The following is a 72089-nucleotide window of genomic DNA, read 5'->3' as shown; positions in this document are numbered from 1 at the left end:
AGTTAAGTATTTAAAATGTTTGTTATAGTGATGAAAAACGAACACAAAAATAATAACACCAAAATTTTATAATAGGTGGAGAAAAGAAAAATACCCTTGAATCTCATTTAGAAAGAAAAAAAAGTCAAACTTCCAAATAACATATTAGGAAATTCAATTCAATACAGTGTTATGAAAGAGTACATACTGAATGGCATGGACTCAGTGTAGATGCCTTAAATTCGTAGGTTGAGACCAAATCCCCCATGTGAAGATATTTACAAGTAGGACCTTGGGAAGATAATTAGGTGGCACCATCATGAATGGTATAGTGTGCCCTTATGAGCAGAGACAAATGGGCAAAAGTGATATACTTTCTCTTTCTCTCTCTACTATATGAGGATACAGAAAGATGTCTATCTGAAAACCAGGAAGAGGACCTTCATTATAACTTGGTCATGCTGGTGCCCTGATCTTGGACTTTCCCCTCTCTAGAAGTGAGAGAAATAAATTTCTACTTAAGCGATTCAGTCCATGATATCTGTTATAGCAGCCCAGTTGACAAAATTGCAAAGTTAATTCTCAGGAATATAATGTTGCATTACACATTGGAAATTCAGTACCAAAAAATAAATAAATAAAACATAAAACAAAAAAATCAATTTGGGAATTATAAATTATAAATAGTGAAGAGCTCACACAGAACTAGACATAGGGAATATTTCAGTGGCTACCTCTTGGGTGCTAGTAACTCCTATTAAAAATAAAAAAAGAAAAATTCATTATTGTTTCTGTTAGTTAAAAGTCATTTAAATGAATTCTAATAATCATTTATTATAAATAATTTCACAAGCTGGAAAAAAATAGAAGCTTAAAGCCATAATTTCTTACTTTGTTCTATTTGGGCAAAGATCAAAGGGTATCCTGCATGATATTCATAGTTTATAAATTGGGTTGGGTTCACTCAGTGACTGGCTGTCACTGGGAGAAGAGTTGGTGCTGTGACTCTTTCCTGTGGACAGTTCCTCCTAATGTGATGGCTGCCTGTGTCTGCCTGTCACAATGAGGATCCAAGAACAACCAAGGGGAAGCCATCACCTCCATAACAGTATTAGAATGCACCTAGATTCTATAAGAGGTATTACATATCCTATCTTTCAAAATAGATTATCTAAAAGTTACATGGTAAGAAGAGTATATAGGATAGGGACAATTACTGTTACCATTTTTGGAGAAAAAACTTACCACAAGTCATATATTTATATGGTTTAATAAATAAATATCACATTTATATGCTTAATTTTAGTGCAAATAATATAAATGAAACTTTAAAACTTTGTTTTATGATACACTGTCAACAATAGGATAATTTTTATTTTTTATGTGTTTTATTGTCAACATAGCAAAGATTTAATACAATATAGGAGGAAGCCATGAAAATAATCCAATTCCCAAGACTTCCTAAAAGGGTCCTGGAATCTAACTGAACACTCCTTCTATACATGTGTAGGATAAATCTACATCATTTTCATAAAAGAAAATGAAACAAGAACAAAACAAGCCAAGTATGCTGGCACATGTCTGAAATCCCCGTGGCTCAGGAGATTGAGGCAGAAGGAATCAGAAGTTCAAAGCCAGCTTTAGCAATGTAGTAAGGCCAATCAACTTAATAAGACCCTGTCTCAAAATAAAAAATAAAAAGTGCTGGGATGTGGCTCAGTGATTAAGCACCCCTGGGTTCAATCTTCAGTACCAAAAAATAAATAAATAAAACATAAAACAAAAAAAAATCAATTTGGGAATTATAAATTATAAATAGTGAAGAGCTCACACAGAACTAGACATAGGGAATATTTCAGTGGCTACCTCTTGGGTGCTAGTAACTCCTATAATAATGATGATGTTCAGCAGGGACTGTAGAGGTGACATAACAAAGTAAAGGATAATCTAGACTTATTCAAACAGCCTGAAAATAGGCCTCCAAAGAACAAGCTGAGGAGTAATTAAAGTGAGTTCTTGTCCAAATCCTAACATGTTTGAAGAGAAAAAAAGGTAATTGATAATATACTAATATTACAATTGGGCATACAATGATAATAAAAAAATGTGAAACAACAGGGAAGTTCAAACCATACTAAGGAGAAAAATCAGTTAATAGAAACAAACCAAGAAATTTCAGTAAAGTTTAGATTAGAACTATTAAAAGAGCTATTATATATTAGTATTAAATATTTTTAAAACATAGAAGAATAAGATGAAAGAGAATTTTATATAAAAAAGAACCAATGAAATATCTGAAATGTCAACTTGACTATATGCTTCACAACAGGTCAGACTCCAAAGGAAGTGATAAGTAAACTTTACTTAGAAATAAAAACTACACAAATTACAGAAGGATAAAGAGAGGCTGGAGAAAAAAAAAAAAAAAAAAAAAAATATATATATATATATATATATATATATATATACACATTTTATATATATACATTTTATATATATACATTTATATATATATATATATATCATACATATATATACACACATACATACAAAAAGTATATATATATATATATATATATATATATATATATATATATATATATATATATATAAAGAGAGAGAGTTCACTGATCTGCAGGCCATGTCAAATGTTTCTTCAAAAGTGAATCTGGAGTCCTAGGGGAACAAAATGGTACAACAGAAAAATACCTGAATGAATAGTGGGAAAAACTTTTCCAATTTTGAGGAAAATTCAAACACACATAAACTACTAAGAATCTCAATAATCTCTAAGTAAGATACACACACACACTAAACACAATTTTAAGATAGAAGGGATCAAATAAATATTTCCAAAGTTTTCACACATACACACAAAAAAAAAAACCCACACATTTACTGGGGATCAAAGATAATTCTTACAGTATTCTCAACAAACAGTGCAAAGCAGAAGAAAACTGACCATAGTTTTAAAGTCCTAGAAGAAACGTCACTATCTATGTATGTCACTTCTATATCTACTGAAATATATTTCATGAATGAAAATGAAAAAAAAATCCATTTTTTACAAATATAAATTAGTTTACAAGAAACTCTTCACTATAAAATGGGTGAGAAAAAAATATTAGGCCTGTAAGAATAAGATAACAGATGGAAACTTTGATCTACACAAAGAAATGTAAAGTTCCAGAATTGCTAAGGAAATTAATATATGTAGACTATATTTCACCTCAGTTTTAAGCACTTTGAAGAGCAATTAAATTAATTTTAAAATAACAATGCCTGGTGAGATTTGTATGTAGAAATATAATCATTTTCTTTTTTAAAAAAAGCACTAAGAATAAGATTTCTCACATTTCCAAAACATTTAAAGACAAGAGGCTTTTGAAATAGACTGGAAAACATAGCAAAGATGGGGCTACATTTCCAAAAATAGCAAGAGATAAGAATGTGTTCATGCTTCTCATAATTAAACTGTGGACCACTAATGTAGGAGGCACAAATGGGTACATTATAAGTCCTGCACAGGAAATTCACAGATAGTCCATCAGATTCAAATCGAGTTATTATGAAGTAGAACATTAGAAACCCATAGATAGAGAGCAGGAGTCAGCCAAAAGAAACTCTGAGTAATCATGATAATTGCAATGTTCAAAAACTCATTTAAAATGTTGATGATAAGATTCAAAATCAAAATACCTTTTATGATTTCTCTTCTCACTTTTTCCACTTAAGAATGGAAAACCTACTGAATGTATATGGGTATATATTAAATTATTAGTGCTTAGAAAAATAACAAGATATATTAGGACCTCAAAGAAAACTTGTAGCCTAGATAAATGAAGTAGAAATATATTTTCTTTTCTACTTCATCAATTTCCACATCACCAATACCAAATCATTATTCATAAGGCAGTACAATAATTCAGTCTACTTTTTTCTTTCATTTCCAGTATTATGTGCATGATGTATATTGAAGACCTATTATTAAAGTCATACATATTTAGGATTATCGTGTCCTCATAATGAACTGACAGCCATGATAAAAATATTTTTTCTGAAATCTACTATATACTATATTCTGTTATTAATATAACCATTTTGTCTTTTTTTGAGTGTTTTCATGATACATATTTTTGCATCCATGTTTTATAAAGTGGTTTTTCTATGGATAATACATGAGTGACAATTGCTTTGCTATTCAGTCTGACCATCTCTGCCTTTTATTGGAGAATTTAGGTCTCGTGGCTTTTTGAACTTTTTCCCAGTATTGGTTTTTAGTTACACATCTTTAGTTTTTTTTTTGCTTTTTTTTTTTTTTTTGGGGGGGGGGTGTTGTTATAATGTTTAGAATATGTGTCTTAATTTTAAAACTACATATTCCCATTTATGCTTCCTATCTTTTATTCTATTGATATCACAAAATTTAATTCTGCATATCTCAAACTATAAAACACATTCTAACATTTTGATTTTGAACAACCAGTTCTTTTAGAGATTAGAAATATGCATTTACTGATGCATTTAATATTTCATATGTTATTTATTTCTTTGTGTAGATATTTAAATTTCATTTGCTCTTATTTTCCTGCTGTCTGAACAAAGTCCATTAAAATTTATTGCAGTGCACATCTAAAGGTGATGCTTTCTTCAGCTTTTGTTTGTTTGAAAAGTGTCATTTGGCCTTTATTTTTCAAGAATTGTTTTTGTGAGTAAAAAATTTAAATTGAAGGCCCTTTTATTCAATTTTGTTATTGGTACTGGAGATTGAACCCAGGAACTCTCTCTATTATTGAGCTACATTCCCTAGTCCTTTTTATTTTTTATTTCAAGACAGTATCTCCCTACACTGCCAAGGCTAAACTCAAACTTGAAATCTTCCTGCCTCCGAGTCCTGGGTAGTTGGAATTCTAGGTTTAAGTCACTGCACCTGACTTTATTCAATAATTAATAACATACTATTTATGGATCATTTTTAACAAGATGTGTGCTGTCAGTTCATCTTTCTTCACAATAAGTGAATTTATTCTGGCTTGTTTTAAGATTTTTCCAGTTAACGCTGGTTCAGGAATTTGATTATAATTTACCTCTTTTTTTTTTTTTTTGCTTTGAACATAAAAAATGAAATTTATTTAAAAATAGTTATTACAGTGAATGTTTTAGTCAATTTTTTTTGTGTGTGTGTCATTGGGACCAAACCAACCTGAGAAGAACAATTTTAGAGGAGGAAAAGTCTATTTGGTGATCACAGTTTTCGAGGTCTCAGTTGGTAGATGACTGACTCCATTCCTCAGTGCCTGCGGTAAGGCAGGACATCATGGAGGAAGAATGATTTTTATTTACATTTATTCTGTTTGGAATTTATTGAGCTTATTGTTTGTTTGGGAGGTTTCTTATTTTCAATAATTTTGGGAAATTTTTATTTATTTATTTTTTGTTATTATTCTCTTCTCTCAGATTTACCAAATCTACTTGTATTAAACCTCTTGACATATTTCATGGGACACTGCTGCACTCTAATCATTTAAATATTTTTTTTCTGTGCTTTATCAGAGTACTTTCTATAGCTATTTTGTAGAATTCATTGAAATTCTTTTCTACAATGGTGTATTTTTATCTCTACCATATACCTTCCCCTTTTCTCCTCATGACAATTATGTTTGTTCTGCTTTGAATACATTGAGCATATTGCATAACAGCTATCCTAAAATCTTTGCATGCTAATTCTATCATTTATCTTACTTCTGTTTCTCTTTTAACTGATTGCTTTTTATGTTAACTATGTATTTTATTCCCGATTCTTCACTTATTTCTGGTATTTTTGATTGGATGTCACACATTATGAACTTTAAGTGATGATTGTTCATGCACAGTTATGCACAGACCACTACCCAGTCAATGTTCTAAGGGATCTCTTTGCAGATCTTCAAGAGTGTCTTTCACCCTCTCTCTCTTCCAGCTCTCCAGGATGCTTTGAAACTATGGTAGTCAAAATTTCACCCTCTGTTTTCTGAGCTCAGCAATGCATCAGGCTTTGTTTGGGTGTTCTTTCTTTCACTATAGTAAGAATACTGTTTCCAGGCAATAATTTGGGAGAGCTCAGAGAACTCACCTTGTTTTGTTTAAGGCCTGAAAACACTTTTTAAAATATATTTTTGTCTGCCTCTTAGCTTTGTTTTTCTCAAGGAAATAGGGGAAATCCATTCCATTATTCTGTCATGGATGGAAAGGGAAGATATATACATTCCTTACTTTGCATGTGAATTTCCACCCAATAGAAATTCAGCAGACCTGAGTAAACAACTAAGAGGGTATGTCCAAGTAAACAAAATAAAGCAAATGTATCTGAATTTAGTTTATTATTGACCTAAAAGCAATAATTAAGTTATTTTTTGGTATTCCATATCATATCATTAGGAAAAATTACAGTTTCAAATTTCAAGTTTCCTACTACTGATGTGAGCAGGATTTAATATAATTAAATCTCTTTAAGTCAATTTTATATATGACAACCTTTTGTAATGTCTATACAAAACATTCCATAATTCTCAACCTTCACCTTCCTTAGGACTTTTAAATATGACATTTTGTGTATCTTTAACCAAGAAACAAAAGTTTCAAATTTTTACTGCAACACAATTAGGAAAATTGATCATTATCAATATATCTTAGTTTAAATTATGTATTCATTTTCTGAAAATTATATATTTCTCACTTGGTGACAGCCAAATTTAAATACTGAACAAACTTTTATTTTCTAATATATTTCTCCAACAATTTATCTTTGATTGTAATGTAAGGAAAAAGGAAGCAGCTGCATTCTCCAGCTGTGACAAAGTGTTTCAATAAATGAGGCAAGCAACACTAGCAATAAATAAAGCAATTTACTTCTCTACAAAAATGACTATTTCTATCTAAAATAAAAATGTAACTAGTGGTAAAGCCTTGCAGCTGGTAAACTGGATCTTCACTGGAAAATTAGGTTGCCACTATATTAGCTGTATTATACTGTGGAAAGAGCGTTCCTTCTGAACTTACTACCAAGAAACTATCTTTCTTAACTTTGGTCACTGATACCAGTTGAGTGACAGAATACAGTCCCTGAGTAATCATGGAAGTTCCATGAGGAACTTCCACTTCCTATTGTAAGCAGAGATACCACAGTACTCTTTAATGATAGAAAGAAATTCATAAAATAGATCAAATTCACATCAGAAGCTTGCAGGAATTCAGCATTTTAAACACACACACACACACACACACACAAACAAACTTCTGCTTGTCAATCATCAGAGGGTAGACTACTCTAGCAAAATTAAAATTTCCTCCTGTCTCCAGAACTAACTGAAATTTTAGCAATTACTAAATTTATTAAGAGCTACAGTTAAACTGAGACTCCTAATGTCATTATGCACTGGAGAAACAACACAACTATGCAATAGTGACATCTCAAATCCCAATCTGGAACTATATTTTCACACATATATTTGGATAATAGAGATGAAGTCATCATCTATTCAGAGCTCTAGGCATGTGCCTTGAATTTACATATAGCAATACATGAAGACTAGTGTTATGTTCATGTTTTATTGAAATATTTATAGCTTATATTTATATGCCATATTATGATTTACATTTCACTTCATATGTATGTTATTTTATATATAAATGTATTTAATACTATGCTGCCACAGTCTGGCTGGGCACAAATGCCTCAGTCTGGCTGGGCACACAATCACGAGCCACCACACAGCTTGTAGATTCAAACAGCAACTCTTTATTCCCGAACTCACACCAGCCGTCTACAATCACATTCTGGGGAAATCCACGTTCTCTGCCCAAATCCACCTCCACTGGGCTTCTATCTCCCAGTGTAAATCCTGTGAGAACTCAAGGGGAACTCAGGCAGCAGGATATGCCCTATTCCCAGCAGGAATAATTTTAAACCTTAAACCTGGAACCTAAACCGGGAACGCCCTAAACCCGATTATCTTAAACCGGGAACACCCTAATCCGCCTTGGTCCTTGAGCAAGGTCACCTACATTCAATGTCACTGCAACATGGGGTACGCTGGCAAGGAAATTGTCATACCTACTTGGCTAATGGCTCCCAGCATCCATCCTGCTGCCTGAGTTCCCCTTGAGTTCTCACGGGATTTACACTGGGAGATAGAAGCCCAGTGGAGGTGGATTTGGGCAGAGAATGTGGATTTCCCCAGAACGTGATTGTAGACGGCTGGTGTGAGTTCGGGAATAAAGAGTTGCTGTTTGAATCTACAAGCTGTGTGGTGGCTCGTGATTGTGTGCCCAGCCAGACTGCGGCATTTGTGCCCAGCCAGACTGTGGCATTTGGCGGCCCGTACGGGGAACTTCTGAAGCTTAGAGGTAAGTGAGATTTCTCACCCTTGAGGAAGAGAGAAAGAATGGGTGAACATTTCAAAAAACAATGTGTTATTGTTTTGATTTATTTTGTTTTTATTTCAAGTTGCCTGTTCCTAGAACTTTCTCAGGCAAACTGGGGAAAATGGTTGACTCAAGATTTGAAGTTGTTCGCCTCCGAGGAAGAGAAATTGTTAGAGGAAGGAGGCACCCCAGTAAGACCAACAACAGTTAGGGCATATGTTGATACAATACAAAAATGTAGCACATGGCCTTTTAAAGAAGAGTTATTAAGTATATCAATGGGACCATCATGGTATCCTGTAGAAGGATTTTTCTTCAACAAGAAAGAGATGGCTAGTTCTGTTTACTACATTTGTCTAAGATCTTGGTTTTTACAGACATCTGATTAATTTACAAAGCTAAAGTGTTAAAATATCAACCACTAAATATGAAATCAAGTACTCTTTACTTATTAAGTTCCATAAGGTAATATATTTAAACATTATGTGTGTTTTCATAAATTGGTAAATGGAAAAAGGTTTAATATTGCTTTGTGTTTCTGTCTTTGCTAAAACAAGGTTACTAAGAGTTAAGATTCTATCATGTGTAATTTATATGCAAAGAGTAGAAAAATTTTCAGTTGGGTTTCAATTATAGTATTATAGTATCATAAAAAACATGAAAGTCTTTCATTTTATTAAAGTGGAGTAATTTGTCTAAATCAGAAATTTTATAAGAGTTGTTTCAAAATGTGAATTTATAAAAAGGGTTAACGGTTAAAAAAGAGATAGAAAAAGATTCAAGATGTGGAAATATATTTTAATATAAAAGGTTAAAGGAAAAAGAAATGTTTCTAGATGAGATAATCTCTGTGTGGTAAAGTAAAAAGTTGTAAAATGCCATTTAAAAAGATTTTGAGGAAACTAGACTTACTTTAAAAGCTTGAGAAAGGGAGAAAGAAATAAAAAAAGGTATTTGTACATGGCAGATTGAGACAAAGTTTCTCAATGGAGTTAAAAGAAAAAAAAGAGACCTTGGTTGAAGGGCAGCCATGTACACTAACATTGAAGCGATTTAAACAGAATCTAAGCCTCGTTTAAAAGAGTGAAGTTGTAGGTGGTGAAAAAGTACATTTAAAAGTACAGTATAGATGATAATTAAAAGGCTTTAAAAGGTTAAATTGAAGGTGGTTAAAATGCCTTCATGACGGAGGAAAGATTTCGTCATTCGAAGCCTAGTTAATCGTAAAGGCATTGCTTTAAAAAAAAAATGAGAAGATAATAGGATAAAAGATTTAGATAAAGAAGATTAAAAATTTGAAGTGGAAAACTTTAAAAACAGAAGTACAGAAAGGTAAAAAAAAAGAGAGAAGATGTAGAAAGATAAAAAAGATATAGGAAGATAAAAAAGATGTAGAAAGACAAGAATTTTAAACCCACAAAATAGGAAACAAAAGAAAACTAGGAGAGAAAAAAGCAACTAAGGGTAAATATAAAAACCTTAGAAAAAAATTAGAAGATAGAAATAAGAAAAAATGGTTGAAAATGTCAAGTAAGGTATTACAGATAGAAAATGCAAAAAGCTAAGACAACTATTAGATACAGACATATACTTATTAAAACAAAAAGAGGAAATTGGAAAAGGGTATATATCCCCCAAAGATAAACTTAAAATAACCCTTTTTACTCTAAACTTTTAAAATTTGGATTCATAAGGACTTAGTGCTGCGGAAAGACATATGTATCCAAAAAATGTACATAAGCCTAAAGTACTTTGGAAAGATATTCTAACAGGACAATGGAAAGGTCCTGACCCAGTGATTTTCTGGAGTCGGGGGTCTGTTTGTGTTTTTCCACAGGGAGAACAGCAGCCGATTTGGATTCCAGAGAGATTAACTAAAACAATTTCTACAGATCGAAAAGAAGATGATTTGACTCAAATCCATAACAGCTGATATCCAGAACTCCAGCTTGGCCATTCTTACATCTGCGACAGTGATTAACCAGGATGCTTTTTTCAATAGCTATTTTATTATTGCATTTTTCCACATCATAAGGTTCTATTTTTATTTTTTGACTGTGGAGTTTTTAAACATTGCAATGAAGATTTCACCCAGGTAAAGCTACAAGGCCTTTACTATTTTCTTATGTGTTGTACGTTTGTGTACACTCTCGTGTTTTGTGTTGTATGTCTGTATGTGCATATGTCCATATTTCTTATATGAGGAGCGCTCATGAAAAAATGGATCCGAATTATTATTATTTTTTTTATTCACGTGATTTAAATGGTTTAATTTAAATTAGGTAAACAGCTGTTAAGGATTGTTTTTAAAGTAGGTTAACAGATCTGTTTGTTTACTTTCACCTTTCCTTTTCATTATATTTAATAATTCTTTTCAGGATAATGTCTCTTTAGCATCATTGCCAGAATTCCTATCTTCATCCCGGTGCCGGTGAAGACAAAGATACAACCAGACTACAGCTTCTATGATAGCTATCACAGTAAACTGTATAAACTGATGCATCAATGAATATAACTCAACAAGTAATGCTCAATCAAGGAGTTAACTTACTTTGGGAGGAAACGGATTTTGGGAGGAAATGGACATATTGATAGATTCCTCCGCTTTGAACTGCTTGCAGAACTTGCCTGGACTATGTAACTATCGTTTGGTGCAGCGAATTGTGGTAGTGCTGACATATCTTTGCTGATGGTGTCACCAGTGATGCAATTTTTCCCAAGGAGCCGTCAATTGGCTTGGTGTTGTGGCATTTCTGTATCCTCCTCCCTTCTGCTAGTGATGGTCTAAAATTTGGGGGCCAATGGCTTATGCTGGACCTGTAGTCAGTGACGGGTATGATCCAATTGCAGTGGTATCAACCTAAGACAGGAGGCTGACGCCTAAAAGTCAGTTTTCCGATGAAGGGTAAGAACCATATGTTGAATTGGACAACCTACCAGGCACGGTCCTTAAGCCACATTAACCTCACTCCCCCACTGGCACCAAGGCCAAATTTGGGGGCCAACAGAGGTGAGGCAAAGAACCTCACCCCCCCACTGGTGCATAGACCTATCCACAAGTATGGCTGTATGCTGGACCGGTAGTCAGTGACGGGTATGATTCAATTGCAGTGGTATCAACCTAAGACAGGAGGCTGACGCCTAAAGGTCAGTTTTCCGATGACGGGTAAGAACCATATGTTGAATTGGACAACCTACCAGGCACGGTCCTTAAGCCACATTGCTTGTTGTTTAATTAATCAGAAGGGGGGAGATGCTGGGAGCCATTAGTCAAGTAGGTATGACAATTTCCTTGCCAGCGTACCCCATGTTGCAGTGACATTGAATGTAGGTGACCTTGCTCAAGGACCAAGGCGGATTAGGGTGTTCCCGGTTTAAGATAATCGGGTTTAGGGCGTTCCCGGTTTAGGTTCCAGGTTTAAGGTTTAAGATTATTCCTGCTGGGAATAGGGCGTATCCTGCTGCCTGAGTTCCCCTTGAGTTCTCACAGGATTTACACTGGGAGATAGAAGCCCAGTGGAGGTGGATTTGGGCAGAGAACGTGGATTTCCCCAGAACGTGATTGTAGACGGCTGGTGTGAGTTCGGGAATAAAGAGTTGCTGTTTGAATCTACAAGCTGTGTGGTGGCTCGTGATTGTGTGCCCAGCCAGACTGTGGCACTATGCAATATATAACAGAGAAGTTGTGGTCCTACTTGAGATGATATCACTAATTTCAGAAGGGTAAATAGCCTAATGCTATCTGTCTAATCAATTGCAATCTTTATGTTTACTAAACTTTGAAAAAGGAAAAACTCCACAGAATAACTGACAGAACAAAGTGTAAAGGCTCTGTAATGATAGTCCTTATTTTCCTGGTTTTAGTAACCAGTGTTTTCTCCTTTGATCTTATCAATTTTTCTTCATTATTTTTTTTCAATGCAAATTACTTAGGGCATAACACAGCAAAAACAAATTAGGGTTCCAAATGGTAAATTACATATTTTTAATTCATCATATTTTTCTAGATTAAAACTGAAATAGCATGTTAAAGAAGACATGTATTGCAAGGCATTGATAAAATTAATGACTAGAGAACAAACACAACTTTGAGCTGCCTCTCAGCCAGAGTAAAAATAAACATTAATTGCAATGCTTTCTTTGAAAGAATGATGAATACAAAGCTTTTGAGAAAACAATGTTTTCTTTTAAAAGCCAAATTTCTCTTAGTCTGTAGTTGATATGGTGATTAATAGTGCAGTCTCTGAAATCAGACTGCCCAAAATCAAAACTTGTCTCTGTCACCTATAAGCTGGCAGTTTCTACCCATAACATGGAATCCTTGTCTGTAACATATATTTAAAATTCTTAACATACACCTAGGAGCTGAAACTTTTAATATTTCTTCAAGATTTATATGTATAAAATTTACATGCATATAAAACTTGAATATATAAAATGTATCCATATATATTATATTCATATATATGATAGATAAGAGAAGAAAGAGAATTATATTTGTCCTCTCTATTCAAGATTGTATAACAAAGACTTTCTGGAAAGAATTTTTTAAAACAAAAATAAATGATTGTTGATTGTTTTAGTCTTGAAATAATTTTAATAAAAGTTCAGTTCATTACAAAGTGATTCTCAATGTATGGAACATTAATGTGGTAATAAAAGAATATTTCAAATTCTAAAGTTTGTAAGTATAATTGAGTCTGTGTAGTGATTTTGCAAATACACAGCAATACAGTGTTCAGTCTCTGGTGAGAAAGCTGTGAAAGGAAGTAGCAGTTTGAGGTCACCATAAATCCAAGGTTTATATTGTCCATCACTAGCACATACTGAGTGCAATTTGACAGAGGACACAAAGAAGTTTGGCTCTAAATGACTAAAAATTTAAGTTATATTGAAAATAATTGAATATAGAAAATTATGAGTTTGATGTTGGATTCTTAAGATAATTATTTAGACTGCTACGAAAATACAAATGCCATAAGGTCAATATACAGAGAACATATTTGACTCATTCATATAACAGACTTTCATGTTCATCATGTAATGTGAACAGAGATCGTTCAGAGGCAACTTAGTAATCATGTACCCTGGTTAAAAAAAGATCCCTAAAAGGTAGTTCCACAAAGAAAATACCATATACACCCCAAAGCACACACATTTATACATATACAGAATTTAATTCGTGTGCACACATATTCATGTAATAAAATTAACCCTAAAATAACATTTCCTTATTAATATATTCTGATGATTTAAGTACATATGAGATATGATAAAAAATTTAAAAATGCAACAATTGAATTGCCTCATCCAGTTCTAAAATATAAAGTGTTCACATTACAATATTGGCAATCATGAACACTATCTCTTCTCTCTCTTTTTTAAAAATATGTCATTTCTGGGGTGAAGATTTGTTTCAATTCTTTCAGCCATTAAAACAAAAAAATAACCCTCCAATTGTATGTTGTGAAAAATGAAACACGTTTCAGATATTTTTATGATAGTTTTAAGTTTTACTCTTTCCATGTGGCTTTCAGAGCTTACACAGTGATTTTTGAACAAACTTATTGTCATGGGCTTGAGCACTCTACCTGAGAATGAACCACTGTAAAATTATCACCTAAACTGTATATTTAGCAATATTGGAATTTGTAAAATAAAGCAAAAAATCTTACCAAATCTAATCTAACCTCTGTTAAGAGAATTAGATTTTAAAATAGAAAATTTTTATTTAGTAAATAGTTCCCTCATTTACCAAAATGAAAACTTTTTGCTAATTACCTTCTGAATAAATAGTGTTTGTGGTTTTGATTATATATAAACGTAAAGTTTTAAAGCTTTAAAATATATGTAAATTTCAGAAATTAGTCTGAATAGAATGTATTTAAATACACTTTAATATTAACATTGAAATAGGTTGAGTCATCAGTGAATTTATATTTAGTTTCCAGTATGAATCTCTAATTAGACCAACTATATTTTGAGCATAGTTTATGTTTGCAACCAAGAATGTGAATATTTTGAGTAACTGAATCATAAATTTCATCCATTATACCTGGACTTTACATCTTTATCTTTCAAAAAAGCTCTAACATTCTTAATTGCATCCTGCACTGTTTTTATAAAATAGCGTTGTTTTATAGATTTATTGCATAAGCATTTCAGACAACATGAGGACACAGATATTGCATTCATTTTGTAAGCATATTTTTTCTTGCCATTTTGTTTTATGGTTGAATAGGGACTCGTGATTCTGTATTTCATGTTTTATTTGAATACTGGATAGCACATTAATTTAGTTTCAATTTTTAAAAACTTGCAGCAGTCTAGAGTGAAGAAACTTGTTTTCAAACTATTTGGTGTATTTGGAGGTATTCCTGCAGATTCCTGTATTAAGGAACAGCTTACTGTCCATGCATGGATATGAAACCTGGGGCTGTCTGAACCAGTAAATTCTGTGGTATTACAGAATTCTCTTTGAGCAGAACATTGCCAAGGCAATGGAGCAGTCTCAGATGGGTGAGATGACACCAAGAGTTCGCCAAGGGGCACAACTTTGCTTAGAGATGGCTCAGACAAGCAACAAGCCCACAAATCATTCATGGCTCCCAACAGACAGGGTCTTCTGAAAACTCCCTAAAGTTTAACAAAGGCTTTTCTTGAACTTTCATTGCAGTTTGAATCTTCCTCTATATGAGTCCCATAGGAGCAGTATCAACATCAACTAGAACCTTTCTAAGTATGCAGATTCTTGAGCTTATCATTGAACTATTCAATAAGATATTGTGGAAGTGGATATCAGAAATTTCTGTTTTACCAAATGCTTTGTGTAATTTTAATAGATGCTAAAGTTTGAGAAACACTAGTCTCCTTAATAATTTCTTTCCCTTCCCATGTAGATGTTAACCCCTAATAAATATCTTATAACCTAACACTTTGGCAGCACCTGCTTATGGGGAAACCAATCTATGACAACTTTGTTGTACCAGTACCTGAATTAACACTATTAATATCACCCTGAAAATACATACATATGAGTTCCTAAAATGTGATGGATGGTCAAGACTTTAGTTACCTAAAAACATTACAATATTCTTTTGTAAGGGATACTTACTTTTTGTCTCTTAACCAACTCCACTGAAAGTGGATATTAATCTCTCCTAATGGTAGTCACTAGTGGAAGATAGAAAACTGAAAGTGATAAGAACTTTCAGATCCCTGTTCTGGTAACCTTTCTGTAGTTAGGACAGATATGTCCAGACTATAGCTTCTTTTGACACACTCAGCCACTGTATGTAACTACTTCTGAGTATAAATAAAATCTCAAAAATACTCACTTTGGATTTTGAGTGTTAAAAGCATCAAGTTGCCTGAGTGTTTCCTCTGCCTTCTGGGCATAGTCAAACCAGGGCTCCTCATTAAAGGTTGGCTGCAAGAGATATTTGCTGCAGCCCTCTCATCTCTCAGTTGCTGCCACTAATTCAGGAAACAAACCAGACCCTGCTCTCTGATGAAGAAGCAGTGACCCAGAGCTAGCTCAGCATGTTTATTATGTAGATTTCATCAAAAGGTTATTTGTGGGGAAGTTTTAGCAAAGCAAGCAATCTGAAAGACGCAAGACTGGAAAGACATTAGGGTTATCTTGTTATGTTCTGGATCCCCCAGAGCTGGTGCCTGAGCTCAAGGTCTTGACTGATAAAGCTGCACATCTTTGCACATAGCCTCTTCTGGCTGGCGTCACCACAGCAACTGAGCCATCTTGACCCGTACTTTACACAGAAAGTTCCCAGCACAAACACAGCCATGAGATAATCAGAAAGACCATGAGTCAAATCACCACTCTCCCCAGACACCTTCCTCAGTCTTCAGATAATTTCACCTTTTTCTTTTGGTTTTCCTCCCAAAGGATGGTGGGAGTTTTAAACAGCTATAAATCTCATTCCCTCATTGTTCCCTTATTATTATTATTTTTTTTAGTCGTCACTCATAAAAATAATTCCTTATATTAAATTGCTTCTATTTTCTCCTTTACTAGATCCTGATTGATGCCAAATGTTTTTTCTGAACTGGGTCTAATTTCTCTCACATTAAAAGTCTTTGTGCTTAAATATAAGATTGGGAAGACATGTTGGAAAAAGAAATGGCAGCAAGAAAGCACAAGTCAAATCTTACAGAAATTCCTATATTGTAAATTCAACAAGAAAACCAATTTAACAAGATCATAATGTTTTAAGTAGTGGACCTCTTTTTTTTTAAGTGCATACATATACAAAACAAAAGCTAGAAGTAGGAAAAAAGGTCAATTTACTTATGTCTGATAATGGTATGTTAAATTATAAGTTAAAAGACACAATAAGAAAAATTTCCAAGTATTTAAGGTCTATAGTTTCCCCATTAAGACCTGAAGGATAAAGTATTTTTTGTAAAACTTTGGGATTATTGACAAATTTTAATCAATATAATGAAGAGTTCTAAACCATTTTATTTATATATATATATATATATATATATATATACACACACACACACACACACACACACACACACATATATATATATGTGTGCAGCAAAATTATATATATATATATATATATATATATATAATTTTGAAGTGTGCAGCCTTAAAGATGCTTCCACACCCAGTGATCCTTGTGTTCTGGTATCCAAGCCCTTGTATAATCCTCTATACCCTTGATCTTAGCAGATTTTTAAAAGATCCTCTTATTTAGAAAATAAGCTTGAAAATGAATCTTACCCTAGTTAAAATATGAGCTGACTACAGTTCATCTGACACATTGATTGCAGTCTCATGAGAGGCCATGAGGAGAAACATCTACAAAAATGCTACAAAAATGCTCCTGGCTTCTTGACCCAGAAAAAACTATTAGAAAATAAATGTTTGATCTTTAAGTCAACCAATTTTGAAGTATTTTATTAAGCAGAAATAGATTACTAGTATAAATTTTCCTGGAATTGAGGGTTGCCATTACAAAAACATAAAGCAGTGAAGATTTTGAAATTGAGCAGTGGACATTGATCATGGTGTTAATGACAAAGTGACAAGTTGAACACACTGTGTGTGGAATTTTGGAATTCAATGGTGCTATGGGTAGCAACATACAGAAGTGAAGAAAATCTCTTTGAAAACTGGAAGAAGGTGAATTCTTGTCATTTAATGGAAGAAAGACTAACAATACTAGATAGGATTGTGTTGAAAATGAGAATTGAATGATATTTCTAAAAGATATATCTAAAGAAAGGTGCTTACTGGTTCTTTATGCTGCTAATAGTGAAATGCAACAAAAAGAAATACATTGAAAGAATATATTTTTAAAAGGCCAAAATTATCATTAAAATATTTTTTTTCCTGGGCTGGGATCATGGCTCAGTGGTGGAGCACTTGCCTAGCGCATGTGAGGCACTGGGTTCAATGCTCAGCACCACATAAAAATAAATAAATAAAATAAAGGTATCGTGTTCATTTACAACTAAAAAAAAAATTAAAAATTTTTTTCTCAGCTTCTCCAGACTGCAAATTATGCTAAAATTAAAAAAAAGCACCAAGTGTAAAAATCTTAGGCCTTCAAATTTCTGCTTGTAGGAAACAGGCTAATACATTTGATTATAAGGGGCCGGGAGCTAGATTTCATTAAAAAAAAAAAAAAGGAGAGAGAAAATAAAGATCAGTGCCATAGAGATAGACTAAAATTTTTTATAGATGAATGACTACTTTCTGCCTTTCCTTTTCTCCCTTTATAAAAACAAGACTGCAGCAATTATCTTATGTCTATCTAACCATTGCATGCTATGTATAATGAGGGCAGATGACTTATCTTTTTAGTTTCCTTTTTCTATACATTTAAAGCTGTACATTAGAAACACACCTGAAAAGCCTCATTTATGTATAGACATGATTTAGTAATGGGACTCTGGGTTTTGAACTGATGCAGTTTGTAATAGGTTAAAAAGTTTTGGGGCCTTGGGTTTAATACATGTGGGAAAGACCTGAATCACTGGGGATGGAAGGGTGGCTATAGTGGTTCTATAACAACCTCCAATATTTTTTGCCTTTTGGAATTCATACCCATATGTAATATCTTCACTTCATGTGTGTACTGAGCTTGCTGAGTCTCTTCAAATGAATGGAATAAAACCAAAATCATGATGTGTCACTCACAGATTAAATTTTAAAAAACAAATCTCTGGTGAACTCAGTTACCAGATATTGAGTCAACCTTGGGGAGAGAGATGCAGATGAACAATTCTGCAAATAGGTTTTTTGAGGCTTTCTAACAACAGCAAGTTAATTTGGAAACTAATTCATTCCCAGCTGTAGCCCTGGCTCACGATTTGATTGTAATCTTATGCGCAACTCTTTTTATGTGGAAAAGTCTACTAAATTGATCCTGTATTCTTGACTTAGAGATACTATGAGGTAATGAAGGCTTCTTGTTTGCCTGCTAAGTATTGGGGTATTTCATTGAATAGTAATAAATTAATAAGACAATTATATTTGGAAATTAATTAAAATCTATTAATTTGATATCTAGAATTTATTGGTACATGAGAGATGGAAAAAGCAAATGTCGAATACAACAATGAAATAAATATTCATTAAATTTTACAAAATTATTTGAAAATTGATTAGAGGTATGTCAATATATGATAACATGGATCATTTATTGTTATTTTTGCTTTATTTTCATTTTATAAGCACACTTTCCTTCTTTTTTCTCATTGTAATCCTTGTAGCCACAGGATACAGACTTTTTGATTGATTTCTTGGTACATATTGAGATTTCTTTGGTGGAATAAACAACTGAATTTTGATAATTTTTCATTCTGTTTCTCAAGTCTAAATTATAACTTTAAATTTCATGCTTTTTTTAGAAAAGTGATAAGCAAAAATAGTAGGCAAAGAACATGGAATCTACAGCTATTCTCTCTGTGACCAAATCACAGTTCTGTACTTATTAACTGGGATTTCAGAAAGCTTTATTAAATTATCTCTATTACATTATTCTTATATTTAAGTTAGAAATAAAGTTATTTATATCATATTTTCTACGTAATTTAAATAAGTTAATATAAGCAAAATACTTAGAATTTGGAATAAATGCTACATAAAGAATGATATTTTATTACTCATATAACTGGTTTGTATGCTAGGTCTTTAAGTTGTTTGGAGTGTATTTTTTAAAATTACTTTCTTCCATTCTTGTTTGTTTTTTCTATGTCTATTGAGGAACACCATTATATTAATTTAGAAAACATTCCATTTATTGTTTTCTATATCTTATGGAATTATTTCCATGTATAGTCCAAGAAATCTTTGCCTAACCCAAACCTAAAATTTTTCTTCCTTTCTTTCCATTTCTTTCTAGAAACTTTATAACTTCAGTTTACATTTAGGTCAATGATCAATTTTGAATTAAGGGTTGCAAATGGTATAAGTTAATGTTGACATGGTTTCCTCTCCACCAAGTGGTACAGCCAGCCTACTTACTGATCTCCTGGAGAAACAGGAGTAGAGCATTGGAGTAGCACAGCAGTGGCCCAGTTGGGCTGGAACACAGGTGGCAAGCTTGGGCCACGCTGCAAGGAGCTGGGCTGAGGCTCAGTGGGTCTGAAGCAGTGGGTCTCCACAGCAGATGAGCCAAGGTGTACTACCTATGATCGCACCGCAGCTCTGCCAGGCACAATTACCCATTTTAGCAGGGCAGTGGCTCCAGACCTACACACACACACACACACACACACACACACACACACACTCTAAGCATGAGCAATTCATGGACCTCAACTTCTGGCTTTCCAAGAAGCACGTGGGGTGGAGGATGGTGGAGTTAGAGGATGGACATAAGGCAAACCTGAACGAGATTCAGGATTAACCAATGTTAGGACCTTTCCAAACCCTAATTAGCATAATTTTGGACCAATAACACTGGTACTTTGTCAAACTCTGATTAGCATAAATTTGGACAAATAGTATTGACCTAAGGGCTAACACTCTAGACTAGAGTACTCTGTAGGAGAAAAACCTGCTATTGGTCACCTCTTGCATTGCAAAAGTTCTGTTCCTGTTTCTATTCTTCAATGAATCCTACTATTATCCTCACTCATCCTGGTGGGTGGATTTCATGCTTCAAATGTGCTAGATAAGAACCTAGAAAGAAAAAATTGATGGTGAGCTTCTGGGTTCTGCTGTAACACCACCATTAAGAGCTTCAGAGAACTACAGCTTGTGTAGACCTTATCAGCAGAATCAGTGAATTGAGTTTTATCTCAAAACTTTTGTTTCAATATTTTACATCTATTTTTTTCTTTTATGGATAATGCTATCACTTACCCCCTGAATTTCCTTGACACATAGTCAAAACAGAAATAAACACATAAGTGTACATTTACTCCTAAAGTCTTTATTTTCTGTTACCAATCTGTAAGTTAATACTTAACTTGTATTACTTAAGTTTAGACTTAAGTAATACAACACTATCTTCTTTATTATAGTTTAATGATAAATCTCATCATATGGTGTACATTCTTCAATTTTCTACTTTTTAAAATTGTTTTGTGAAATATTAGTAGTATATAGAAGAAAATAAGTTAACTTTCAAAGTTATCTATCCTAGGAAAATATAAATTATCCATTTTCAATATGGAGAAACATCTTGTCCAGTTTTTAATTAATCATTTTCTTATTAAAATATATAAATTAAGAAATAAATCTTTCTTAGATAAAAGAACTATAATATTGTCTAACTCTCTTTTTTAACTCTTTTTCTGAATTTATCTAAACTACATCATTAAAATATCTCCTTTAGATTGCAAGTGAAAATTAAAATGTTAGTACAAAAACAACACTTGCTATAATAAGCATAGGATAGATCCTTCTTAATTTTCTTAATGTTCATTAATGTGACAGCAACATATTTTACTTATGTAGTATTATTTATTTGTCATTATAAACATAATTAACACTCATTTTTGTCTCAGCTGCACCAGTTAATAATTTGATCATATAATTCTCAAGAGAGAACAATATATAGTTCTGCATGACTAAAAGATTAATAGTTTGTCTCTGTAACAGACTCAAAATTGCATTTAATTATTACAACATATTCAAACTCTATTTAAATTATAGCATACCAATTTAACAATACACATAAAAAATTTAATATAACTTTGTAGAGTTAAACAGACAATGATAAAAAGTCACAGTATGCCTGCCATCTCTTTTGGTCTACATTTATCAATTCATATGATTAATATGTATTTAATGCCTTCATATTGGACACTTTAGTGGCTGGAATGACAATAGGAAATCATGTAAAGTGAAAGCTTGAAGAAATATATTTAAGCATTCTGTTTCCCTGGAATCTGTTACCTCATCCTACTGAATGAAAGGAACATGGAAGGCAGGACACCCAGGCAACTGGAAGAACCAGTGTTTGTAGATACATTAGGTTGTCAGTCTTTACAGATGATCAATCTGGCATAGCCAATTGACTAATAATCTCTGTTGGGATGTATCTGGACTGATGTATCTATTTGAAATTCCAAACCTATATCCACGGCAGCTGACTTTTTTCACCATTATTTTTCACCTGGATTATCATAATAGATTCCTGACTTTTCCTGGAATTTCTGCTTTTCAGAGAAAGCCTTTAACATCATTACTCTGATCATCTCATTCTATTATGCAAAACCATTCAGGGGTTCTCCATTTCCCTCCAAGCAAAGGCCAAAGTCCTAACAATAGCCTATATCATTCTCCAAATTCTGTGATTCTCCAAATTCTGAGAATTTTGCCCATATTTCTTTTTTTAAATTATTTTGAAATATTCACTCTATTTCTTATACACTAGTTAACAGTTTTCCTTATATGTATTTTTGTCATTATATTTTTTTTCAAGAAAAGAAAATGTTCTTTGAAATTTTTTATGAGAGTATTGAAGACTACAAGATTGAACCAATACTACTATACAGTTTGACATGTTTCAACTTAGTTCTTGAAATTTTCAAGCCCTGTAGGCTTCCCTCCAACCTCAACATGCACACCACACAGAAATATCACTTAACCAGCAACTTTACTACCAAATAAGGATTATCAAATTCCCACTTGTATTTTTTCCCCAATGACACAAGATTCTCATACTTTAGAGGTGTAAGGCCCACTGATATCCAAGTGTCAGAATTAGTATTAGTATACTTGTGAATACATAGGATATCAATATATCTCCAATACTTCCAATAAAGAAAATATGATGCCTGTCAAAAGATAATATGAGAAGGGATCATGAACTCAGGCCTTTTGGAGTTTTTTTTCTTCAGTGCTAGGGGTTGATCCCAGGGCTTGGTGAATGCTAGACAAGTTCTCTGCCAATAAGTTAAATCCCCATTTCTTTTAATTCTTTTTCCTAAGTGTGAGTCTCCTTTCATGACTTTTACAGAGGGACTTCCATCATTCAAATAGGTGAAAGCACCTACTGTCACATTCTCTTTGGGTAACCGGTTTAGAGGGACCCCCTGCCATTCATGTTTTTTTTCATTTTTTTATCCTGGCAGTGCTAGGGATGGGACTCAGGGCCCTGCATGTGCTAGGCAAGCTCTGTACCACTGAGCCACATCCCCTGGCCAAGCCATTTTTAAAATTAGTATTAAAGTTTATTTCATTGGTACTGTTGAAATGTTATCCTCAATTTTTTGACAGATGCTATCGTAGAGGGAAAGAAAATTCACAATTGCCTTGATTAGGGCCTTTGTTCCCCCAAAACTTGGAGGTGTGAATACATTGCCTCACAGGGTGTCTCAATGTGTAAGAAAGTGATTCTCCAAAGAGCAAATTGCGGGTAAGTATGGTTAAAAGGAGAAATGTCCCATGGTGTTTTGCTGTTACATAGTGTGTGCACTGCAGTGATAAGATCTGAAAGCTAGTAACATTTGTTGAAGGCAAATTCTGCATCTTTGATTGAAAAATGATTTCTACCCTGAACATGAAATACAACAGTTACATAGACGATACTAGCAACAGGATCAGAATTGGAGTTTTGCACCCAGACCCTATAGCGCACACCTGTAATTTCAGTGGTTTAGGAGGCTGAGGCAGGAGTATCATCAGTTCAAAGCCAGCCTCAGAAACTTGGCAAGACTCTGAACAACTTAGGTAGATCCTGTCTCAAAATAATATATAAAAAGGGCTGGCAATATGGCTCAGTGGTTAAGCACTCCTGGATTCAATTTCCAGTACAAAAAAAAAGAATTGGAGTTTTGCTCTCAAGAAATTGTATGCATAACACATACCAATAAGAAGTCCAAGGGGTTACTGCAATATTTCCACAAATATAACATGACTTAAAAACCAGTCACAGGTAAGACTTAAAATTTAAATTTCTTGACACTGTGGACAAACTGAAGTGACAATTAATAGAAAGAGAAAAGGTTGTTAAATTTAACAACAACTTATGAATTAATAGGATTTTTCAATATAAAAATAACCAATCATAGGAAGAAGACATAGGTTTACCTAATAAAAATAGGTAAGAATTTTATTAGAAATTTTAAAACTTGATTAAAATACATAAAATGAGACCTAAATAAATGCACATACATTATATTAACAGAGTGATCAAAAGCATCAATATTATTAAAATGCCCTACTTTTAAAAAGTAATTATAAATTTAAATCAATGTAACCCAAAGTATAAGCTTGTATAAACATTTCTGAAAGTTACATGGGAAAACAGATGCCTACCATGAACTCAAGAAACTTTTAAAAATTCACACCAGAAAAAAAAAAAAAAAAAAAAAAAAAACAAGGAAAATGTGTTCTTCCAAATATTAGGCTATCTGAAGCCACTGAAATTCAAATATATGGATGGAACTCTTGGAGACTAATGGTCCAAATAGAGTCCAGAAACAGTATGAATTTATGTAGAGGTATCATTACAAATAAATGTGAAAATAATACAGTGTAATAAATCATTTTGAGAAAATTTGACTCACTTTATTAAAAAAAAAAGAGGTTTATCATTATTACCAACTCACATCACATGTAGAAATAAGCCTCAGGTAGATTAAATTCCCAGATATGACAGGGAAATTTACAAAACTCAAGAGAAATCTAAAGAAGATTTTGTGTAGTGGAAAGAATTTTTTAGATAAGATCCCCAAAGCTACAGATTCTAAGAAAAAGTTGATGAATTTGGCTACAAAATATAACTATAAGTGAATATTCACTTACTTGTCATAACTTGGTGTAAAAAGTCTACACATCCAATATAAACTTACTTATAATCATCAAATAGTTAATAATTTAAAATTTAATAAGTGCTGCTGACAGTATAGAAACTAAATTAAGCAAAAATATTTGTTTGAGGAAGTTTGACATGTGCATTAAAAATTATAGTTTCAAGTAGAATTTGATAGGAAATTTTGTATTACTGCAAATTAATTATCATTTTTTCCCACATTGTTTGTTTTTAAAAAAAAAAAACAAAAAACAATTCATTGTATATATGTTATCATGTCCCTATTTCAGAGAATTAAGAGTAAAGGACAAGTTCAATAATATTCATGTGAGATTTCATTTACAATATTCCCCAGTCAAGCTTGATAATATGTTTGCAAAGCTGCTTTAAATGTCTATTCATTTTCACTTAACTTCAAATTAACCAAAATAGAAAAATGTATTAAATGTTTGCAATAGCTTTTTGGTTAAACAACCTGTTGCTTTAAACATCATTGTTGAAAGTATATAGACTTTCCTCCTTGTGATTATATTATGCAAATTTATACATAAAATATGTACCATATGAGCCATAGCAGAGAAAATTCATTTGATGTGTTACAAAAGGCTACTCTTCTCTTTAATCAGGATTTTAATGCTAACAAGTTAAATCCCATTAACTACTGCATCCTGCGTTAGTGACAAAATTATTAACTATACAGCTTACATTTAATTAAACATTTCATAATACCTTTTAACCTGGCAAAATTGTTTGCTCATTTCCTATGTCGAGTTATATGGATAGAATGGTAAACAGTTAATAAATATGAACAAGATTTATAATTTTTATATACAGAAAAATTAAATGTTTTGAAAATGTGTTTTAGATTATTTGGAAATAACGTAAAAGTGATATCAGGATTTTACCTGGTAATATTGTGGTACCCATTCTATGTTATATTTAAGCATGGACTGAACTGGTAGTATATGTTAAATGTATAAAATGTTCCAAAACCCCATAACAAATCATATGAAGTAAATGTTCAATCAATATCTTCTTTTTTTTTACTTTCTCTTAAAAAATATATATATCATATATTCATCGAAAATTATAATATTATTCTAATTGTAGTTCCTGGTACCAGCTTCTCTCTTATGATTTTGGCCAACATTTTTTTGCTTGATTATGCTTACAAAAGCACCCTCAAATGATTTTCCTGTTCATTTTCCCACTCCCTCTGGGGAAAATTTTACATTCATTGCATAATGTCTTTTACAATCTTGCTCAAATAGTATACAACTATATTTCCCACTAATATCCTGGGTATACAATAATGGCGATCCACAATGATGACTTTATTTAATCCTAATCACCTACTCAAGACCCTACCTCTAAACCACATATTTGAATTAAGTTTCCATCCTCTTACTACTTCACATTATGGATTAAATTTCTACACATGAACTCTTGGGAGATACTCAAGCCATATCCAAACCATTGCAGAAGGGCTTTATCATTTTTAAAAGTCAGCTTATCTACTTTCCTTAGAACATCAGATCTCTGTTGGATTTAAGTAGCAGTATGATTTTCTTTTTATATTGTCTGACTTTTTTTCTCTTAGAATAACATGATGTTCCCTTACAGTTTTCAACACAGATGCATAAGCAGAAATTCTTCTAGTGACTTTTTTTAATTATAGGAATTTTTAGAATGTTTGAACTGCCTAACACATTTGCTCTTATTAAAAATGTAGCCTTTTCCCCGCTTAATGTAAAGAATTTACAAGTAGTAACAATAGTAATGTAAATCCAGTAATCTTGAGTCATTTTAAGGTCTTGCATAAAACTTTTAAAATATGTACTTGTCAGCATGTGTGCTATACATATGCTGGCTATCACTCTGCTCCTTCCCTCACAAACCCAGAGCTGTTTCCTCTACTTAAAATTCCTCCCTGGCATTCACAGCAGCAATCTTCATTCTTTATATTTTAGCTTAATGGTAATTCTTTAAGGGTGATTTTCCATCAAAACTGTGACATCACTCCCATTTTGCTACTCAGACTCAAAACACTGACAGTTTCCTATAAGGGCCTATGTAATTTTACGTCTTCCTTAAGAGTATCCTTTAATGCATCTTATAAAGCTGTTCTACTGGGGATGGGTCCCAGGGTTTATCTTTGAGAAAGTTTTCATTTGACCTTTCTTTTTAAGCAACCATTACTCTTTCAAACACTTGAACTCTAGTAACAATGGTTCACTTCATGCTTTGAATACAGCCCTTGCTGCTCTAAAACGGACTTGAATTTTCTCTCCTTCCTGATCTTCTTCTCCCTGACCCTTTCTTCCCAGATATCTCCTCCCTAATCTCAGAAAACAGAGATCACCTTTGAATCACCTCTTGAAAAAAACCTCAGTTCCCCATCATAGGGAGAATTATAGACTCTGGTGTGGGAGGCCATCCTCGCATGTGATTTGAGTTACCTCTCTGACTGGGTGAGAGGCGCTTAGACACAGCTGTGTTAGAGCCTTCCCCAACCTTTTCCAGGTCCCAGGACTTGTCCGTGTAGAGGCGTGCCTGGCCATTGGATGGGATTTTCCCTTGAATTTTTTGTTCCCCAATAAAAGTCCACTCCCTGGCATGTTCTCTCTCTCCTCTCTCCTCTCTCCTCTCTCCTCTCTCCTCTCTCCTCTCTCCTCTCTCCTCTCTCCTCTCTCCTCTCTCCTCTCTCCTCTCTCCTCTCTCCTCTCTCCTCTCTCCTCTCTCCTCTCTCCTCTCTCCTCTCTCCTCTCTCCTCTCTCCTCTCTCCTCTCTCCTCTCTCCTCTCTCCTCTCTCCTCTCTCCTCTCTCCTCTCTCCTCTCTCCTCTCTCTCTCTCTCTCTCTCTCTCTCTCTCCTCTCTCTCACTAGTCTCTTCTGTAAACCTCACCACCACATTAGGTGGCTGGAGGTGGGAGCTAGGAGAAGCCATCTAGGATCTGGTATTAAAGGTAATGAGAGTCTTGTCTCTTTAATGTGAAACTCCCTAGCAATTACTTATGAATTGAACCTTCTTTCATGAAGCCAGCACTGGTCGCGTGGCAGACTCTGGTTTTCTCTGTTTTTCCATTCTAGCAAAGCAATAAAACTTTTTTTTTTTTCCCTCAAAATTTTGTCTTCATTATCGGGCTGTCATTGGGGATGAGGACTGAACTTTCATAACATTGTCTTTTTCTTCTCCTTCTGCTACTCCCATTACACATATATTGTATCTTTTGTTAGTGTCCCACAGTTCATGGTTGTTCTGGCTTTTGTTTACCTCCAATCTCTTTTGCTTTGTGTTTCAGTTTAGGGTACATCTATTGATCTATCATCAAGCTCACTGATGCTTCCCTGATGCATACTTTAATTTTTGCTAGAGTGATTTTGATTTGTAGGATTTCCTTTTTAATTTTTGCTTACAGTTTTCACCCCTCACTTAAAGAAACCATTGTTCTCCAATGTTTTCTACTTTTCATATTTGATCCTTTAACATATCAGTCATAGCTATATTACCATTCCAACCTCTATTTAATTACTTGAACACAGCTATGTTTGCTTTGACTCTTAAGATTATATTTTATCCTTGCTTTTAATATTCCTTGTATTTGTGTGTGTGTGTGTGTGTGTGTGTGTGTGTGTGTGTGTGAAAGTTAATTATAAGGTATTTGAGTGATTAAAACTGAAGAATCTAGGTCTCTAGTGTAAGGTTTTTGTTAACCTGGCTGGGAGTTCATCTTTGTTTAATGATTATTGTATTCATACCTTCAGCTTGCTCTAGTGCCCTTGTTATCTTTCCCTTTGACTTGAGCTTCCCTAAGCACATCTCATCAGGGAAAATCTTGTACCTCTATCTGCTGTAATCCAACATTGTTAAGATAGAAACTTTTGGTATGGTGATAAAACATGAATGCTGGGAAATGTCTTATATTCATGTAGATAAATTTCAGTTTTTTAGTGTGCCTATTACCCTGGTTTGTGACCCTACAAGAGGTGTTTTTATTTTTTTAACCTTGGTGAACTGTGAAAATTAAAGTAATATCCTAAGGAATGAAGCTCTGGTAAAGTCAATTCCCTTAGAGAGCAGGTCTTTCTTATTCAGAATGCTCCAGGCCATTTCTCAATAATTAATCTTCCCTTAACCTCTGTATAGTCCGTGATGGCATATTTCCTGGGTCTTCACCATGAAAACCTAGTGGAGCAGGAGAACCACAAAAAAAACTGGGTCAATATTAAGATTATGACCCCCATATCCAAACCATAGCATACCATTTGCTACTCTTACCCTTCTCCACTTTTGGTCTCCTGAAATTCATCAGAATTGGTACTTAGAGTTTCTACCATCTTATCTTCCCGTGTCTTTCGCTCCAGTAAAGTAGACCTCAGCTGTGATTTGCTAGATCTAACTTACTGTTTAGATTTGGGGCAACAGTTTGACATGAGATATGTTTTCTGATGGGCCTCAAAAAAATTTTGGATTTTTTAATTTGTTCAGCTTGTTTCTTGTTATAAGGATAGGAACAACAACTTCCAAATTTACATGGCAGAGCTGAAACCTAAGTTCTTAAGCTTTTATTTATATATTTCTATTTCTATAGTTTTCTGTTCAAAAATTATAAATTTCTTGAGGATAAGGATCATGAAAGGTGTCTTCACTGTTATGAACCTAGCTCCTAGAACAGTTTCTTGCATATAGTGGCTCCTCAAACAATAATTTTAAATTGATAAAAATTTAATATTTCATATAAGAGAAGAATTTCATGAGCAGTGCATGTCTCCATTGGCAATTTAAACTTAGCAAGAAAAATATATAGATATTTAATAATAATCACATTTACATTTATAAATTTGCATTTATATATAAACATATAAATACATAAATTTTATTTATAAACTCTAGTTCTTTTTCCCATGCAAAACTTTTTCATGTGTTGCCACATTGATGTTTCCTTTTATGTATATGATCAGTCAATAATCTATAATTAGATATTATGAATTATCATTAAAAACTGTGGAAAAAGGCATCTTATAATAATGTAAATATTTTAAACTTAATAATTAACATCTGTTAGTCACCTTTTAACTGGTGAGATAAAACACCTAATAAAAACAGTTTAGAGGGAAGATATATTTTGGTTCATGGTTTCATAAATCTCAACCCATTATTAGCTGGCTCCATTTCTTTGGGCCTGAGAGGAGACAGAATAACATTGTGGAAGGGTATGGCAGAAGAAGCTTTTCAGCTCAAGACAGGAAGCAGAAAGAGATCCAGGAGTTGAGGAAAATATACCTGAAGGGCTTATTTCCTCAGTTAGATTCCAACTCCAACAGCTGGATCACTTACCAATAGTTGATTCAGATTATGAATTCATCAGTGGGCTAATCCACTAACATACTCATGATGCATTCACTTCCCCATTTCCTCATCTCTAAACATTGCTGCATTTGGGACCAATTGTTGCATTTGAGACACATGAGCCTTTGAGGACATTCCAGAAGCAAACTATAGCAATATCCAATGAGTTTAAAAATTAAATCATCAATCTGTTCCTTCAAAAACCAGAGTAAGCAACTGTAACACGAATAAACATGTCACATTCCTTGATCTTCGACAAAATATTAAATAAAACAACTCTAAAGACTTTCTTATAAATTATAAATTATTTTAAAATGAGCCACAAATAGAAGTTACAGGATTTTTCATATGAATCAATTTATTTTTTTCTGGAATAAACTATTGGATATATTCCAAATTTTTAAAAGTTACTAAACCTCTGTTTATACATTAAAATTTAAAAGTTTAACTGTGCAATTAAAATTATAATGTTCACTTCAGTTTATATATTTGTTAATATTTAATCCAAATGTTCTGAGTGTAATGAAATAAACCTTTAACCATTGTTGGTGCCCTACCATAACCACTACATTTCTTCATTTGGCTTCAATATAAAAAGTCAGCTAAAATATTAATAATTTTGTGTGTGTGTGTGTATGTGTCTGTGTGTGTGTGTGTTACTAGTGACTAAACCCAGGGCCTTGTGCATGTGAGGCAAGCACTCTATCAACTGTGCTATATCCCCAGCATAACAATGTTTATTTTTAATGACACACATATAAAAGAGAATAAATGTGATAAAACTTAAAATTAATTATGAAAAATAAAACTGTCCTTTAATATAATAAATTTATATATAAACAGTATGTTTGTATATATGTATTTATATACATATGTGTATGTATGTATGATTAAACATATATATGTGTAATTTATTTTGGAATCACATGATTGTGATATTTAGTAGGTCACCACAGTAAAGCACATAGTCCTTTTCACATCTCTGAAAAGTGCCACAAGTAAATGTACTAGTATATGATGCAGAAACCCATATTGACTTAGTAGATATTGTGAAGATTATCTGAGTATAATCTCAGTAATGTTGGTGACTCTGGTAAAATACTATTTTTTTTCAAGGCCAATGTCTGAATCCAGGACTGCATGCTAGTCAAATACTCTGCCACTAAGCTAAATTCCCAACCTCTAAAATACATTTATTATAGCAATAGTTCTTCTAGTAAAATGCTAAATTAGCAGAATTAGCATTCTCTATAAACTTGCTAGAAATGCACATTCTCTGACACTGCTAACATCTACTTGATTATAAACTCTGACATGTGTTTTAGGAAACTCTCCTAATGTCTCTGAAAAAATGCTAATGTTTGAGAACTACTACTTTAGAAATCTTTCTCCCGTTAGCATACTTGTGACACATAGAAGAATGAGGACCACTATCTTCAAAGCCAGCAACAATCCCTCTCATACTTAAAAAAAATTTATTGATTTGTTCTAATCAGTTATACATGACAGCAGAATGCTCTTCGATTCATTGTACTCAAATAGAACACAATTTTTCACTTCTCTGGTTGTACACGAAGTAGGATCACATCATTTGTGCAATCATACATGTACCTAGGGCAATAATGTCTGTCTCATTCTATTGTCTTTCATATTCCCATGTCCCTTCTCCTCCCTTCCACTCCCCCACTTTGCCCAATCCAAATTTCCTCCACTCATCCTATGTGCCCCCCTCATTATAGATTAGCATCCACTTATCATAGAAAATATTCAGTCTTTGGTTTTGGGGGATTGGCTGGCTTACTTCACTTAGCATGATATTCTCCAACTCTGTCCATGTACATGCAAATATCATAATTTTATTCTCTTTTATTGCAGAGTAATATTCTATTGTATAGATATACCACATTTTCTTTATTCATTCATTTATTGAAGGGCATCTAAGTTGGTTCCACAGTTTGGGTATTGCGAATTATGCTGCTATAAACCTTTTATGTGGCATTCTTTCAGTCTCTCCTCTCTTCTATATCTCTTATCTCTGACTACATCCCTTTGAAATGTTTTTCACTTTTGAGGACTCATTGATTAAATTTAGCTTACATATACAACCCAGGATTATCTATAATTTAAATTCCTTAACTTCAATCAAATTTACAAAGTATCATTTGCATATAAAATAGCATGTTCAGAAGTTATAAGGATTAGGATGAAACATCTCGGAAGTGTAAAGCGTTAGTCTGTTTAGCATCACACCAAAATCTATAAATTAGTCACCAGGCTCATTTTCCCAAGAGGGTTTTATAAGAATTATCTCCATAAGTAAAATGTAGGCATAACCAAAGATTCCAGTTATATCCCAATAACAAGGAGAACAGATTCTTATTGAGCTTATGAAAATAATTATAAAGCCATGAAAGTAAGAAAATAAGAAGGTGTTAGTCAACTTTCCATCTCTGTAAAAAGAAAACCTAGGATATTTATAGAGATAATTATAGAGAAGAAAGTTTTATTTTGGCTCATGAATTTTTAAGGTTTCTTTCCATGGTTGGTTAGCTTTGTGGCTTTTACACCTGTAGTAGTGAGGGTAGTACATCATTCTGGGAACATACTGCAGAATGATCACTCTGTGGCAGCCTGGAGATAAGCAGAGAGACAAAGAGCCTGCATCCCAATATCCCCTTCAAGTACATACACCTGTATGACTGGAAGACTTCTAACTATGTCCACCCTTTTAAAAGTTCTATCCCCTCTTGATGTCACCATGGGCTGGGGACCAAGCCTTTATCACATTGACCTTGGGGGACATTATTCCATACTATAGCAAAGAATTTCCAAATCTTAACCCATATAGAGAAAATAATATATTATCTGTTTATATAAACAAAGTCTATTAAATTATTGTGAACTAAAAATTCTTAAGAGCAAAGAGAGATTTCTTAGGTATACAAAAAAAAGAACATTAAAAAATAAGCAATATTGCAAATAAAAATTAGTCATCCCTCATCAGCTCATTAATTCCTATACAATTAATGACTCTGTCTTAAATTTGGTGGTCTCATGAACCCATTCTGTTTCTCAAACTAGAATTCTGGACTGGATGGCTTAGTATAATGATAGCCTAAGTTTCCTTGAATGATGCCATCAGAACTTGGTACCCCAAACCACCTGGTATAGTCCTTCACAAGGAACTCTGAAATAATCTATCTTTATACAAAGTGCCAAAGCCCATAAGTTAGAGCAAATGCTTTGAGGGAAGAATGAGAATAAAATCAAAAGTATTGATAAATGATAAGATACTTAAAATTGCTATGCTTATCTTATAACTAATAATATTCAAAAGCAAAAGTTAGCACTCCTGGGTTCAATTCCCAATACCAAAAAAAAAAAAAAAAATCTGATAAGAGTTCATATGATGAATGATGTAACTGCAAGAAGCTGGTAGTTTCCATAGCATGCAAAACAAACTAATAAAATCAACTCAGAAGCATTTTAGATAAAATACCTAGACTGTTTACATATTGACAAGAATAATGGTTAGGCCTATTTTTTAAAAAGAGTAGTTATCACACTTAATATATAAAAATGAGTGGATATAATCAATACTGGAAACAAAAAAACTCTTCAGATATAAAATATAAAGATCCTGAGACAAGCTATGTCAAGAATTTACAAAGCACAGGCTGGAATATACCAAGAATATCTTGGATGCACCAAGAATATCAGTTAACAAGACTCACTAAGCCTACAATACACACTCAATATCTGTAAGTTCATAGAGATCAATAGGTATGTGATGTGAATCCCATTTATGTGTTAATGATCTTTGTTCCTAGCTAGAAAATTAGAAGTAAAGCCCAAACCTCTGAAGGGCAATTTTGGATACCCCAGTTTCAGCTAAGAACTGAAGAGAGCCAGGACATGATGTGCAATGCAGGCAGAAACAAGGCCTAAATCCTAGGGAGGAAATCATGTTAGATTCTTGGAATTTATTTTCTTTTAAAATATAAAGAAAAATATTGTACCTTGGGTTTACTTTCTATGCCTTCTGATATATTCTGATTTAAAAGACTTTTAGAATACACTAAGACAAAACACAACCAAAGCTTAAAAGGAATAAGCACTTATTGTCCTCTTACAGGTAAATAAGGAAATGAGTTAGGAACCATAAATTCAGTCTCCATCTGTAATGGACTCACTTAGAGAAATGAAGATAATAGCAAGGAAATCCACTTATGAGGGTATCATTAAAACTGGTCCAGGAGGAAAAGATATGAGAATTATTCATGTAGAAAAAAGAAACAGGCTCAGAGAATACATTTTTCCTTGCAAATGTCTAAGCACTATGTGACTATAGTGTTTTATATCAGTAATGGATGGGGTTAAAGGGAAGACCACATTCATGCCAGCTCGTTACTTGGCATACTTACGGGCTCAGAAACATTGACAAGTTGAGAGCAACTAGTGATAGAACTGATGAGACTTTTCCTCTGATGCAAGAAAGATCCTGGTAATGCTGTCAAAACATAATAGTGTCCAAACCAATGTGAGAAAAGTCACTAACTGTCGACATTAGGTCTTTAATAATTCACATGTTCATCCCAATTGAAGAGTGTAGATTGAGAATAGGCAAGTTTTTTGTGCTTAAGAGAATGTGGAACTCAGTGTTGGGGAAGCCCTGTTTTCACTTTGGGGTGAGAAATAGAGTCCACAGGTATTCTGGGAATGTCTCAAAAATGCACTCTCATCATGAATACAGACTGGGTATGTGCGGCTTAAAAATAAAATGCACTTCAGCTAAACTGCATAAATATCAAGCAGTGCAGGTAGAAAGGAGGCTGTGTGGGAAAGGTGGGGATTAAAGTCAGAGGAATTATAGTTTTACACAATAATAAATATAAATTCAGCACTCGCAGGAAACCATGGCAAGCTCCTAAGAAGCTACTAAAATTTTGTTAGCTTTAAATATTTTTAATTAAAAAAAAATAGGAGAATCTTACTTATGGTTGCGATATGGTTGGATTAAGTGTACACAAAGGACCATGTGTTAAAGCTTCATCCCAGGACCATGGCTCTTTTGGGAGGTGGTAGAAACTTTAAGAGATGGCCCTTAGTGAGGAGGTCTTTGGGTCACTGTGAATGTGCCCTGAAGAAAACTGAGAGTTCTTGGGTTTTTCCCCTCTGTCTATTTTGCACCCCGATCATGAAGTAAGCATTTTTGCTCAGCCATACATTCCTGTCTTACCTGCCTTCTGGTTGTACTACCTTACCCAAACAATAGGGCCCACCAATGTAGACTAAAATCTCTAAAATTGTAAGATAATACACCAATTTTCTTTAAAATCTCATGTATTTGTTATAGTAATGCAAAGATGACTAATGCAAAATATTGATACCAAGAAGAGAGTTCTTTGGCACTCCTATATACTTGATGATGTATAAGAACATTTGGAATTGGTCTATAGAGTACTTTGGAAAAATTCGAAAAAGCAAATTAAAAAGGGCTAGAATGTGGGAAACAGAGTTTAATTGGTGGTTCTGGTTGGAGTTCAGAATACCAGAATGCTGATATGAATGGAAATAATAAATTCTATGCTAAGTAGGTTTCAGATGCGTATGAAGATTCTACTAGAAATTAGACTAAAAGTTATCCCTGCTATACTATGTCTGCATTTTCATCTAGCCTAGAGGGTTTGTTTGTAAGAAGATGAGCTTAAAAGTGACATACTAGTACATTTAGCAAAGAAAATTTCAGAGGAACACAGCATTCAGGTTGAAGCACAGGTAACATTGGTCACTTTTAGCCAAGCATACAATGAGAATCTGGAATTAGAGGCACAAAATAAAATAGGAGAGGGGATCAGAGGGAAGCAGGAAGAGGGAAGTGAAAGAAGGGCTACTGGGGACTGAAATGAAGTAAACTATGTCATGTACATTTATGAATACATCGAAGTGAACCCTCCTATTATTTATAATTGTAATGCACTAATGAAAACATTAAAAATAACACCTCTTAAGTTAAAAAAAAAATGGAACTTAACTTGTCCAGAAAAGGATTCTCTGAAAGGGTATGGCCATACTCTAATTCCATACTCTGTATGGGAATTAGTGCCTATAAAAATAAGCCAAGTGCTGTGTCCTTGGACAATAAGAAAGATACTTTCATGACATCTCAGGAATCAGCAATGCCACAGTGCCACAGCCATCACAGGCTCAGAGACTTAGAAATGCAAGTTTGTTTTACAGACTTTCTAGGAAGAATCTTTTTAAAAGTGAGCTGCAGGGCTTGCACAGAACTATCTAAAACAACAAGGCACTCAGAGGCCACTGTGGTCATGGTTCAAGTGAGCACAAGGACTGCTCACATCAGGGGCAGCATTGCCCCTGATCACATCACCTTAGCATTGCCCACGTGATGCTGGATCTCCAGGCATGGAGAATGCAAAACGTATGGGGTTCTGGAGACTTACACTAAGATTTCAAAGGAAAGCTTGGAGGTCAGATAGTGCATTCCAAAGCCAACGTCCCTATTTATAACCTTGGGAATGAGGCATGGAGCTGTGAGAGTGAAGCCAAAGCTGCAATGGAGACCCCAGAAAGGGAGGAAAGCCTGCAATGAGCAATTTCTGCTTAGGGAAGCTGCACACAGCCAGTAGGGCCCACCCAAGATTGTGAGCCAAAATAAACCTCTCTCCTTTGTAAGTAGATTCCCTCAGATATTTGTTATTGTGACAGAAAACTAACACAGATAGATTTGGAATAAAGCAGAAAATTAAAAGACACTTGTCAGGATCATCTCATTGCCATTTTAAAAGAATTTAAACATTACCAAACAGTTTAAAGGTAAAATAGAATCATGCATAATGACACTTTTAGAATTTGCCAGTTAAGCTCTTTATTATACAGATAAAGAAACAGATATCCATAAGTTAAGTGACATACCCAAGGTTATATATGAAGACAGCCAGTCAGGATTGCAACCTAAATTCTCACATCCCTGAGGAAATGTTTTTTAAATTCCCCTCTACAGTATCATGTTCTCTATTTCGATCAACTGTGTGTCAATCATCTCTTATCCAGTCAATAAACATTTTTAAGTGTCTACTAGCCACTCACCCAGATTCAAATAATGATGATCAAAATATATTTTTCTCTTGCCTTCATGACCCTTACAGTTTGTTATTAGCAGAGAGGACTAATGGTAGAGTGCACATTATCAGGGTGTGCTGTGCCTAAAATAAAACTGAAAGGTGAACTTGATGATTAAGTGTTAATGCTTACTGCATATTAAAAGGATACTCAGTGGTAGTCATAGTGTTTAAGACAAAATTGCAGATAGCATCTATATTCAGCACTTAAAGAGAATGGCGGAAACATTGTTGGCTACAATGGTAACATAAGCACAGGAAATGACAATTGAGAGGAAAAGAAATACTAGGCCACTTTAAACTTTTAAAAATTCTGAAATATTCCTCTAATTAAATTTGTGTAAACCTCAGTATTTTAGTTCTTTTTTCATATTTTATATATAGGAAAGATCAGACTTAGAAAGGTAATTAATGTGTTTATGATTAGTTAAACTAGAAAAGTGCTTAAACTAGGATAAGAACACAGGTTTTCTAGTCCCATGTTTTCATACCACAGTGCCACAGGAACTATAACTCAGCTAGCATTCCCTGAAGCAAAAACAATCATGGTAGGTGCCAAGCCTGATTTTGTGTAACAAAAACTAGCCTCAGGAATTAAAAAAAAAAAAAAAATCACAATTGTAATATCCCAACCATTTGCTTTGCTTATTTTTTAAAATTTATTTTTACTGATATAGAGAAGATAACTATAGCACACCAAAATTTCCTGCTCCTAACTGGAGCATAGTACCCACTGCCAATCTCTCCCCCTGGCTCCACCAGCCCCCTATAACTGCCATTCTACAGATCTCAACATCTAGGAGATCAAAGTGCTTAGAGTCCATATTTGAATGAGATCATGTGGCATTTTTCTTGCTGACCTTGGCTTATTTTACTAGCATAATAATCTCCAATTCCATCCAGAGTGTCACAAATGATAGGATTTTATTCTTTTTTTATGGCGAAATAGATTTCCATGGTGTATATGTACCACATTTTCTTTATCTATCCTCAGTTTATGGACACTTAGATTTTTTTAAAATTTCTTTGCAATTTTGAATTTTTCTATAATTACTCAATTAAGAAATAGATAAGCTTATACGTGAACATGTCTTCTGAATTTAAAGATTGTGCTTTCTCTTGCCTAGCATTTCCCTTTGAAATGAGTTTTTATTAATTAGTAGTCATAATGAAAGCACACAGGTTTATCAACCTTTAACTATAACCATAGAAGTCAAAAAGGCCATTGGCATTGAATTTTTTTTCCTTGCTGAGCAATGTACCTTGAGTATGTTTAGAGATTTTCAGATTTTCAGTCCTTTCCAGTTATCAACACATTACCAACTAGAAAAATAGCTCAGCCTCATGTCAGCAAAATTTGCTTCTCATCTCGTTTAAAGTTTATCTCTACCTGTGGTACTGTGCAGATAGTGTTTATTACCACTCCTGGCAATTCTTATGTTGAAGTTCTCAATTTCAAGGTCAGGGTATTGGAAAGTGAGGACTTTGTAAGGTGATTATCTCATGGCACAGAGCCTTCATAAGTGAGATCAGGCCTAAGAGCAAGCCCTGGGCCATTCTACCATGTAAGTTAGAATGAGAAGACTATGAGGAAGAAAGGCCTCACCATAAACTAAATCTGCTTTAAGTCTCCAGAACTTTGAATTTTTGTCATTTATAAGCTACCTACTCCCCGGTATTTTGTGACAGTAGCCCAAACAGATTAAGATAGTTGGTGACAAAAAGAAAGGACTCACCATAACTTTTTTATTATTGTTATAAAAACTATTTTTGGTAAAAAGAAAAATCTCAAAGTAAAATATTTCCTGAAATGAACACCAGACTACAACATGGTGTGCCACAGATTCCTAGCAAAGACTACTTCATATATTCTTTCAATTTTGTCTCTGAATTATGGTTTATACCACTTTATCACAACAAAGAGTCCTTCACAGTAAGTTTCTTGCCAGGAGTCACAAACCATTCACCATCTCTTGAAAATATTTACTTTTTTCTTCTAGAGCTCACAAAATTCTTAAGAGGGACCTAAAATTTTTTTGGCTCAAACAAATCAATTTGAAGCCTGATACTGAGCCCCTAAAATTTATCTTTACACTCATCTACTGTCCATGAGTTTCCGACTTATCTTGAGCATTTTGCACTCCTAAGTATAATATCCTCTCCCTTTCTCAGGCAGTCTCACAAAGTTCAGAGAATGCAGATATTTATTAGGGGTAGTTTATAAGTCATAGGAGTCAATGGAGTGTTTACTTCTTGCTATTTCTTGATGCCTACCTCAGTTAGGATGAAAATATTTTGGAGTTTGGGCATTCATGACCCTTTATAGCCAGCATTTTTAAAAAGTTTTGAAAGTGCTTAAATTCTGCAGTTATATAGATGTTAGCACCAGGCTAGTATGTCAGATTCTTCATATTTTAGTCAATCCTTTTGTTGACTATGTACAGTATGTTAAGTAAGGTATTGAGAACGAAACACTGCCCAAAATAAGATATGGTTCATTTATTCATGGATTTTAGAGTCTACTACAGTCAATAGACAAAAGTTATATAAATTAAACACCACAAACATAATTACCATGAAATAATGATCTAAGGAAAGAATAAGATATCAAATAGGAGAAACTTCCAAAGAATTCCAAAGAATGTGATATTGAGTTGTGTTTTACAAAATAAGATTAACAGAATAATGAAAATGGCTTACAAAAGAGAAAACAACATTGACAAAGGCTGTGTTGCAAGAAATTATGACATAGTCAAAGGAAAAGTCAACATGACTGACACAGACAGGAAGAACACAATAAATGACAGGATAAACCATCGATATTCCTCCTCGGTTCAGTGTCTCTACCTTGCAGTGCATCTGCCTTTTGTGACGTTTTTCTCCCCTTCTTCTCCTTCCTGCTACTTTAGTCCTTAATTTCTTCAAAAATGGTAAATGCTTAAAACCATCATTAGACAAGTAAATTTATAACACCTTTAAGAATGATAACCCAAAATCAAAAGTATACATGAAATAAAGTACCATTTCATATATTATATTGTGTTTTATACTAAATAGTTCAACATTTTAACTGCCATATTTATTTAGGTTATCATCATACTTATCTAAAAATCATGATGATTCTAAAAATGTGATAAAAATTGTTTTTATACTAAGCTTCATAGTCCATAATTAATCTTAGTAAAGAATAATCAATTACAAGTTAAAATATCTAGATAATAATGTTTTTACTCTTTTCTCCTCATTGAAGTCTATTAGCAAGAAAGAGGAAGAGAAAGTTCTTAAATAGAGAATATTTTGAAACCAAGTGTTAGAAAATACTAAAGATATAACAGTTCTCATGAAGAGTGTAGTGCTAAGTGAAGCTGACATGGCCCCAACGAATCCAGACAACACAATCCTTTAGAAAATCCTTTAGATCTAGGAATACAGGCCTGAAGAAGAAACCTGAAACATCCCTATAGATTTTTTCATTATACTCTGTGTCACAACTAGGAAGGAAAAATAAAGTAGGAATGTGGTTCTTATGTTTCTAGGAACCAGTTGAAGAAACTAGAATTCTGGACTGAAGATATATATGATAGAGCAAAGAGGAAAGATTGAACAAAAAGCAGATCTGTAGCCACTGACCCAAGTCAGTTGTGCCTATGTTAATACACTTCCTCTCAGAACTGTGATGGCAGCACCAACTCCCACCTTTACAAAAAAAAAAAAAAAAAAAGACACAAAAACCTGAAGGTAGATATGGCATCTGGAAAGCAGGAACCCATTAAGCATGGTGACAAAATAGCTTCATAGAATAAACCCAATTAAAACTTCAGATGATTCACATCTTTCTCCCCAACTTTCTCCACAAGTTTTTAACCTAAAAAATAGACAGTTTTAAGAAGTTGTCAGTGATATAAGCAAAGTAGCAGTTTAGTTTTGAAATTTCCCCAAATATGGAAATGTTTCCTATTATCCCATAGAAAAACAACCAACAACAAATAAATATGTAAACACAAGCAGAAAACTCCTTTCTCAGAAAAAGAAACTACAGAGATATGAAGGAAAAGTTCAAACTTGAACATAGTGCACACTAAGAAGAAATCCTCAAATTCTAATTGCTAACAGAAACAATAGAGAACTTGGAAGTCTTCAGGAATCAGTAATGGGCATGATGTAGAACAGGGAAATATGATGAGGCATCAAATGGTGCACCTCCAAAATCAGAAGTAGAAGTGCACTTGCACCTTGTGTGACATTGTCACAGCTTTAAGCATGTGAGAAGGTGTTAAGGTGCAGCAGTAGCCCAGTAGCATGACAGGCAGGTCTCATAAAGTGTGAGAAATAAACATTGTTCAAAGGAAAGAGATATGCTTTTAATGAAGGGGCTAAAATTGGAGACAGTAGCCAGTGATGAAACCATAGCAATGGAAACTCCCTGAAACAAACCGCTTTCAAAAGCCAGAAGTTTGGCTACTAAGGAACACCATATTTAAAGGAAATAGTTTCTTGCACAAAGTTCCCAGGAATGATATACTTGTCTTTTATCCTTATGCAAAAATTTGATGCAGAAAAATTGAACTTAGAAGCAAACGATAGATAAGAAAACTCGAAGTAAGAAACTGGCAAAACAAAGCTTCTTACAAAAAAAGAAAACATTTACTAAAATAAAGTCAAAATCTTCAGAAATTTTGGAAAATATAGGCCTGAGAAACAAAAACTAAACATAAAGGATAGAAATTTTAAAACACAGAAAGTAACTGAAATAAAAATAAAGACTAGGGCTGGGGATATGGCTCAAGCGGTAGCACACTCACCTGGCATGCGCCCGGTGCTGGGTTCGATCCTCAGCACCACATAAAAATAAAATAAAGATGTTGTGTCCACCGAAAACTAAAAAATAAATATTAAAAAATTCTCTCTCTTTCTCTCTGTCTCAAAAAATAAAATAAAGACTAAAAACTATTAGTAAGAAATTGTTAGATTAATAGGGTAAAGAGAGCTAAAATATGCACACTTGGAGTTCTTAAAGAAAAATATCAAAGCAACTGGAAACAACAAATGTTTGGTAATGTAATTCAATAAACACTTCCTGAAATAGAGGAGAATCTAATATTGTAGAGTGGAGTCTAATATTTAGTGCTAGAGAAAAAAATAAGCAACAATGTTAAATAATAAGTAAGACAAATCTTGAAGAAAGTTTTAGATTTTTTAAAGAAAATGTTGAGTGTCAAAGTTATTTACATATTTTCTTAAAAAATAAATCTAGCTAATATACACATTTTAAATACACTTAGATTCACATTTAAAATAAACTCAGATGGCTCAGCATGAGGGTACATGCCTGTCATCCCAGTGACTCAGAGGCTGAAACAGGAGTATCACAAATTTAAAGCCAACTTCAACAACTTAGCAAGACCCTAAGCAATTTAGTGAGAACTTGTCTCAAAAAAAAAAAAAAAAAAGACTAGGAATATAACTCAGTGGCAAAACAACTCTCAGTTTAATCCCTAATACCAAAAACATTTTTTAAATGAATGTACTTTTGCCATAACATTGTCCATATTTGCATGTGGGAAGGTAGACAGAGAATGAATTGCCATAGATAGTGAATTCTATAATTAAGAAAGTATTAAAATTAAGAATTCATGGTTTTAAAATAATATAGATATAGCTAAAGAAAGAATTATTGAACAAGTACGCAGGTCACAAGTAAGTACACTAAATAAAACACAGAGAGAAAAAAGAGAAATACAGGAAAAGGAAGAAACAGGATACGGTGAAAAAGTGCAGTGTGAAGTGCAATTGAAATGGTAACAGGAGGAGAGAGGAAGTCATGGCGCACTTGAACTGTTTATCGGAAGGATTTTTACAATATTGTCTTCGGTCTATCTATAAATAAGTCCTAGGAACTCCAACAGGAAAACATAAGCCAAACCAAACTTTGGCCACCATAGTAAAATTGCTAAAAGCAAAAAGAATGAAAGAAAAATATTTTAGGAGAAGAAATTGAAATATGGTAAAATATACTGTAATGAGACATGTGTGTTCTTATAAATAATCATGCTATGCAAAATTACATAATAAATCCATAGGCATTGTGAGTAAATTTTATAGGCATGGTACTCAAAAACATTGTCAATGACCAAGTGAGACTCTAACAAAATTTTCTGTATGTCAAATGGTGAAAAATACATTACTATTACAATAAATATGGTGCTTTGTCTTGAAAAAGATGCAAGTTTTTTTTATTTTTCAAACAGAGTATAAGAAGAGTTGCAATATAACTCAATCTTATGGAGATTTTTTTAAAAATGAGTTAACTATTCAGCTGAGCTTTCAGTACGTACTTTATAGAGTTATCTGGGGTATGAAACACATGCAAATCACTTAGGAGGATATGTAACAGTTTATATGTGTTCATTAATTAACCATAGTCATCAAGGAAATTAAAAAAAAAAAAAAGCATAGCAAGATACCACTGTATGACCTCAAAATGGCTGAGATAAAAGAGACTAAGTCAACCCAGCACTGATAATGATGTGGGTTACTATATCCCAAGTGTGATGTTAGTGCCTCTAGTGAGAGTCTTCTTGTTATATTGTCAAATGGCAGAGGGAGAAAAGGCAAAGAGGGAAACAGGAGTCAATTTCTACACTTTCATAAGAACATTAAGCCCATCCATGAAAGCAAAGCCCTTATGGGATAGTCATTTCTTAGAGCTTCTCCTGTTGCTATTAGTACAATGACAGTTATATTTTAACATGAGTTTGAAGAGGACAAACATTGAAACCATAGCAATACTCAAGGGCAATGAATATACATGCTCATAAACAGACTTGTAAAATAATATTCACAGTTGATTGTTTAAAACACAAAGGTCTCTGACAGATAATGAGTACGAAAATTCTAGCATATTCTTGTAAGTTTGCCCAATAATAAATGATATATAAACTATTCATTCTTGCAACAATAGGAAAGAATTTTTAAAAATCACAGATTAATTGTCTTAAAACTAAAACACTGTTAAAAGAAGCCAAGTGAAAAATATCTTAACAATCAATTCGTATGTAGTTCCAGAATGGATAATCTAAGCTACGGTGATTAAAATCAGATCAGTAGAGGCCAGGGCACTGAGGACAAAGGCTAGAGAGAAGCTTTCAATGATTACAAAATAAATTTAATCTTGATTAAGATTGTGGTTCCAAAGATATACAATTTGTCAAAATTCATGAAATTCCATTCTTAAAATCCTCTTATCTTAATTTATATAAACTATACCTCAGTAAAACAGATTTCAAAAATCAGAGCTATACTCACAAAGGGAATACTTAAAAGACATAAAAATAAGTGAAGTTATCATTTATGCATCAGCACTGATAAATCTGGAAAACATTGTTTTAAATTCAGATACAATTAGTGTCTACTAAATAATTGCATTTATGTGAATTTCTAAAACCAGCAAAATTTTGTAAGCTAAGGTGCTAAAACTCAGAACACTGACTGACTGGATGTTGTGATAGGAATGGATGAAACAGAGAACAACAAATTTCTGAAATGATGGGCATATGATGGAGCTCATTAAACATTTAATTAAAATTTGTTGATTTTCTTGCAGGTCATTTACACTTTAAGAATAAAAGAGAGGGGCTGGTGTTGTGGCTCAGCAGTAGAGTACTCGGCTAGCACGGGTGAGGCCCTGGGTTCTATCCTCAGCACCACATTAAAATAAAGTTGTTTTGTCCAACTACAACTAAAAATAAATAAATAAATGTTTTTTAAAAAATGTTTAAAGAAAAGAATAAAAGAGAACATATGAATCTATGGGTTTATGTCTTCAAAACACTAGTTGTGTTGGCTATTTACTTTTTAATTGTATCCTGATATTTCAGATAGTGTTAAGTGCCTAATATACAGAAAGAAACAAACAATAAAATATAAAAAGTAGAAACTTTACAAGTCCAAGTGTGTAACTAGTATGTACACTAATTGATATTTAAACATGAAATTCAACTTCTTTGCTATAAATTCAAAATTGGGAAGAGCAAGGAAACATGAAGTTCTGTCATTTGAAAAAAACATGCACAATCCTAATTTTTGAAAAGAAATATACAAATAATAAAAAGATAAAACATACTTTTCTTTACAATAACTGAAATATTGGGTTACTATCCAATGGGAATAAATATAAAACAAAATATCAATGCATTTGCTTGATGTTTTCAGTAAGCTTCAAAAAGACAACCTATTGTCTTATATCAAGATCTAATCATGCAGCTCAGTGGCCTGCATCTACGCCTTCTCTGCTAGAGAGTGAATTTCGCCCATAACTATAACTAAAGGCTAAATTGGAGCTCAAGTCAATCCATCATCTGTTTAAATTTTTTTTCACTCATGATAACATAAAAATTACTAGGCAGTTAATGTTCAACTCCTCTAACACGCCTACACTAATCTTTTTCATTTTTTTTTAGTAGTTTTAAAAACGTGTTCACACATCCAAAATTCTCCTTCATCCTAATGAGATGTTTTTCTGGTTTCTCTGAATTTTAACTTGTATTCACATTTTAGGAAGAATAAAAGGTATAAATCCAAATATAAATAAAAAACTCTTTGTCTCCCAAAGGGAGTAACCACTCACCTGAGTTCCACTGAATCCTATGTGTCTTCATGTGTCCTATCAATTGTGGCTCATGCTTTCACACCTTTTAAGTTTCCTTTCAATCTATAATTTGTTGCTACAACTCCCAATTCAGTGTTCACAGAATCTAATAATACCTAAACATTTACAGTATTTGTAGTTGTAACATAGCCTTAGCCAAAATGGTATTCTCTAAATTATTGCTTTTAATCATTTTTAGACTCATAGATGCTTTTATGAATGTGACAATAGTACAAACTAATGTTCACAAAGAAATATACACATGCATGCAAATTTATGTGTGCATATATATACTATATATATATATATATATATATATATATATATATATATATATATAGTATATATATATGAATCTGTGTATATATACATATATATATAAAATATGCCAAATAAGCAATCTTCTATATTAACAAGTGCAGGGATCCTCAGTGGATCTCATTGGTTTTCCTAGACATCAGATTGAGAAATCCTTCTTCATACAGTCTTCTATATTTGGTTTTACCTACTTTAGCTATTAGTGTTTTAGGGTTCAGTTGTCTCTATATGCCATTATCTGAAATAAGCTTTACTTCAGTTTTATGTACTTGGCAGAGTTTATTAATGAAGAAAATTTAAGAGTAAATATCCTTAAAATTAAGGATAAACAGTGTAGATCTAATAGATCTACAGTAATGAGAAAACAGTTTTTATATACAACAGTTGAAGGTTTTGATGATATTAAGATTAGGAAAGCAAGAATCTCTTCTTCCATACATCACTAAATACGATGGAGTATTTTTTTCTCTCTCTCAATTTATTTATCCCCCACTTTTTAAAAATTGGTACATTAAATCTTTCTCAATGTTGAGAAATTTCCAGCCACTTCTGAATATATATATATATATATATATATATATATATATATATATAGAGAGAGAGAGAGAGAGAGAGAGAGAGAGAGAGGATCACCGTCAACAAATCTTTGTTCTTTAGAGGCTTTTAAGAACCTCCTATTGGTTAACATAAATTTAAATAAAATAAACACTTGGTGTGAAAAATACTTATTTCAACAGCATGATTGTACCATGCTTTGTTATTAATATTCAGGGATCTGAATGAGATGGACCTATTTACATAAAATCTAGGGTCTTTTTGGTGGCAGAGACCCCAATATCCTTCTCCCCACAGGTGGGCCTGGGTATCCTTGATTCAGTGGTACTATCAAGTAAAGAGAATTCTTGGACTATGAAATAGTCAGATTGACGATTTGATCCTAGCAAAAAGACACAAAGTTCTTTACACAGATATTGTAATTTGGGAAAGATGATAAGTAGCTTTTATAGTTCAGAGCTGAAGAATTACAGTAGTCCAACACTTCTCTGTTGGTTTCACTTCTCTGGCTAAACCTGACTGATACAAAATTTGGTAGGGTGATTACAGAGGAACAAAGTATTATGGATGAGTTCTCCAAATTCATGATGTTTTAGTCTGTTTTTTTTGCTACTATTACTGAAAAAAAATCATAAATGAGGTAGTTTATAAATAAAAAAAATATTTCTTGCAGTTCTAGAAGTAAGGAGGTCCTAGAGCAAGGCACTGGTGAGTTTGGTTGCTTGCTGAGGGCCTCCTCCCTGTGTCCTTATAAATAAAAAAAATATTTCTTGCAGTTCTAGAAGTAAGGAAGTCCTAGAGCAAGGCACTGGTGAGTTTGGTTGCTTGCTGAGGGCCTCCTCCCTGTGTCCTCACATGACAAAGGGCAGAAGAGCAAGAGAGCAAATGCTGTGTGAGGTGTCTTTCATTAAAGTCTTAATCCCATTCTCTCTAGAGGGTCTTTCATGTCCTAATGACCTTTGAAAGAGTCTTCCTTCCGGTAAGAACTGTCACATTGAGGGCACCTTAACTTTGCAGGGGATACATTCAAAACATAATGATCTGATTCTGGCCCATCCAAACTTCAGGGATATTAAGCCCTTATCAGACACATGGCTCACAAATATTTTCTCCCAGTCTATAGGTTACTATTCACTCTGTCGTCTCCTTTGTGGTATAGAGGCTTTTTATTTTGATATAATTCCATTTGTCTAATTTTGCTTCTGTTGCCTGCATATTTGGGATCAAAACTAAAAAGAATCTTGTCTAGGTCAATGTTGTATAATTTTTCATTTATATCTGTTCCTATTAGTTTTGCATTGTTCAGCCTTAAGTGTCTAATCCATTTTGAGTTGATTTTTATTTATGGTACAAGATAAGGGTCCAATTTTATTTTTTTTATGAATGGATATCCAGTTTTCCCAACATTATTTATTGAAGAGACTTTTCCCATTGTGGCACCTGCATCAAAAAATCAATTAATCACTAATTTCTGGTTGGCTCTCTCTTTTTTTTTTCCCCCATTGGTCTTGGTGAGGATGTGGTGGAAAGAGTATCCCTCTACACTGCTGTAGAAATTTAAGTTAGTACAGCCATTTTGGTGGGAGGGTCACTAAACCCAGGAGTTTGAGGCCAGCCAACATAATGCAGCAAAATCCTATTTCCTTTAAAAAAATGTAATGAAGAAACAAAAATTATAAACAACGAATCAAATAGAAATTTTTGTAACTAAAAATGTGAGAAATAAAATGGACTCAATAGCTAAAGGAAAAGGACAAAGCAATGAAACAGTGGACTTGAAGACAGAACAAAACAAATCAGAAACATCAAAAAATAAAGTGGGGGGAAAAACAGTGGATCAGGAATATTGGTGTTATGTGAGAAAAGGATAATGAAGATAGAGCTGACAAGAATTTGAAAACTAATGACAGAATATTTTCCACATCTGTCCAACAAAATCAGCACATAAACCTACAATTTTAAGAATCTGAGTGAATGCCAAAGAGTAAACCTTAAAAAAATGTATGCAAGATGCTTCATAGTCAATATTCTGAAATTCAATGATGAAGGAAAATATTTGAAAGCAGACAGAGAAACAGACACATTACCTGTAGGAAACCATTTCTAATCACAATAAGTTTCTTATCAGAAATCATAGAAGCTGAAATGGACAACACAATTCAAGTGCTGAAAGAAAAGGATTGCCAACCTAGAATTTCTATAGACAGAAAAATGGCATTCAGAAATAAAGGAAAATCAAACCTTCTCAAAAGAATGAAAAGTGAGAATTTGATAGCAGCAGGCTTATTCTAAAGATATAGCTAAAGGACGTTCTCTAAAAATAAATGAAATCATAAAATAAGGGAAACCAGAACAACAAAAAGGAAGAAATAAAATGGTAAGAAAAAATTAAAAGAAAATACTATAGACTTTCTCTTATTGAGTTATGAAAAAAATTGTAACACTGTCTAATGCTGTTCTCGGTATATGTAAAGGGAATATTTAAGATAACTCTGAGTAAGTTGAGAAGGGATATAAATGGCAATAAGTTTTCTATATGTCATTATAACTGGTAAAACATTTGCAATAATAGATTTTAATCAGTTACACACATATATATATATATGGTGTTGATACTTCCAGTTACAGGTGACGAGTTCTGCTCCCTCACTTGTTGAAGTATAAGATTACAGAAGCACCCCAAGACAAGCGCGTAAAGCAGGGTTTATTTAAAAAGGGGTAACATCGACTTCTCCTAGGAGGGAGAAGTGACCCTAGCTGGTATCCTGGTATCCCAAGAAGCAAGAGTGTTTTGCCTTTTTTTATGTCCTAGTCTTTCTTTGTTCTCCTATACTTTTCCCCTTATCTCTCTCCTTATGTGACTAGGCCTGGAGATACTCTGTGGGATGGCCAAAAAGTGAGAAGCAGATGGACAGGAGAATGGTCAGATGGATGGAGGAAGGCCTGGACTGAGCAGCCCATGACACATTAATTAACAATTTTTATAACTCCCTATAGGGAGGGGCAATTCCTGGGACAGGTTACCTTAGCAACAGATTGGAGGAGTGGCAGGTTCTTGATAAGGGTGGAGGAAGGGCTCTGAAGGAATTAAAATTTCAATCCCTCAGGGGGCAGTCTCCAAACTCCTGAACTCACTCAAATTGGCATCCTTGATTTACCTATCTATACTGACTGCCCATCTAATTCTGGCTTCAGTGTTATATCTGGAGCAACCACCGAAGATGCTATACAAAAAGACTTATGCAAAAACACTAGAGATAAAGCCTAACAGAACAATCTAAGTTATTTTGATATGATAAGCCATTACATGTAGGACAGAATAGGATAAAAGTCTTACTTCTAGTACTTATACTAACCTCAGTCAAGTGTAAGGGATAACTATAAAATTATAGACATTAAAATTACTGGTGAGGGGCTGGGGTTGTAACTCCATGGCAAAACACTTGCCTAGCATGTGTGAGGCACTGGGTTCAATCCTTAGAACCATATAAAAATAAATAAAGGCATGCTGTCCATATACAAGTATTACCAAAAAAACAACAACAAAAAAAAGTTACTAGTGAAATTGACTTGCTGGATGTTTAAAACCAAAACTTGGAAACCAAAAATAAAGAAGTGAAAGGGTCAAGGAAAAGATAGCCAATATTTTGTTCCTTGCCCTCTAAGTTCAGCTAGGACACAGGGAGCAAAGGGACTGTTCTAAGTGTCCTACAACTCTGGGTAATCACTTTACCTCCTGATCACGGGGCTCAATAGAACCCGAAAGAACAGAAAGCCAACCAGTGCACATTTTCTGCAAAGAGGAAGGTCACTGGAAAGGGAAATGTCCCTGATGCTTCTATAGGAAGCCATATGCAGTCAGCAAGACCCTGACATCTCCTGGTAGGTGGCACAGCTGGTAGAGGAACACCAAAAGAATCAAGAGGCTTCACACAAGCTCCCAAAGGTGACCCTAAGGGATCTCAGCTGATCCTAACAGTAGATAGGAACAAGGTGAATGTTTGACAAACTTGATTTTAAACACCCAGCAGGAAAATATAACTAAAGAACAATCATAAATGGACGTTAAAATAGACTTTCCTTTTAAATGTAACCTGTGCATTTGTGTCAAACTCAACAAAGTAAGAAAGAATTTAGAAAAAGAGATCTTATGCATGAGTGTCTGATAATAATAATCAGAAGAGACTGCTAAAATGATGTTTTCCCTGAGTTAATTTTTTGATCTGACAGACTTGCTTAAAAAAATCCAGCTCCATGCGACATGTACAGGTAAATAAAACCACTAATGTTCACTTACCTAAACTCACTTTGTTGAACCAGCAATGCAAAGAAAAGACCACCGACTCCAATTTTAAACCAAATTAAAGGAAGCTTATATTGTGTACACAAGAGATCTGATCAGCAACTGCCTCACCCGAAATATGGGTCAGAAAACAAAAACCTCTCAGAGCAGGGAGGTTTTTATAGCACAAAAATTTACAAAGGTAGGTGTCTTGGGAACTTATAGCTAACAGGGTTCTGGCAAGCATAATACAAGGGCAGATAGCAGGTTTGTGATCTACATGGCTTAAAATTTCAAGGTAGGGTGTAAATTGAGATTCCAACATCAGAATTTATGAGGAGCCACTGAGGTTTTAGGGAGGGTTGTTATCTGGTCAAAGAGAGCCAGGCATGGGTGAGTTCAGAGCACTGGCAGGAATTCCAAACAAGTTTAAACAACAGAGTGTGGTCAGACAAAATAGAAATCTTAATATTTTAGAGTAAAACAGAAATGAACTTTTCATGGCTTTGTGATGAGATGGCTCCCAATCTTAAAATGGAATTAGGCTGTGTTCATCAACTTGGCTGTTTCCACTGTTAGGACCTCTGGTAACTATACTTCTGCTCCTATTTCTCAGATCTTTTTAATATAATAAGGCTTGTATCTTCCAGACTACAACAATTCCATGTTAAGAGGATGACAACACAAGAATATCAACCTATCCCTGCAACTGAGACCAGTGTCTATCTCCTTTAAAACAGTCAGGATGACACTTTGATCCCTTGCTAGAAGACAGATCTTAACCCCATTCTTAAGATTATGGATCAAAATCTGAGGGGCGGGGGTGAGATAGGGATTTAGAAAAAGAAGAGAGAAATACAGATCTTAAGGGAAACATCCTCAGGCTATTGAAATGCAGAATCAAGCCACTGAAATGCAGAAAACATAGTTACAAATCTTGACCCACACCCTTCCCTGGTGCCCTTGTAAAATGAGGGAAATACAAGCACAGTAAAACTGGTGGGAAATTGTAGCTCCATCCTGAATCCACCTCCAGTCCAGTCCCTGAAACACTCCTTCTACAAATATTGAACCCCCAGCCCAAGTCAGGGCTGCTACTCACTCTCCAGACAGTCCATCTTCTTCCTTGAATGTGTATCTACCTTCCTAAATATACCTTTGCCTCACAAAAACAAACAAAAAACTAGAGATAAATCCAAATAGAATTCTAGAACATGTTCATGTAACCACCAATAAGGCAAAAATTTAAAAAGGAAGAAAGAAAGAAAACAGGAAAAACAATGAGAACAAATAATGATAAAAAAATAAATAAAAATAAAGTGACAGATTTAAGCCTTGACATGTCAATGACTACATTAAATGTCAGTGGTCTCAATGTGCCAGTAAAAAGAGAGTGGCATGTTGTACAAAAACAAACAAACAGAATGGCCCAGAAATATGCCATTCAAAGGAAATTCATTTAAAATATGACATACTTAAAAGTAGAAGGTTTTAAAAAGACACAACACAAAAACATCAATCAAAACACGTCGGAATGGCTATCTCAATACCAGATGAAGTAATTGTGAGAGATAAAATCACTTTTTATAATGATAAACAGTCAAGCTACTATATTCCAAATAGCAGTGTTGTGAAATAGTCTGAATCAAAACCTGGTAGACCTGAAAGACAAAATATACAAATACACAATTATGATTGAAGACTTCAACAACCTTTCCTCAACAATTGATGAAAAAAATAGACTGTAATTTAACAACCACACAGAAAAATACAAGACTGTAAGCCAACAGCCAACAGTATTTTTAAACATTTATACAACAGTCTATCCCCAAACAACAGAATATATGCATTTTCCCCCAGTACAGAACATACACCATTTTTAGGTTATATTCTGGGCCTTTGAAAATTGAATAAACATTATATCTTATAAAGTATGTTCTCTAACCATAAGAGAATCAAATGTTTTTGATGCACTGATATTAAAATCTAGATCTATGATCTAGATCTAGTCTCTAGATCAATGTAAATAGTAATTAGGGTTATTGATCTATTTATCTATCTCTGTGTGTATGTGTGTGTAATACCTTAACAAAATTTACCAAAAATATTTCAGTAATATATGAAAACAGTAATATATGAAATATACTATGAACATGAGTGTTTGTAGGAGACAGATCTTAACCCCATTCTTAAGATTATGATTTCATATATTAAGATTATTATTTCATATAAAATGAAAAACTGGTTCAATGAACAGAAATCAATGGAAAAATGCATCAAAACAAACTAAGGAAAGACTCACAAGATCATATCAGTTTTTGTAGAAAAAGCTTTTGATGTAATTCATACCTATTTATAATTTTAAAAAAAATTAGAAGCGAGATACAGAAGAAAAATTTCCTCCACTTGAAGACAAGCATCTACAAAAACCTAGAGCCTACATTAAACTTAATGGTAAAAGGCTGAATGAGTTCCATTTAAGTTCAGAAGAAAGGTGAGGATATCATGCTCACTGTTATTTTTCAACACAGAACAGAAGTTTCTAGCCAGTATAATGAGAAATAAAAGGAAATAAAACCAAAGATTGCTAAGAAAATATTTTTTAAAACCATTTGCAGTATACATGATGATCTACATAGAAAATTCACAAGGAATCAATAAAAAATAAATTAAAATTTTAGAATTAGCAAGAGGTTTCAGCAAGGTGGCTGGACAAAGTACACACACACATATACACACACATACATACATACATATACATGCAAAGAAAACATGGAAACCAAAGTTTAAAATGTAATGCAATGTTAATGAAATGATAGGGTTTTAATCTACAAAACAAGTACAAGGCTTTAATGCTAAAAACTGTAAAACTATTAAAACAAATCAAAGAGGTCCTAAATAAAGTGAGAAATATGTGTTCATGTATTGGAAAACTAAGCATGGTAAAGATATTAATTTTTCCCAAAGTGACAAACATGTGATACAGAGGGTAAAAGAACTAGAATAGCTAAGACATTCTAAAAAAGCGAGAGAACACACTACCTGATCTCAAGTCTTCATTATCTCTACAGTAATCAAGACTGCAAGGTATTGGCAAAGTGACAGACACAATCGGATCAATGGAACAGAACAGAGAATCCAGAAATAGCTCCACAAAGTACAGGCAACTGATTTTTGACAAAAGTAAAAGCAATTTAAAAGATCAAAGAGACTTTGCAACAAATGGTGCTTGAGCAATTGGATGTCTATATGTGAAAAAAAAAAATAAACAAATGCTTCAGAACTTGAACAATGTCTCACACCTTGTACAAACACCAACTCAAAAAAGATCACAGATGTATATATAAAGTATCAAAAAACTTTACAAAATAATGGAGAGAAAATCTTTAGTAATAGGGCTTGGTGAATAGATTTGAGAAATGACAGAAAAGTACAATACTTTAAAAATTGTTACATTAGATTTCATCAACATTCAAACTTTTATTTCATGAAAGACTCTATTAAAAGATAAACTACAGATTTGGAGAAAATATTTGCAAAATTATATGTTAAAAATACTATATAAAGAATTTGCAAAACTCAACTGTAAAAAAAAATTTAACTTAAAAATGAACAGAAGATAATGAAGAGACATTTCACAGAAAATGATGTTATGGATGGAAAACAAACAAATGACAAGATATTCAACCCTACTATCATTAACACTAAGATGAGCTATCACTACACTCTTTCAAGAAGAGCTAAAATACAAAATGATAATTTTTAAATTGTAAAAAATAGTGGTTTAATTTAAAATATGTAATTAAATAATTTTAGCAGATAATATCAATTAAATAATAGTGATCACCCAATGCTGACAAAGATACAAAGAATATGGGTCTCTCACACATTGCTGGTGGAAATGTAAAATGGTACACCCACCTGGAAAATGAGGTTTGCAATTTCAAAAGATTAAATTAAATTGCCATGGGTACAACTAATAGTTGTACTCCTTGGCATTTATGCCAGAGGAATGAAAACAAATGTCATTAAAAATATCTTCCCATGGTTATTCATAGCATCTTTATTTTTTGTTTGTTTTTTAATATTTATTTTTTAGTTTTAGGTGGACACAATATCTTTACTTTATTTTGATGTGGTGCTGAGAATCAAACTCAGTGCCTTATGCATACCAGGCAATCACGCTACCACTTGAGCCACACCCCCAGCCCCACATCTTTATTTTTTTGTATCTTTTGGCAAAAGACTGGAAATAAAACAAAAGTGCCTTGATGAATGAATAGATAAATTAACTGTAGCACATCCACACAATGGAATACTACTGAGCAATATAAAGAACAAACTATTGACAACTTTGATGGATCCCCTGGCTTTTTTCTGAGAAAAAAACCAACCTCAAAAAGTGACTTACAATATGATTGGATTTGTATAACACTCTTGAAGTGTTTGTATCATTGATCTGTAAAACAGATTTTAGTGATATCCAGAGGTTAAGTATGATGGGGAGGTGTCACCAGCTGTCCAGGTTAATGAGATGAGCTGGGTTTAAAGGAGCTAGCTGTATCAATACCTAAGAAAATGGCAAAGAAACCACGCAGCACATGAACATGAGTTTCTAAGATCAAGGGTGGAGCTGTTCTGTGACTCGACCCAAGGGTCAGCTCCACATTGGACAGTGCTGGAAAGAGAGGGTACACCTGGATTCTTTTTATTTTATAGGGGGGACACCCTCAAAGGGGAATGTTCTTCACCAAATAAGATAGGGAATGGGTTTTGAAGGTGGAGTCTTGCTTTGTGATATCTTGTGGTCCGAAGATTGATTGACATCTTGGCAAGTCACACCCATCTCAGGTGCTGTGTTAGATCACAGGCAGAGTGAGAGGAAAGGCACACTTGCATCATACAGCCCAATCAGTATGCAACACCAGATCAGTTCCCTCATATCGCTCAACTGTGCATAACTCACACACACATCCATGGATGGCTCATGACAGGACGGAGAGTGCTTATAAATATGTAGCATGAGAAAGCTCTTAGCAGTGATGGAATTGTTCTCAATTTACATTGCAGTAGCTATTATATGTGATAAAATGACATAAAACTATATAAACATGTTGCACCAATGCCAATTCTGGGTTTGAATATTATTTTATTATAATTATGTAAAATATAACTATTGGGGAAAACTAAATATAGGGCACTATGTTTGCATCTATTCTTATGTCAAAATAGAAAGATTTTTTTTTAAAAAAGAAATTGTAGCCTAATGTACACATTTCTATGCACCTGAAAAAAGTTAATGGTTTGTCTCAGAGACTATGCCATATTACCTAATAATTTTCATGGCTGTATATCATATCAATTTTTATTTAGCTCAGCAATGTTTGTTATTTTCTTGAATTTTTGGTATAATAAGCATTGTTGCAATAAATATAGTTTACAGAATTGCTATCAGTGAATGTTCATCACAGCACATTCATTATAGTTGGTTACAGTGGTCATCTATTCTCAAAGATTGGGCACACAACTAGATGGATCAGTTCCGTTATAGTACTGGCTATAAAGTTTTATATGTGGTACTTATCTATATGATAAATTTCTAAGCGTGAAATTACTGCCTAAATCTATTTTTATTCCAGCAAACTTTGAATTAGTTTTAATACTTAGTAGAAATAGTAGTATCTCCTTATTTCTTTTTATTTTTATACAGTTTCTTGAAAATTGTTGTTGAATTAATTTGAATTTAGAATCAGGTTTTCTAGCTATAAATTCACATTGTTATATCATAAAAATATGTCAAATTTATAGATTAAAATGGGAATATATGTTCCATTCTAATATTATGTCAAGATCATACTGTGAGTATTATTATTCAGGTACTTTTAGTTATTTTTTACTTTTTCATACATATTTAAAACATTTCTAATTATTTTCATTTTTGTGGCTTTTGTAAATTGAGTATATATGTTTTTCATTTCTTAACTGTACTAAAATTTTTAAATAAGAAAATCATTGATTTGTTGTATTTTAACACACCTCTATGTATTTACACTTTACTTTGTAGTCTTCCTAAGTACACAGAAATAATGTTCCAGCTCCCAAGCTCAGGGGCCTTCACACACACACACACACACACACACACACACACACACACAAAACCCTACCTTGGAGTTAGGCAGAAGTAATGTTATACATTCCTGGCCTTATCCATGAAAACTACCTGCAGAATCTTACGTATTTTCATTCTGCTAACCTGATGTAAAGGCTAACATAGAACTCAAAATCCAAGAGCAAAGCAGAATGCTGTTGTGGGCAGAAGCTTGGTCCCTAAGCTATCATATGTAAGACCATGGGGAAAATTAACTGTCAAACATCAGTACTGAACAGGAGAATAGAAATGGAAGCCATCTAGGCTTTTCTTAAAGCAGTGAATTTGCCATGACTAAAATTTCTTACTAAGCAGAAATGTGTTGTCCAAGCTAATCATCACTACATCTATAAATAAAAATTTTATTTCCTTAATCTATAGTCATGAATCATTCTAATTTAATTGTAAAAGCTAGCATCTCATCAATATCAGAGGCTAAAGAAAGAAACACATAGGTATATATTATCACATAATATTAACTTGTGCAAGATTTTATAAATATTTAGTACTTGTCTGGAAAAAAAATAAATGCTATTTCAGATAAGATGATCTTATTTAAGGGCTCCTTGTTTTGGTAGCATAAGGATTAAATGACATAAAATTTAAGTACTTTGCTACCTAGCTTTTCCTTGGTAATCCAGCATTATACAAGACTTTCTTCTTTAATGAAATAAGAATTTTTTTTTCAATTCCAAGCTAGGATTTCATAAATAAGATTTCTCATAATTCATGTTTCTCTTTTTCTTATTTTTATGGCATTTTTTTCCTATTTTATTGCCTCTAAGAGGAACTTCATTACATTGCTTTTAAAATATCTTTTGGCAAATAGACACCTGATGGCAGATAGACACCTGATTTCATTGTGTAATGAATCACTCCAATCAGCACAGATTTTACTAAGTCATATTTAAGGTACTGTGTAAAATTCTTTAACTCTCTTAGCTAAATACTTTCAGGATCTCTTAAAATGTTTATTTTTTTTTCTTTTTGAGCATTTTTTTAAAGATGATATATATTTACTTTATTTTATTTATTTTTATGTAGTGCTGAGGATCAAACCCAATGCCTCACATGTGTGTAGCAAGTGTTCTACTGCTGAGCTATAACCCCAGCTCCCAAAATGTTTATTTCATACTCCCATTTGTTTTTCTAGTTCAATTCTCCTTTAATATTCTATATTCTTTTAATTCATATTTCTATTTACATCACTGAAAATAATTCACAACATTTTACATTATTTCCAAATGTTTTTCTTAATGAGTTTCTACTTGTTATTTATTACTTTGTTTTCTTAATGTATGGTATGATATTTTGTTCAACTTCTAAAAATATTATTCAGTTCAATTTGTCCCATAATAGTTATATGTAAATTGTACTCAACATTTTCTCTGAGCTTTTTTAATTTTAATGATTAAAATATTAGTCATATGTCTTTGAATTCCACCTTTCATTCCCTTACTTTCTCAGAACTAAAAGAAGTGGCATTGGTGCTTTGATATATGGAGCTGTTATGACAAGATTGCAATAAATCACCAAGTCAATCTTAAAGCAAGAGACAGAAAGTTTATTCACCAGCTGGTGGTCTGGATCCACCATCTGGTGGGTCAAGGGGCAGCTTGCATGTCTTCACCCTTTGACCCCCTCCAAGGGTTACAGCACACCTTTATAGTCCAAAACCACATTAAGTATAAGTGGCTGTTGCTATGATTCAAAACCATAAACAAACATCATGAGATCTAAAATCATAAGCAGAAGGGGAAGTGGGTCAAAACGTCCCTAACTGAGTACAAGTTAAAGAATGGTTACTAATTTCCAAGCAATCATTCTCTAATAGGGTACATTTGTACAAGAAAAATGGGAACCAAAAACAGAACAATCTTATAATGTATAAGAATTTCCATTTTCTGTTCCAAACATGCTATGCTAAGCAACTGTTGATGGTTACAGAGGTGGGATGTCCCCAGTGAAAGAAGCATTTCTTACATGATAGGGAGTCTCAGGGCAAAATTGAGTCTATTTAGTCATTGCCCTTATATCCTGGCCCATAACAGAAAATATTTTTTTGACATTCAGAAAGTAGGTACTGGGAATTGAATTCAAGGGCTCTCTACCACTGAGCTACATTCTCAGCTCTTTTTTTTTTTTTTTTTTTTTTTTTTTTTTTTTAGATAGGGTCTCACTAACTTGCTGAGGTTGGCCTTGAATTTATAATCCTACTGCATCAGCTTCCCAGTCACTGGTATTACAGGCATTTGACACCACACCCATTTTACAAACTATTGGTTGAAACAAGTCATATAGACAGTGATACAGAAACTATCAAGTATATTTTCCTATTTTCTTTTATGTTAAAGTAAGTTTTCTTTGCTTTAAAAGGTATTTTAAGGTTGTTTACAATTGAATCATAAGAATATTCATAATATTTTATTTATATTTTACATTTTTATTCTGGTTTGGAGGAAAGGGAACAAAAAGATGGATTTTGGTCTATGTCTTTGCCTGGATTTTTCTTTTTTTGCTGTTGTCTAGCTTTATTTTGTTACAGCCATAGAACAGTGTTTGTACTGTTTATGATTTATGATAATTTTAGAAGCACTGATAAGATAATTTAAAATGTTTCCTCTTTCTTAAGTTCAAAGAAGTGAAAAACAAAACAGAAATTATAGGTGACATTATTGAGACATTTGGGGATACAACTAGAGCAGTTCAGAGGAAAATTTTCAGCTTTGAAAAGTGAACATAAATTAACTAAACACTCAGTTCAAGAAACCAGAAAGCATACAATAACAGAACCTAAGAAAATTTGGTGAATAAAATTAATAATGAAAAATAAAAATATTAATATATTAAGAAAATAGCTTATAACTAGTAGATAAAACCAAAAGTTGATTGCAGCATAAGCAAACAATAAAATAGAATGTGAGATGACAATCTTCTGAAAAGAAAATAAATGGTGACATTCTCTAACTATCCAGAACATCCTTTAACTAGAAAGGATGTCCCAAAACTCACCAAGGCCATAGACCTGCATGTTCTGCACTGTTTTCTTATATTCAGAATCCAAGGAAGAGTATAAAGCCAAGGCCCCAAAGTATGGGAATTTGAATAAAGTGTGGGTCACAGAATAGTATAGCAAAAAGTATTGATTTTTCCAAATTGTGTACAAGTCATGAGTTTTAACCAAAAGCTATCAAGGAAACAAACTGATCACAGGCAGCATGAAACTCCTCACACTCCATTCAGGTAGGCTCAGTTCTGTATACTCTCTTCAGTACTGAGTTTGTCATTATCATCCATAGAAAGAATATATTAGTTTTGTGAAAAATGGAACATCTTTACCCTCTAACTAAAATCAATGTTCAAACTGCCCTTAGCATGTCTTCTAGCAACCTCCAGGTTTCAAAGTGAACAGTGAAAATGTCCTCAGTGCTTCTGTGAATGGTATTATATAAATATTTTGATAAGAAGTACTCCAGAGCCAATTGCTCAAGCCACGTAGAGGTCATCCCAGCCTAAGCACTCCTACAATGCCAATTTGTCCATTCCATTCACCCTGGTCCTATGGAAAAAAGTGAAATTCAATTTTGTTGAGTCCTCTCATGAGGCTGAAGCTGTGTCCACCAATATTTGTATCTAAAAACAGTAATAATAAGGGAACATTAGAAATGATTGATCAGCAATTTCTTACCAGAAAGGATAATTACCTACCCATCATTCACTTTACACACACATACCCAGTGACACATGCCCTCGTTGATTAAGGGTAAGAGCTGACTTACCTTTCATTAATTGGCTATAGCAAGGTGTGAAGGCAGAGGGCTTTTTACTTAATTTAGTAGAGTGTGAACCTAGCAGAAATATTTCATATCTTACAAAAGAAACGTTTTCAGTTCAAAGTTGTGATAAATATTTTTAAAATAAGTTGCCAAAGAAGTGACCTAGATGGATTCATAGAACAGAGCCAAAACAGTGGCCGAAACAAATTAGTTGATATAAAACCTAGAAGAACACTTGCAATGAATCTAAGTGTTCCTAGTGACATCAAGGTGCTAATGTGTTTATGGCATTTGACACTTCTCAATAAGCTACAGCTAAAGAAGTTATATCTAATCTGTTCTGCATGTTGGATCTAAAATATTAGTATGGGGTTAAAAATCAACATCTTCTGATTTAATTCATCTCTCTGTAGCCTGAAGATCAGACTAAAAAAAATAAAACAAATTCTGATCGTTGAAAGTTTTCCTGGGCTTTCTACTATGCAGGAAATATTGAACTCCACTGATTGAAGACGTATACACACAACACACACACAGATAAACGGTTTTTCCCTCCCATTCTATCCTCCAAGGTGTGCAGTTTCTTGTGTCTTGCTACATCTAACTGAAAGGCAAAAATTGAATTTTTTTGTTTTAATTTATTTCTTGTTGTGGTCTAGATATGAGGTGTTCCCCAAAAGTTCACCTGTGAGACAATGCAAGAAGATTTAAAGATGAAAATGATTAGGTTACAAGAGTCTTAACCAAATCAGTGTCTCAATCCCCTGATAAGGGATTTAACTATATGGTAATTTTAAGCAGGTAGGATGTTGCTGGAGGAAATGAGTCCCTGGAGGCATGCCTGTGTGGTGTATATTTTGTCCTTATTGAGCAGAGCTATCTCTGCTTCCTAATTATCACCTCCTCAGCCAATTTCCTCTGCTACACTCCTCTGCCATGAACTTCTGCCTCATGTGGGCCCTGAGGAATGGAGTCAGCCTTCTATGGACTGAGACCTCTGAAACTGTAAGCCTCAAACCAAACTTTTCCTCCTCTAATTGTACTTGGTCTTTTGATCAGAGCCCCCCCACAAAAAAAAAATTTTACTAAAACAATGCTTTTGGAAAGAAACTGACAAATTTTGTCACTTTGCCAGTTTTTATAAACATTTTTATTGGAACCCAGCCATGTTCTTTATTTACTATTGTTGCTGAAAGATTGGTCCTTGTTCCCAGTGCCAATTCAGTAATGAGGACACAGTTTTGAGAAAAAGGAATAAGAAAGTTTATTGCTTTGCTAGCAAAGGAGAAACACACGGGACTCCTGTCCCAAAAGCTGTGATTCTACTGATCAGCTTTTAAAGAGGTGCTTCAATCTGTATATGGGGTAAAAATGGGAGTTCATAACCCACTTGAATCAAAGTGTGAAATATGATATATCAAGAAATTTGTAATGTTTTGAACAACCAACAATAAAAAATTAAAAATATTAAAAAAAAAAATTAAGAGGTGCTTCAAAGGCTACATTCCATGGGTTCTCTGTTGTAGTTGTAATTCAGTTGTTAATTTGGGAGACAGTCATTTCTGAGATCCTCTGGAGTCATCCCCAAAGTCCAGATTACTTCCTTCCTGTGGTGGAACTTCCTTCCTATGGTGTACTCCAGGAGAGATAAATCTGCCTAAAATGGGGAAGGAAGCAGCAAGAGAGGAAGAGAAAGAAACATTTCCATTTTAAAAATCAGTTGCAGTGGCAGAGAGAAGCAAGGGCTATATTCAAAGCATAAAGTGGACTGCTGTTATACCATCTGCTTTTTACTTATTATCGATGGCTGCTTCTGTGCTATTAATGCAGAATTGAATAATGACAAAACAAATTGGCCCTTCACAGAAAAAGTTTGTTCCATTGCTTGTTGGCAGATTCAAGAAAGGTAAACTGTTGAGTTTATACAGGCACTATAAGGTCCTTGCTTAGCTGCCACAGTCTGGCTGGGCACAAAATCACGAGCCACTCAAGCAGGAACAAACTTTATTTCTGAAACTCCCGCCAATGCCACGCACTCTCCCGGGAAATATGCCGAATCACACACGCGGCATTCTCTCCAGACACACTACCCCAACAGGAAATCCCTCCTCCGAAATTCCCTCCTATCGCACTTTCCCAACCAATGGGAACTCTTTGGGAGTCCCGCTAGAGCTCCAAAGTAGCAGGGGAAGTGGACAGCAGGGGTCTAATATCCATTTGAATGCAGATCTTAACATAATCATATCATCTCAATGGCTTGCTGGTGTCACCTTTCAACCAAAAATGCCATGCATCATTACTACTTGGCTATGGCTCTTAGCACTTAGCATCTGGATGGCTATCTTAAGTGACAGCCACCATGTTAAGAAAAAAGTTTTGCTGTCCTGCCCAATGGCTTTTCTGAGAAAGGCTTACCACTCCCTCATACCAACCCAACCCCTAACCATCCACATGAGAACCTACCCAGCTCTGAAACTGAGCCTGCCCCATAAAAGCCTCGGAACCCAAGTCTGTTTTCCCTCTCTCCACTGCTCTCTCTCTGCTCTATAGAGAGATGGCCTTTATTTGTCAACTCTGACAAAGAAACTCCCCTGTGTATCTCTGCCTGGCCGCCCTCTTTCATTTCTCGCTTACCCATCTCTCATTCCTTGCTTTCCCTACAGGCACAAGGATTTTCTTATGAAAGTGCAATGGATTAAAAATTGTGAGAGTCAAAAGTGATTGCTAAGAAACTTACATATAAAGAATTTTTGCAATGAGTAAATGATACATTAGTGCTCAAACAGCAGAGTGATGATGAGACAGCAAATTGCTTAAGGGAAGATGTGAGTGTTTAGGAATGTGTTGATGTTTTTTCAAAGTTAATTGTTCTTATTCTTTGAGGAATAATTTTCTTAATTAAAGAAAAAAATCATTTAAAACATTTGCATTTAAAAGATTGCAACCTTAAAAATTACTAAAAAATACTAGGTCCCAAAGTAATTTTCACAAAAAATTGGTTTAATGTACTCTTTACAGTGTATATATATATATATATATATATATATATATATATATGTGTATACACACACACACACACACACACACACACCTCCACAGTCTATAAACTACTTATAGAGCAGATAGATCTGAAACAATACAAACTTCATTATTTCCAAACTTCATTATTTCCATTTAATCTACTGTTCATAAGTACTTGAGTTCCTTTAAGTCTATCTTTGATATTGACGGATGTATGTCAATTGAGAATGAAAAAAAAAATTATGCCTCACCAAGGTTATAAAGTTTGGTATAATAAAATTATGTTTCCATCACTTAGTAGATTAAATAGTTTAACCAAGCTTGAAAATATCTCAGAGAAAAGATTAGATTTTTCATATTATCATATTTCATGTGTAAATGAGGAAGAGACTTTATCACTTTTCTTCTTACTGATGGAAATTATTTTTTCTTCACTGACTTCAACACAGCATAAATATTTTTAACTACTGCCTAAATTTTTATAGTGATTCAGTTGAAAAAAATTATATTTAATCATGCATTTCTTTACAGAAAATGATTTTTGTAAGTTGTTAAGAAAAAAAATAATAAATTTTAGCATCCTATTTGTTAAAGATTTCAGTCACACACACAAAAAAAAAGAAAGAAAGAAAAAGAAAATACTTCTATACTTCAGTGACATGAAGGAAAAGCTGAATTCTAAATTGCAGGACATTCTATTTCCCTTTCAAAAAAATAGTATATTTTATTTAAAAAATATACCAGTAAATGAAGAAAGGTTATATCAAGAAATAAATTTTTGATATTCTATTTTTATAATTATTTTTTAATTATTTTTATAATTTTTCTATTTGAATTAATGACATAATGGTTATACTTTGAGGATTTGTTTTTAAAGGAAGAAAAATCATTTAAAATTTTAATTTAAAATTTTACAATTTAAATGCAATACTAAGGTTTAGTTGGTCCCAAGATAATTTTTATACAAAATTGGGCTAATTTACTCTTTACATTACATGTGTGTGTATATAATGTAATTTCTTTAGTAGGTATGGCATCCTTGGGGTTATTCTTTCTTCTTGAGTAATTCTTGTTATTCTCTAATAATTTAGAAAATTAACTATACCATCAAACTTTTAAATTTTGATATAAAACTGTCATATTTTAAAATAGGTTATAATCTGGGTGGAATGGTGCATGCTTGTAATCCTGGAAACTTCGGAAGCTTGTAAGCTTCCCAAGGAAGGCAGGAAGATTTGCAAGTTCAAGGCCAATCTTAGCAATTTAAAAAGGCCCTAAGCAATTCAATGAGACCCTGTCTCAGAATAAAAATTAAGATGGGCTAGGGATGTAGTTCAGTGGTAAAGAATCCCAGGGTTTAATCCCCACTAGCAAAAATAAAAAGAGTTATCAAAAACTGTCATTAATATTTTATTGTAACATATTTTTATCTTTTTGTTATTTATAGTATTCTTTAATTTTACTTTCTCTTCCTTTATCTTGATATTATCAAATTATTACAATTTTCTGCTTTATTGTTTATTCAGTTTGATAGATAAGATGAATAGGTAGATAGATAACTTTTTCTGTAATTTCATTATGATTTACTCTTGAATTTTTTTAAAAAATTTTATTTTTAAAAAGCGTTAAACAAATTCTAGTTAACAAGCACTTCGTATGCAGTTTACACACATTATGCTGTGTTAGCAAAACTTCTTGAGTTACATATTATGCCCCTCATTTTAGAAAAAAATAAATATCAGATTTAAATATGTTTAATATATTCCAATTATAAAATCATAAGAAAGAAGCTTAACCCTAGTCAAAATTATGCTTTATATATATATATGAGTATACCATAGTGAACTTCACCTTTATGTATATCTATGTGGCAACAATTTTTAAAAGAAAACTATAAATAAATAGAAGGAAAAGTAGAGCAGAGGAAGGAGAATGGAGGGGGAAGGGGAAGGGAAAGAAGTATGGGATACTGAAGTGGGGCAAATTATATTTCATGCTTGTCTGATTATAGCAAAATGAACTCTGATATTACTTATATGTATAATGTACTGGTAAAAAAAATCATTAAAAATGCACAATAGTCTATGTTCAAGATGTTTTGACCATTCCTTCCTCTCTTACTTGTTTGTCCTTCAACTTCAAGTCTTGTATTATTTTTTGATGAATTATTTAGGGCTTAAATTCTTAACTGATTTGTTTTCTGGTTTTCTTATTTTCTAAGATCAGTGTTAAGTTTTACAAATTTATGTTGAATATTCCTTTTTATGTATGCCACAGTCTTGAAAACTATTTTCATTGTGGTTTTAGTCAGTTCGGGTTGCTGTGGAGTAGATGGTTTAAACATACAAATTATTTGACACTGTTCTGGAAGTTAGGAAGTCCAATATCAAGGCACGGGACAATTTTTTTCTGTTAAGGACTCACTCCTAGCTGCCTAACTTCTTGCTGTATCTTCACATAGTAGAAAAAGAGAAAGATCTCATGTCTCTTTTCTTTAGGACACTAGTCCCATTATGGGGGTTTCATCCACATGATCTCATCTAAACCTAAATGTTCCACTTCCTGATACTATCATATTGGGAGTTAGGGCTTTAACATGAATTTGGGAGGGTCAAATATTTAGTCTATGACAATTATCATTCAATATCAGTCATTTCTAGTTTTCATCATGATTTATTACTGGATGAATGTGTTGCAAAGACATGTGAAATGACCCTTCAAATCCTAAGGGGATTTTAAACTGTCTCTTTTTTTTATTATTTAATTGAGATTTGATTGTACTAGGGTCAGCAACTTGGTCTCAAATTTTTTGAGAATTTGTTATGATTTCAAAGATAGCCAGTTTTTAAATGGTACATATTTGTAAAGAATATGTATTCTTCAGTTCTAGGATACAGTGATAGATGATAGGAAGGGAGGAAGGGAGGAAGGGAGGAAGGAAGGAAGGAAGGAAGGAAGGAAGGAAGGAAGGAAGGAAGGAAGGAAATATATAGAAAGATAGAAGCATGGATAGATAAAAGATCAATGTGGATATAGACACAGAGATGCAAAAATGGAAATCCAAAAATGGAGATAAATATATGCTCACACTAGATTAGTTATATTAATAGTTTTCTTAAAATTCTCTATTTTTATTGATTTTGTGTCTGAATAATCTATCAACTGATGAGAAAAGTTAGTAAATATCCATTCTGAGAATTTGCCAATTTCTCCTAGTTCTGTCAATTCTCACCTCAGTATTTTTAGGCTATATTATGAAGGTTATATCATTAATATAAATTATATATCTACAATGAAGAGGATATTAATTTAGGATTATTACATAGTTCTGGTAATTTAATACTTTCAAAATGTATACTAGAATTTTTTGTTAATTTCTAATAATACCTTTTAGCCAAAAAGTCTGGAAGTATATAAACCTACTTTCTGGCTTGCCTCTCCTTATATAATTCTGATGCCTTAACTTTTTACTTTTCTCCATTTTTATACTTATGGGGTAATTTTAGTAAGTTATACAAAACCATATTTTTTTCTCATTCAACTTGTCAGTTTTTAATGTCCTATCTAGAGTGTTGTCCAATTGTATTGAGTGTTTATGAATATATTTAAATTTACTTATAGCATATTATTTTTTAATTTAAGCTACATTGTACATTTTTTTTCATTTTTGTCCAATCTACTTTTTTACACTTTTCTACTCTCTGTATCTCCTTTGTGTTTGTTTTTCTTTTCTTTTTTTTTATTTTATTTTTTTTTTAATTTTTTATTGTGGGTTGTTCAAAACATTACAAATTTCTTGACATATCATATTCCACACTTTGATTCAAGTGGGTTATGAACTCCCACCTTCACCCCATACACAGATTGCAGAATCACATCAGTTACACATCCATTGATTTACATATTGCCATACTAGTGTCTGTTGTGCTCCGCTGCCTTTCCCATCCTCCACCCTCCCCCCTACCCACCTCTCCCCTCCCCTCCCCTCCTCTCACTCTACCCCCTCCACTGTATAACCCTGAGGGTCTCCTTCCATTACCATGCAATTACCCTTCTCTCTCCCTTTCCCTCCCACCTCTCATCCCTGTTAAATGTTAATCTTCTTCTCCTGCTCTTCGTTCCTACTCTGATCTTAGTTACTCTCCTTATATCAAAGAAGACATTTGGCATTTGTTTTTTAGGGATTGGCTAGCTTCACTTAGCATAATCTGCTCTAATGCCATCCATTTGCTGTAAATTCTATGATTTTGTCATTTTTTAATGCAGAGTAATACTCCATTGTGTATAAATGCCACATTTTTTTTATCCATTCGTCTATTGAAGGGCATCTAGGTTGGTTCCACAGTCTTGCTATTGTGAACTGTGCTGCTATGAACATCGATGTAGCAGTGTCCCTGTAGCATGCTCTTTTTAGGTCTTTAGGGAATAGACCAAGAAGGGGAATAGCTGGGTCAAATGGTGGCTCCATTCCCAGCTTTCCAAGAAATCGCCATACTGCTTTCCAAATTGGCTGCACCAATCTGCAGTCCCACCAGCAATGTACAAGTGTACCCTTTTCCCCACATCCTCGCCAGCACTTGTTGTTGTTTGACTTCCTAATGGCTGCCAATCTTACTGGAGCGAGATGGTATCTTAGGGTGGTTTTGATTTGCATTTCTCTGACAGCTAGAGATGGTGAGCATTTTTTCATGTACTTGTTGATTGACTGTATGTCCTCCTCTGAGAAGTGTCTGTTCAGGTCCTTGGCCCATTTGTTGATTGGGTTGTTTGTTCTCTTATTGTCTAATTTTTTGAGTTCTTTGTATACTCTGGATATTAGGGCTCTATCTGAAGTGTGAGGAGTAAAGATTTGTTCCCAGGGTGTAGGTTCCCTATTTACCTCTCTTATTGTTTCTTTTGCTGAGAAAAAACTTTTTAGTTTGAGTAAGTCCCATTTGTTGATTCTAGTTATTAACTTTTGTGCTATGGGTGTCCTATTGAGGAATTTGGAGCCCGACCCCACAGTATGTAGATCGTAGCCAACTTTTTCTTCTATCAGACGGCGTGTCTCTGATTTGATATCAAGCTCCTTGATCCATTTTGAATTCACTTTTGTGCATGGCGAGAGAAAGGGATTCAGTTTCATTTTGTTGCATATGGATTTCCAGTTTTCCCAGCACCATTTGTTGAAGATGCTATCCTTCCTCCATTGCATGCTTTTAGCCCCTTTATCAAATATAAGATAGTTGTAGTTTTGTGGATTGGTTTCTGTGTCCTCTATTCTGTACCATTGGTCCACCCGCCTGTTTTGGTACCAGTACCATGCTGTTTTTGTTACTATTGCTCTGTAGTATAGTTTGAAGTCTGGTATTGCTATACAGCCTGATTCACACTTCCTGCTTAGCATTGTTTTTGCTATTCTGGGTCTTTTATTTTTCCATATGAATTTCATGATTGCTTTCTCTATTTCTACAAGAAATGCCGTTGGGATTTTGATTGGCATTGCATTGAACCTGTAGAGAACTTTTGGTAATATCGCCATTTTGATGATATTAGTTCTGCCTATCCATGAACAGGGTATATTTTTCCATCTTCTAAGATCTTCTTCTATTTCTCTCTTTAGGGTTCTGTAGTTTTCATTGTATAAGTCTTTCACCTCTTTTGTTAGGTTGATTCCCAAGTATTTTATTTTTTTTTTGAAGATATTTTGAATGGAGTGGTTGTCCTCATTTCCATTTCAGAGGCTTTGTCGCTGATATACAGGAATGCCTTTGATTTATGCATGTTGATTTTATATCCTGCCACTTTGCTGAATTCATTTATTAGCTCTAATAGTTTCTTTGTAGAGCCTTTTGGGTCTGCTAGGTATAGAATCATATCATCTGCAAATGGTGATAATTTAAGTTCTTCTTTTTCTATTTTTATACCTTTAATTTCTTTCGTCTGTCTAATTGCTCTGGCCAGTGTTTCGAGAACTATGTTGAACAGAAGTGGAGAGAGAGGGCATCCCTGTCTTGTTCCAGATTTTAGAGGGAATGCCTTCAGTTTTTCTCCATTCAGAATGATGCTAGCCTGAGGCTTAGCATAGATTGCTTTTACAATATTGAGGTATGTTCCTGTTATCCCTAGTTTTTCTAGAGTTTTGAACATAAAGGGATGCTGTACTTTGTCGAATGCTTTTTCCGCATCTATCGAGATGATCATATGGTTCTTATTTTTAAGTCTATTGATGTGGTGAATAACATTTATTGATTTCCGTATATTGAACCAGCCTTGCATCCCAGGGATGAATCCTACTTGATCATGGTGTACAATTTTTTTGATATGTTTTTGTATCCGATTCGCCAGAATTTTATTGAGGATTTTTGCATCTAGGTTCATTAGAGATATTGGTCTGTAGTTTTCTTTCTTTGAAGTGTCTTTGTCTGGTTTAGGTATCAGGGTGATGTTGGCCTCATAGAATGAATTTGGAAGTTCTCCCTCTTTTTCTATTTCCTGAAGTAGCTTGAAAAGTATTGGTAGTAGTTCTTCTTTAAAGGTTTTGTAAAATTCTGCTGTATACCCATCCGGACCTGGGCTTTTCTTAGTTGGTAGTCTTTTTATTGTTTCTTCTATTTCCTCAATTGATATTGGTCTGTTTAGGTTTTCTATATCCTCCTGACTCAATCTGGGCAGATCATATGACTTAAGAAATTTATCTATGCCTTCACTATCTTCTAATTTATTGGAGTATAAGGATTCAAAATAGTTTTTGATTATCTTCTGTATTTCTGAAGTGTCTGTTGTGATATTGCCTTTTTCATCCCGTATGCTAGTAATTTGAGTTCTCTCTCTACTTCTCTTCATTAGCATTGCTAAGGGTCTGTCGATTTTGTTTATTTTTTGAAAGAACCAACTTTTAGTTTTGTCAATTTTTTCAATTGTTTCTTTTGTTTCGATTTCATTAATTTCAGCTCTGATTTTAATTATTTCTTGCCTTCTACTTCTTTTGCTGTTGTTTTGCTCTTCTTTTTCTAGGATTTTGAGATGAAGTATGAGATCATTTATTTGTTGTTTTTTTCTTTTTTTAAGGAATGAACTCCAAGCAATGAATTTTCCTCTTAGAACTGCTTTCAATGTGTCCCATAGATTCCGATATGTTGTGTCTGTGTTTTCATTTATCTCTAAGAATTTTTTCATTTCCTCCTTGATGTCTTCTATAACCCATTGATCATTCAGTAACCTATTGTTCATTCTCCAAGTGATGTATGCTTTTTCCTTCCTTCTTTTATCGTTGATTTTCAGTTTCATTCCATTATGATCAGATAAGATGCATGGTATTATCTCTACTCCTTTATATTGTCTAAGAGTTGCCCTGTGACATAATATATGATCTATTTTTGAGAAGGATCCATGTGCTGCTGAGAAAAAAGTGTAACTGCTTGATGTTGGGTGGTATACTCTATATATGTCAATTAGGTCTAGGTTATTAATAGTGTTATTGAGTTCTATAGTTTCCTTATTCAACTTTTGTTTGGAAGATCTGTCCAGTGGCGAGAGAGGTGTGTTGAAGTCTCCCATGATTATTGTATGGTGGTCTATTAGACTCTTGAACTTGAGAAGAGTTTGTTTGACGAACATAGCTGCACCATTGTTTGGGGCATAAATATTTATGATTGTTATGTCTTGTTGGTGTATGGTTCCCTTGAGCAGTATGTAGTGTCCCTCTTTATCCCTTTTGATTAACTTTGGCTTGAAATCTATTTTATTTGATATGAGTATGGACACTCCTGCTTGTTTCCGAAGTCCATATGAGTGATATGATTTTTCCCAACCTTTCACCTTCAGCCTATGTATGTCTTTTCCTATCAAATGCGTCTCCTGTAGGCAGCATATTGTTGGGTCTTGTTTTGTGATCCATTCTACTAGCCTGTGTCTCTTAATTGGTGAGTTTAAGCCATTAACATTTAGGGTTATTATTGAGATATGGGTTGTTCTTCCAGCCATATTTGTTTATTTATGTTACTAAACATGGTTTGTTTTCCTCTTTGATTATTTTCCCCCCCTTTACTGTCCTACCTCCCACTGTTGGTTTTCATTGTTATTTTCCATTTCCTCTTCCTGTAATGCTTTGGCGAGGATGTTTTGAAGAGATGGTTTTCTAGCTGCGAATTCTTTAAACTTTTGTTTATCGTGGAAGGTTTTAATTTCATCTTCCATCCTGAAGCTTAATTTCGCTGGATACACAATTCTTGGTTGGA

This window comes from Marmota flaviventris, chromosome 11 (genome assembly GCF_047511675.1).
Source record: "Marmota flaviventris isolate mMarFla1 chromosome 11, mMarFla1.hap1, whole genome shotgun sequence".
NCBI classification, from domain to species: Eukaryota; Metazoa; Chordata; class Mammalia; order Rodentia; family Sciuridae; genus Marmota; species Marmota flaviventris.
This window is presented reverse-complemented; position numbering follows the sequence as displayed.